At 47.1% G+C, this 72,089-nt stretch overlaps 2 long non-coding RNA genes and 1 pseudogene across 2 annotated transcripts; 2 read left to right on the top strand and 1 right to left on the bottom strand.

Annotated features, from left to right (window-relative positions):
- Positions 1-10,418: 10,418 nt before the first annotated feature.
- Positions 10,419-13,004, top strand: LOC140218431 (uncharacterized; annotated as a pseudogene).
- Positions 13,005-25,392: 12,388 nt separating this feature from the next.
- LOC140218430 (uncharacterized) lies at positions 25,393-42,099 on the top strand. The gene is made up of 2 exons (XR_011894684.1): positions 25,393-25,630; positions 41,754-42,099. It is a non-coding gene; the product is annotated as an uncharacterized lncRNA (long non-coding RNA).
- Positions 42,100-44,900: 2,801 nt separating this feature from the next.
- Positions 44,901-45,960, bottom strand: LOC129384849 (uncharacterized). Its single transcript, XR_008612472.2, has 2 exons — positions 45,750-45,960; positions 44,901-45,719 (listed from the first exon to the last, which is right to left on the bottom strand). It is a non-coding gene; the product is annotated as an uncharacterized lncRNA (long non-coding RNA).
- Positions 45,961-72,089: the final 26,129 nt, after the last annotated feature.

Genomic DNA, 72,089 nt, shown 5'->3' with positions numbered 1-72,089 from the left:
AGTAATGGGCGACTTCAATGCAAAAGTGGGGAAAAAGCAGGCGTGTGAACAGACGATTTGCAACTACGGCGTTGATTCTACAAACGCAAGAGGAGAGATGCTGGTGGAATTCGCAGAAAGGAATGAGCTTCGAATAATGAACACCTTGTTCAGGAAGCGTTGGAACAAAAAGTGGACCTGCAGAAGCCCTAATGGTGAAACAATAAATGAAATTGATTTCATACTTTCTGCCGATGCCAGCACACTGCAGGATGTGGAAGTGTTAGGTAAGGTAAAGTGCTGTGATCATACATTAGTGAGGTCTAGGATTCACCACAATTTGAAGAGAGATAGAGTAAAATTGGTCAGGAAGAAACAGGCCAACCTAGACGGAATAAGGATAAAAGCAGAGCAATTCAGGCTGGTACTTGCCAACAAATATGCAGCCTTAAAACACAGAGATGAAGATTAGAAAGAAGCAATGAATGAAACCGTAACTAGGCTGGCTTCATAAGCAGTAATTGAAGTAGGAGGTAAGGCATCAAGGTAACCAGTAGGTAAGCTCTCCCAAGTAACAAAGGACCAAATAAAGAAACGACAAAGAATGAAAGTGTCCAACTCAAGAAATCAGATAGAATTCGCGGAACTGTCAAAGCCGATCAACAAACAGAATGTAAGGGATATTCGAAATTATAACGGGAGAAAGACTGAGGAAGCAGTAAAAATAGATGCAGCATGAAATCAGGGAGAAGGAAACTTGGCATAGGACAAACCAAGATGTGTGCACTGAAGGATAAACAGGGTAATATCATCAGCAATCTCAAAGATATAGTAAACGCAGCGGAAGTATTCTCTACTGACCTGTACAGTACCCACAGCAGCCACGATACCTCCATTCGAAGTAGTAATGAACAGGTTACAGAGGCTCCTCCTATCACTAGTGATGAAGTTAGAAGGACCTTGCTAGACATGAAACGGAGAAAAGTGGCAGGAGAAAATGAAACAACAGTGGATTTAATCAAAGATGGAGGAGAAGTCATGCTTGAAAAACTGGCGGCCCTTTATACGAACTGTCTATCGACTTCAAGGGTCCCAGGGAACTGGAAGAATGCGAACATTATACTAATAAACAAAAAGGGAGACGTTGAAGAATTGAAAGATTATAGGCCCATTAGCTTACTTCCAGTATTATATAAAATATTCACGAAGATAATGTCCAATAGAATAAGGACAACAATGGGTTTCAGTCAGCCAAGGGAACAGGCTAGCTTCAGGAAAGGATACTTTACAATGATTCAGGTCCATGTAATCAATCCGCAGAGCAGAATCAGCATCTCTATATGGTTTTCATAGATTACGAAAATGCATTTCATTCAGTAGAGATACCAGCAGTCATAGAGGCATTACGTAATCAAGGACTATCTTGGAACTATCTTGGAAAATATCTACAGAGATTCCACAGCTACCTTAATTCTCCATAAGAAGATACGAAGATACCTATAAAGAAAGGGGCTGACAAGGATGCACAATCTCTCCCATGTTATTTATTGAGAGCTTGGAAGAAGTATTCAAGCAATTAAACTGGGAAGACTTAGGAGTGACGATCAACGGCTAATCTCTCAGCAACCTTCGATTTGCAGATGACATTGTCCTGTTCAGCACCACTGGGGACGAGTTACAGCAAATGACTGAGGACGTTAACAGAGAGAGTATAAGTAGTGGGGTTGAAGATTAATATGCAGAAGACAGAGATAATAGTCTATAGCCGGGCAAGGGAAGAAGAGTTCAGTCCAGTCAGCCTCTAGAGTCAGCAAAGGAGTACGCGTTTACCAAGGTCAATTACTCACAGGGGACCCTCATCATGAGAAGGAAATTTACAGAAGAATAAAAATGGATTGGACTGCATACGGCAGACATTGTCAGATTCTGACTGAAAGCTTACCATTATCATTAAAAATAAAGGTGTAGAATCAGTGCATTCTACCAGTGCTAAAATATGGGGATGAAACTTCGAGACTGACAAAGAAGCTCAAAAACAAGTTAAGGAACGTGCAATGAGCGACGGAACGAAGAATGTTAGGCGTAACGTTAAGGGACAGGAATAGAGCGGTTTGGATGAGAGAGCAAATGGGTATAGAAGATATTCTAATTGACAACAGAAAAAAAATATGGAGCTGGACAAGCCAGTAATGCGCAGGTTAAATAATCGTTGGACTATTAGGGTTACAGAATGGGTACCAAAAGAAGGGACACGCACCCGAGGACGGTGGGAACAGTAGGTGGGGCGACGACATTAGGAAATTAGCGGGCGCTAGTTGGAATCGGTTGGCACAGGGCAGGGATAATTGGAAAGCGCAGGGAGAGGCTCTCGTTCTGCTGTGGACATAGAATAGGCTGATGACGATTATTATTATTATTATTATTATTATTATTATTATTATTATTATTATTATTATTATTATTATTATTATTATTATTATTATTATTAACCTATCTCTGTTTTGCCTATGATCTCTCAAATAGTGGAAAAGTTTCTGTTTGATTGTATGACTTCCTTCTTAATTAAAGAAATTTTCAATCCTAACACCAAGACAGTTTTGATTTGTTGCTGAGCGAGGTACTATTACACTGTTAGAAGAGTTCACCGATGAATTATATTCTGCTCTAGATAAGAACCTGTATAGTTGTGCTTTGTTCTTGCATTTAGCAAAAGCGTTCGAAACTGTAAATCACGATATATTATTGGAAAAGTTGTTTCGTTTGGGTTTCAGGGGACCCTTTTTTGATTTTATTTGCAATTATTTACATGATAGATCACAAGTGGTCATGGGCAGTAAAGAAATTGTTAGCGCTAGAAAATATATTACAGCTGGGGTTCCACAGGGATCCGTGTTGTCCCCTCTCTTATTCAATTTATTTATGAACGACTTTCCCACGATAATTACAAAAGCCACTGTCTATCAATATGCAGATGATACAGTTCTACTCACTCGTCATATGCATTATGAAGAAGCTATTGGCGCCCTACAAAATGCAGTTCATAAGGCTATGCAATGGTTTGAAGAAAACTGTGTATATATCAATGCTAAGAAAAGCAAAATCATGTGATTTCGTAGTCCATTAAAAACTCAAAAAATAAACTTGCCAATACTTCTACATAATGAACATTGTATTTCATGCAAATGTACTGCTATAGAATATGTGGAGACATTCAAATACCTGGGTATAACGTTCAACAGCGGCATGTCATGGCAATATCATATGGCGTTTTTGTGTGGCAAACTACGTAGTGTTGCATATTTACTTTTCAACATAAAGGGTTTAGTACCTCTACCAGTCAAGAAAATGATAGTGCATGCACTAGCGTACAGTGTGCTGAGGTATGGTATAACCATAGAATAAAGAACAACTTTAGAGAAGGGAAACTGTACCTTCCGCAGTGGTTCGAAAATAAGCAGCGGCAGCGCATGGAACTTACCTAGGTGGACGCCAGATGACGTTGCTAAAACAGGAAGCGGAAATGCGCATTTTTTTTAGAGCATTATTCAATATGGCCGCTTGTATCCGCTCGTGTACGCTTGTATCCGCTCGTACGCGCCGTACTCGCCTCGGCTGCCGCGTAGCCGGTGCGTTCTAATTGCCAGGAGACCAAAGAGCCTCTACTGACGCCCATACAAACAAGCCACAAGTGAGTGAACAGAACGTGCGACTTTATTGGCAGAAGACAAGCAGTGTATGTACATTCTCGTGCAATAGCAGAAATAAAATTTGTATGTCGAGATACACTGGAATCTTCGACGCGAGCTCGTAAACGGCTCACCGTCGTCGTCACACATGGCGGTCTAGTAACGAGCGACAACCAGCGGCTTATGCAGATTGGTCAGTGTCCCGCCTGTTTGCAGCGGCAGTCGCCGTTAAAGATGAGCAACTTGCACTGCGAAACAATCGGGTGAACCAGGCATCTGCTGCCGCAGCCAACACAGCGACATGGACTACTCGGCATTTTAGCCTTAACTCCTTTCCAACCTGCACGTTACTTTTCTTTCGGAGGCCGCTAATGTGTGGCTCGCACTTGGTGTCCCACATTGTCTCAATATGGACAAGTCGCTTTCGTGGGCATCACCTTCATCAGCCACTTTTGCGGGCCTTTGCACCCAACTTCACACACGTCGGACCATGCAAGCACGTATGCCGGTCTCCGTTCGTGCTTAATCGCGGCCGAGAAAGGCAACAGGCACAATTTGCCCATGGCTGCAGCAGGAAAGGCTGAACGTGAACGGGGAGCACATATCGCGGTGTGTAAATTGGGAGTCTATGTCGCTGTGCAGATTGCAGGAGCAAATGCTTACTTCGAGAAACTGCTTTTCAGTGCAACTGACCAGGCCGCCACATCCGATAAACATAACACGGCGACCGTAACCAAGTGAGATAACAGCAAAAATAAACGGCAATCATTCACCACATAGTGTTCAGAGAATACGTTATACATTGGCTACAAACCATATGGCAACAGTGAGCATTCACATACACGGGTCTCTTAGGATACATTCAGCCGCCTACTTACAGGCATAATGCTTGCCTTCGTTGCATGTGGTGGTCTGGTAACGAGCGACAAACAGCAGTACAAACAGATTGGACAGAGCGTCGCACCTGTTTGAACCGACAGTTGCCGTTGAAGATGAGCAACTTCCATTGCGAAGAAATCAGGTGATGCAGGCATCTGCTGCCACAACCAACACAGCGAAATGGACTATCCGGCATTTTAGCGTTAACTCCTTTCCAACCTGCATGTTTCTTTTCTGTCGAGGGCCACTAATGTGTGGCTCACATTTGGCGTCCCACTTTGTCTCCATATGGACAAGTCGCTTTCGTGGGCATCACCTTCGGCAGCCATTTATGCGGGCCTTTCCACCCATGTGGCTATGAACTTCAAACACGTTGGACCATGTAAGCACGTATGCTTGTCTCCGTTTGTGCTTAATTGCGACTGAGAAAGGCCGCAGGCACAATTTGCACATGGCTGCAGCAGGAAAGGCTGAACGGGGAGCACTAATCATGGTGTGTAAATTGGGAGTCTATGCCGCTGTGCGGACTGCAGGAGCAAATGCTTACCTCGAGAGACTGTTTTCCAATGCAACTGACCAGGCCCCCACATCCGATAAGCATAATACGGCGACCGTAACCAAGTGAGAACAGCAAAAATAAACGGCAATCATTCACAACATAGTGTTCAGAGAATACATTATACATTGGCTACAAACCATATGGCAACAGTGAGCATTCACATACACGGGTCTCTTAGGATACATTCAGCCGCCTACTTACAGGCATAATGCTTTCCTTCGTCACATGTGGTGGTCTGGTAACGAGTGACAAACAGCAGTACAAACAGATTGGACAGAGCGTCGCACCTGTTTGAAACGACAGTAGCCGTTGAAGATGAGCAACTTCCATTGCGAAGCAATCGGGTGACGCAGGCATCTGCTGTCGCAACCAACACAGCGAAATGGACTATCCGACATTTTAGCATTAACTCCTTTCCAACCTGCATGTTTCTTTTCTGTCGAGGGCCACTAATGTGTGGCTCACATTTGGTGTCCCACTTTGTCTCAATATGGACAAGTCGCTTTCGTGGGCATCACCTTTGGCAGCCATTTTTGCAGGCATTTCCCCCCGTACGGCTATCAACTTCATACACTTCGAACCATGTAAGCACATATGCTGGTCTCAGTTTTGAGCAAATCATGGCCGAGGTAGGCCACAAGCACAATTTGCCCATGGCTGCAGCAGGAAAAAATGAACGGGGAGCACCAGTTATGGTGTGTGTACACTGGGAGTCTATGTCGCTGTGCGGACTGCAGGAGCAAATGCTTACCTCGAGAGACTGCTTACCAATGTAACTGAGCAGGCCCCCACATCCGAGAAATGTAACACGGTGACCACAACCAAGTGGGGCAGCAAAACAAGATTCTGCAATCTATCATTCAGTGTAGCTTGCGCAAAGACCCAGGCTATCGAGGAAGAAGAGCAACCATCAACGAGACTAGGAATATGGAAAATGAGAAAGCTTGCATTCAAGAGAGAAGCCACCCTGCTCTGCAAACATTGAAGGCCAAAAACATCAAGAAAAGTAAAATGGTGCATTGCAAACAGTGCGTAGGTTAATGCAAGAAACATGTCGATGTTGCATCAGCTATTTCAGGAGAGGAATCGTGCATGACAACATGCACTAAAAGGTACTGCTACAGATATGTTATGCTACTAGACAGTGACTGGTATTAAGTATCAGCGAAGAATCGGTTGACCTTTATGTCTGGATGAGGATGAATGAAGTTTAAGGAAGGAAGTTTAAGATAGGTAGCGAGGCACTGGAAGTGGTAAGGGAATACATCTACTTAGGACAGGTAGTGACTGCTGATCCGGATCATGAGAGTGAAATAATCAGAAGAATAAGAATGGGCTGGGGTGCGTTTGGCAGGCATTCAGAGATCATGAACAGCAGGTTGCCATTATCCCTCAAGAGAAAAGTTTATAACAGCCGTGTCTTACCAGTACTCACGTACGAGGCAGAAACCTGGAGGCTTACGAAAAGGGTTCTACTTAAATTGAGGACGACGCAACGAGCTATGGAAAGAAGAATGATAGGTGTAACATTAAGGGATAAGAAAAGAGCAGATTGGGTGAGGGAACAAACGCGCGTTAATGACATCTTAGTTGAAATCAAGAAAAAGAAATGGGCATGGGCAGGACATGTAATGAGGAGGGAAGATAACCGATGGTCATTAAGGGTTACGGACTGGATTCCGAGGGAAGGGAAGCGTAGCAGGGGGCGACAGAAAGTTAGGTGGGCAGATGAGATTAGGAAGTTTGGAGGGTCAACATGGCCACAATTAGTACATGACCGGGGCAGTTGGAGAAGTATGGGAGAGGCCTTTGCCCTGCAGTGGGCGTAACCAGGCTGATGATGATGATGAGGATGAATGATCTCTAACGAGAATGGAGAATGAAAAAGCTTGCATTTATAGAAGAAAAATTACACTTGGCACAAATGGAATTGACATGGCCAGGAAGCTGATTAAGGGCAAACTGATGGAACTCTTTTGGCCAGCGTCGTCCGTGCTTGATCAGAAGTTGCAGGCGCATCTGGAGACGAAGAATTTCCATAAAGTCCTTTTTGAATTACCTGGATGACTCAGCCAATTTGTCCGCGCTGGTGGAATGGTGGCTGAAGCTCTTTTCAGTCTTGACACAGTGCTCTGCAGACTTGATATCTCATGTAAATTCTTCTGCATGCGCTTCTTTGTTCGTGGTGTAAAAGCCTTGCAAATTCAGCTCCAGCCCCTTTCTGTTGGTGTGGATAGGAGCTCCTGTGATGACCAAGGTATGCTTGGCATGGACTCTGTTGGGGCAGAACGGTGACACATGAGATACAGCACAGATTAGCCAAACTCATGTGTGTTTTCTTTTATGTTCGAACCAATTATACTGAACCATAAACATGAGCAAACATTCATTTCTGCTGCAAACAAATGACATGTATCTCAAGACTAGCAAGACAATACAGCATATATCAGGCATACTTATTTCTGAACCACATGTTGTTTACCTTGTAGTAGCAGCCAATGTCCACACAATGGCCTTGTTGTAGCAGGCAGCAGCTTCTGTTTAGTGTGTGGAGTATGTTGCTTTATACTGGTGCCATCCTCATTACTGCATGTCTGGAACAGAAATTTTGACTGAATCAGAAATTGAAAAAAGCACAATTTTGCAATATGAAATGCAAAAAGGTGTGACATATATATTGTAATGGTTTGCGACTACAGAACACATGCAAATATACCCTGTCCGTTCTAGGGCACTTAAGCAGCACGTTAAATATTGCTATTGTCCATAAATTTATGCCTGCCTAACTATACAATGCATGTAAACAGTTTAAGTATTATTAAGATCACAAATGAGAACATTTGTGCGTTCATTTATACACTGGAAGAGATCACACTGCTGGTTCCACAAGCAAATACATGAAAGTCATGAAGCTATTAGAACTGATGCATTATTTTTCTGCACGAACGTGATGCACTGCTGCACTACTGCAAAAATAAATGCCCTACGGTAAACCAAACTGAACAGCAAGAACATTTGGAACCAACAAGTACGAAATATGAGTGAATTATCACGCTTGCAACTGTTTAATACATTAAATTCTGTACTTTCACATCATTTTACCAAAGGATTATTCGATTTTGTAGACGAAAAAGGTTGCCGGCGGACTCGAAAATAAGTTTTATATGTAGATTGTTAAGGCTACCCAGTCACCTATGGCCACGGCTACAATAAGATGAAAAATGAGGCGCGCGTTCCGATATCGCTCTTTCTTTCCCGATTTGTGTGTGTATAACGACAGCCTCGCAAGTAACGGTTTATTTAGGAAACAGCAACGGAGGAACCCGACTGCCATATGCTGTGCAGGATCTAGTTCGTTAACTTGTCTCCGCCTGTAAGTTAATGAGGCGAATATTATATAGCGATTGAAGCAGCGGTGTTAAACGACTCACCGTTATTGCCGTTTTCAGCCGCACCAGAATCCAGCTCCCGTTTCGATGCAGACGTGTTCCGAATGGCTCACGACCGATACCCAACTTTCGGGCTTACATGTCCACTTGCAAACACGTCACTTCACCCCAGGTTAAATAACGCGTGACATCGAAGCGCAATAAACTAGTTTTAGCGAAAAAGAAGCAACCAGTCTGAGCGCACGAACGAATGAATCCGTGCCGCCATGCACTCGAAAATACCGGTAAAAATTTTAAATCGAGGCCAGAGGTCACGTGAAAGATCGATGATGCTGAACGCTATTTGCGTTTATAGTGACAAAGAAACAATAAACTTACTTACAAAGAATACAATATCAAATTAGCAATTATAATTTTGCTCTCTTTTTCATGTAATAAACGTGCTTCGGTAATTGTAGGAGAAAGTTTGCAAAAAAATATTGCGCTTACTACGGCGCCTCTAGCGGAAAATGTTCAAACTAACGTAAGCATCCCGAAGTGATATTACTATGCTGGTTTTGTTAGCAGCAGCGCGCGGTCGATTTTTTCGCCCTCTGTGGCCATTTGTTGAACTTGAGAGTGTGCGGGGCCTGGTATAACGATCTTCGCCTTTTGTACAAAGCACTGGAAAAATCGGATTGATAAACTACTAAAAAAAATATATTAAAAAATTTTGCTTATGGTACTACACTTAACGACAATAATATATTTCAGGAATTAGGATTTTGCACATTCGAGGATTTATTTACCAGAACTGTTATGCGGCATAATTGGAGCGATGAATTCAAAGAGGCATACGATGCACCTCGATTGTTGAGAAATAAAAAACGTTTTAAGGTACCCTATTCCACTACTAAGTATGGTGAAGCGAGAAGAAGTGTATACATCCCAAAAATATTTAGCGATTTGGCCGATGAATTCTTTTTGGCAACTTCGAAAAAACAGTTGAAGAAATTATTGATGAAATGTTGAAATTTAGTCCTGATTTTTACTTCAGTTGTTTATGTGTTTCTCTTTATTTACTATGTCATTGTCTGTTAACGGGTAATACTACCAAACATTCTTCTCAAAGTTGAAAAAAAAGACGTGTTATGTAAATGTCTACCTTTTCACTTTTTATGTAAATATGTAACCACATCGCTGTACCGACTCTGCCGGGCCTAGTCGCACAAGTACTCGTGGACTTAGACAGGCCCGTTTCTTTGTTTTGCTTTTGGATGTGTGTCAATAATTATTATTGTTATTATTATTATTATTATTATTATTATTATTATTATTATTGTTGTTGTTGTTGTTGTTGTTGTTGTTGTTGTTGTTGTTGTTGTTATGCTCGAGCTGTACTTGCTTGTTCCTGATTTGTTCCCTATTGCTTGTACGTATTCTGTTGCCCCTCTGCTACGACCAAAGGGTCTGCAGTATATTCTAAATAAAAAAAAAAGACAGATGGCACCATAGACTTCAATCTGGGAAGTGGACTTTCCGGCGGACCTAGTGCGCACGCCGAGCTGCGGTGTCGCGTGGCGCCGGATGCGTCTGATACGCTGCTTTGCCTTCATGGAAGAAGGCAATGGTCAGGAGAGAGCATTACGTCAAGCAGCCAGCCTTGGCAAGCGAACGCTCCGTGAAGCCAGCCCTAATTGTTCAGTGGGGTCCCAACAGGTGACCTCTTGTGTCGAGATCACGGAGCAAGGATCGGGATTTGCCAAGACGTTTGGTCGCGTCTCCTTTAGGCGTTTTTCTTCTTCTAGCTGGGCAGCGTCCCTATGGACTGTAGAGGTCGCCACCGTTCAGCCCCATTTGTTAGGCTGCCACCAGAGTGTGGCGCCCCCTGTGTGTGTGTGTGTCTCTATATATGTTCGGGCCCAATAAAGGGGGGAGCATTCCCTTGGCGTCCAAGCAAGCGGCTGTACGTTTCGGTCCGTCCCTGCGTGCTCGTGCCCCGCGCGGCACCAACCAGGCGACATGGTGTCAGAAGTGGCCGGATAACGCACCAAAATGTCACTCGAGACCGGCGAGCCGCCGAAACTGTACGGCGTCAACTTCCAGCCGCCGGCACCGTGCGACTTCGCGAACCCGCCAACGTGGGCGACATGGCTCAGCCGCTACGAAGACTACGCAGCGGTTTCAGGACTGACGCACGCGTCGCAAGACATGCAGGTACGCTCGCTACTGTACTGCATGGGCCCGGAGGCCCGCCCGCTTCTCGAGACTTTCTCGCTCGACGCCCAGTCGCTCGCTTCATACCAAGTCGTTGCCACCCGCTTCACTGAGCACTTCGTGCACCCGGCAAACGAGCTTTACGAATCGTCACGGTTCCACAGACGCGTTCAGCTGCCCGACCAAAGGGTCGACACGTACTACGCAGAACTGCGCAGGATGGTTAAGCGCTGTAACTATCCGTCTGCTGCTGTCGAGGAAAGGCTCGTACGCGACCGGTTCGTCGTCGGCCTCCGCGACTCCCGTCTCTCGGACCAGCTGTGCCGGAACGCGAAGTTGACGCTACAGGACGCCTGGACGCAAGCCCATCAATCCGAAGACGCCGACAGGGAACGCCGACACGGGACGCCGACAGACGCCGACAGGGGACAGGCGACGCCGCAAACGCTAACGCAAACGCTCGACGCCGCAAACGCTAACGAGTTCCCCTCTCGTCGTCGCTCCGGCGCTAAGCCTCGTTCGCCGCAGCCGCAAGCAGAACGCTCATGCGAGCCGTCCAGATGTGAATTCTGCGGCCGCGCGCCTCATCGACGTTCAGACTGCCCGGCCCGTCGCTCCACCTGCAACTTCTGCAAAAAGAAAGGCCACTTCGCCGAAGTATGCCGCTCGCGGAAGTTCAAGCAGTACAAGCTAAGCTCCGTTCACCTGAACGCCGTTGCGACGCCCGCCTCGGCAAAGTTCGTCGACGTCACCGTTGACGACTACACAGCGCAGTTCAAAGTCGACTCCGGAGCTGAAGTATCTGCTGTTCCCAGTGACTTTCCTACCTTGCCTGCCAAACTCGACCAAGTCGACACTCTGCTCACTGGCCCGGGAGGACAGCCACTGCGCGTGCTGGGCTCGTATGTGGCACGACTTCAGTGGCAAGGGAAAGCAAGCGGTCAGCGTCTCTACGTGATCCAGTCTCTCACTATGCCTCTTCTGGGACTGCCAGCGCTCCAAGCCCTCCAAGTAGTTCGGTTTCTTGATCAACTCAAGACTTCAAAAGCGACGCTGCACGTCGAGCTCTTTAATGGATTGGGCACTCTCAAGGACGAGTACAACATCCGGTTGAAGCCCGGTATCTCGACAGACATCGCCTCTCTCGTTGCCAACTGTGAACAGTGCGCTTCCACCCGCGCGAACTTTGCCGAGCCCCTGCTCTCCACGGCCCTACCTGGACATCCCTGGGAGTTCCTTGGAATGGACTTGTTCCACCTCAACGGCCAGACGTTCATCCTGGTGGTGGAATATTACTCAAGGTTCCCTGAGGTAGTGACCCTGAGGAGCACGACAGCTCGGGCAGTCATTGACGCTCTCAAATCCATCTTTGCCCGCCATGGAATACCGCAAGAAGTCAGGTCAGACAACGGCCCACCGCTCTCGTCGCAAGAGTTCGCGGCATTCGCAGCGTCATACGGCTTTAACCACAGGACCAGCAGTCCACACTACGCTCAGTCGAACGGAGAGGCGGAGAGGATGGTGCGTACTATCAAGGACCTGTTTCGAAAGTCAAAGGATCCTTATCTGGCTCTGCTCAGCTATAGGGACACTCCAGGAGTCAACGGCTTTAGTCCAGCCCAGCTGTTGATGGGACGTCAACTCAGAACCAGAGTCCCAAAGCAAGGCTCCCAGCTATGTCCCAACTGGCCCCCAACGAAAGAAGTCGTCGCCAAGGAAGCGACTTACAAGCAAAAGCAGGCCGACAACTACAACAGGCATCATGGAGCTCGAAACTTACCGCCACTCCAAACAGGTCAGCGTGTCTGATCAAGTGCAGGCTACAGTCCTCAGTCCGGGGCAAAGACCTAGAAGCTACATGGTCGAAACGGAGCGAGGTGGCACCCTACAGCGCAACCGGCGTCACCTGGTGCCTTTTGGGCCTACTGCCTCCGGAGAGGAACCACCACCACTACAGCAAGTTCCCTGTCAGGAACCTCGGCCTGCCAACATCGTGGAATCGACGGTCCCCCTCGGAAAGTCTGTGCAACAGTCCCCTGCAGCCAGGGACCGCAGTGACGGTGTGACACGAACACGTTACGGCCGGCCTATTGTTCCGCCGCGTCGTTTGAACTTGTGAAACTTTTGATGTGTTTGGCTCCCTGAATCTCTCCTGTCTAACCTCCAATGCTTCAAGGGGGAAGATGTAGAGGTCGCCACCGTTCAGCCCCATTTTTTAGGCTGCCAGCAGAGTGTGGCGCCCCTTGTGTGTGTGTCTCTATATATGTTCGGGCCCAATAAAGGGGGGAGCATTCCCTTGGCGTCCAAGCAAGCGGCTGTACGTTTCGGTCCGTCCCTGCGTGCTCGTGCCCCGCGCGGCACCAACCACGTGACATGGACCAGTGCACAGTATGGCGTGGTGCGGTGTGGTGCGGTGCAGTGTGCCGTTGCGAAATGCTTTTCATGCTTACATCTACTCTTGATTAAGGGAGAGTCAGCAATTTCTTTAACGTTCCGTTGCACGCCGCCGCGATTTTCGCCCAGCCGCCGCAAGATAAGGAAGAGGAAGCGGACCAACCGCAGACGCCGGCAACACCCTCCTCATCCGGTTATCTACATTCCCTGTGCTGGCTCGGCCTCGTCGATACTCTCTCCACTTGAGCATGTTCCTCGCCTCTTCTCATCCACTTGGATAAGAAGAAAATCGGCGGATCCCACGCACTGTGGAAATCGATGTAAGGGATGGATGGATGGAAACAACTTTATGTTGAATCCGGCAAATTTCACGACACTCCCACAACATGTGTGACAGCGTCGCTCTAGTTTCCTGACATAATTTGCAAAGAGTAGTCGGGTATTGCGCGGGGAAAATGTGCTGCAATCGCACCGGACTGGGGAAGGTTTGTGTTTGCAATTGTCGCCAGACGACTGCCTGGCGACCTTTCAGCACGGGGTGAGGTGGGGGCAGCAACCGCCTGCCTAGCTGGTAGTGCTTGGTGATGTCATTGTACCTGACCAAGCGTTCTCGCGGGGTTTTGAACCAGGAGTTCCGAACTCGAAGAGGTGGTCTCCTATTCTGCGCGGCGGGTCAGTTCTCGCGCAGAGCGGTGTGCTACCTCGTTCAAGTTAGGGGGGCCCTCATCGGTGGGGGTGGCGACGTGCGCTGGAAACCACATGATCACGGTGCTATCAAAGTGCTGTCGACTAGCTTTCCTTAGAATCTGGAGAGCTTCGGAGGAAATGCGCCCTCGCGCGTAGTTGCGAATTGCGGATTGTGAGTCGCTAAAAACTACCTCGCAGAGGGGGTCGGTAAGCGCAAGTGCAATCGCTACCTCTTCGGCTGTTTCGGGGTATTCCGTTGCGACACTACACGCGTGCGTAAGCCGGGAGCTAACGTCTATGACTACCGCCGTGAATCGGTGTTCTTGTGTGTATTCTGCGGCGTCTACAAAGCGCGTAGTCCTCTTTCCATCCAAGGACCGCAGCAGTGCCTTGGCACGGGCCTGGCGTCGGACTCGATTCAATTCGGGGTGCATGTTTTGAGAAATAGGGGAGACAATCAGCGTGTCGCTGAGGTAGGGTGGAATGACCTGTTTCTGACCGTGTTGGACGTGGTAGTTGAAGCCGAGTTTCTGCAGGATGTACCGGCCCGTGGCTGTCAGACATGCGTTCGAGTTGAGAGACTCTTTGCGCATCCACGATTTCCTCAAGTGTGTTGTATACCCCAAGCTGTAGCAGACGAGCAGTGCTTGTGGACTCCGGTAGGCCAAGGGCGATCTTGTAAGTCTTGCGTATAAGGGTGTTGATTTTCTCCCTTTCGGTGACATTTCAGTTGTGAAAGGCAGCCACATAAGTGGTGTGACTGATTGCGAAAGAGCGTATGAGGCGCATGACACTGTCCTCCTTCATGCCCGTGTGCTTATTTGTAATGCGTTTGATCAGGCGGGTAGCCGCTGTAACCTTGCCTTCGATTTTGCGAATAGCTTCTATGTTTGACCCGTTGGCTGTTATATGCATGCCTAGGATGCGTATCTTCGGGACTCGGTGAATCCAGGAGCCGTCTTGCGTATAGAGGATTATGTCGTCACATTGGCGCGATTCGGCTGTAGGCTTGGGCCGGCGGCGCGGGCGGTAGACGAGCAGCTCCAATTCGAGTGGAGATAGTCGGAGACCTGTGTCTTGGAGGTAGGTTTCGACTTCAGAGAGCGCTGCTTGTAAGGTGCATTCTATTTGACCGTCACTGCCCTTGTTGACCCGCAGGGTGTTGTCATCTGCATATAAGGCGTGATGGAGGCCATCGATCTCGTCGAGGTAGGCCGGGAGACCCAGCATCACGAGGTTGAAAAGGAGCGGGGATATGACCGACCCTTGAGGAGTGCCGGTGCTTCCTAGTGCGTGTTCGTCGGATGTCATGCTGCTCACCGCGAGGGTGACTGTGCGGCGTGACAGGAAGTCTCTGACGTAGTTGTAGCTTCGCTCACCCAAGTTGAGCTTGTTTATGCGGCTCAGGATTGCGGCATGTGTTACATTGTCAAATGCCTTTTCCAGATCTAGGCCGAGGATGGCTCGGTTGCCACTAGTTGGGTCATTGATAATCTGGTGGTAGAGCTGGAGCATGACGTCTTGAGTGGAGAGGTGTGACCAGAGGCCCACCATAGTGGGTGGGTAGGCTCCAGTGTCCTCGAGGTGGTGGTTAATGCGGGAGAGGAACGCGTGCTCCATCATCTTGCCAACGCAGGATGTGAGGGAAATGGGCCGCAACTGATCGAGGCTGGACGGCTTGCCTGGCTTCGGTATCAGGACTGCCTTAGAGCGTTTCCACGCCTCTGGGATGCCACCTGCTCGCCAGCGTTTGTTGATGTATGCCGTAAGAGCGGTTATCGAGGCATCATCGAGGCTTCGTACAGTCTTGTTCGTAACCTTGTCGGGGCCAGGTGCTGATTTTCCACTAAGGTCGTGGACAGCTGCGCGGATCTCTGATTCGTGAAATTCTTCATTGAGTGTCACATTTGTCTCTCCAGTGTAATCTCCGTGTTGAACATCGGGCCGTTGAGGGAAGTACTTGGCTAGCAGGCGTGTCACGAGCTGGTGATCACTCGTGGTAGCCTGTTCCTTGTGTCAAAGGCGTTGCAGGTTTGCTCGCTGAGCAGACTTGCTCTGCGTTTCCCCCAAGAGATGACGAAGGAGACGCCACGTGCTGCCATTGTGGAGCTGCCCATCGACTGCGTTGCGGATGTCATACCACTGTTGGCGGCTTAAGGTCCGGCAGTGTTCTTCCAGCTGGCGATTGATATGTGCGATCCTCTTACGAAACTTTCGGTTGTGCCTTTGCTTCTTCCATCTTGCGTGCAGTGACTTCTTGGCTTCCCAGAGGTGGGCTAGTCGGCTGTCGATCTTGTCAACCTGGACTTCGGGTGCGAGCGTCTGCGTCGCCTTGTTCATGTCGTCGTTGAGCATCTCCATCCATGCCTCGATGTCATCAATGTTCTCCTCACCTCTCTGTTCTACTCGCTGCCTTCGGAATTTGTCCCAGTCCGTCCATTTGAATAGCTTAGGAAACGGGGGTGTACCCGCCTGAGAAAGTCGTGCTTCTATGATCATGTGGTCACTACCGAGATCTTCAAAGGTATTGCACCACGTTGCTTGAGGGACGTTACGGACCGCCGTCAGGTCTGGTGTCGTGTCCCGTGCCGTAGATGTGCCCGTGCGTGTCGGCGCCGTGGGATCGGTAATAAGAGTTAATTCGGCATCATTCAGGTCCTGCCACAGGCGTAGACCTTTGGCGGTAGTGTAGCCATAGCCCCAGGCCTCGTTTGGGGCGTTAAAGTCTCCCCCCACCAGAAATGGGCTTGCGCCCGCCAAGGCAAGCGCCCCTCGCAAAAGAGAGAGGAAACGAGCCCGTGAGTGAGCCGGATTACTATATACGTTGAGGAGAAATACACTGTGGTTGCGTGTTCTATTGGGAAGGAGCTCTACAAGCAAGTTTTCCGCATGTGTGCCGCTTACGCTGTGTTCTTGCACTACTATCCCTTTCCGAATTAAAATTGCAAGTCCGCGATCAACGGGAATTGGCGAGGCATGCGCAGTGTGACCTGGAAGCTTTGGTACGGTACCTACTGTTTCTTGTATCATTATGACGTCGGGTTTGGGTTGCGCGTGTCGGACGTATTGTTGCAGCAGAGGTTGCTTCTTAGTGAAGTCCCGACAGTTCCACTGCCACACCACGAGTTCCTTAGTGGGGCTGGCCATCGTGGTGCTGTACTTGTGCGGTACCTGAGATAGGGCCAGGGTTAATGACTGTAGGGCCCATGGTGGGCATCATTTCCATGCCAGGGCGAAGGCCTATGTGAGTCTCGATTTTGTCTATGTGGGTTTCAACCCTGTCTGTTCGAGCAGTGAGGTTATTGACCGCAACACCGATGTTGCGTATCGCGGTTTGAATTTCAGAAAGCAGTTTCCTCACTTCTTCTTGTTCATGCTTTGCGCCAATCACTTACTGCTGATTCGAGGTTCTAGAGCTGTTGAGATTCGGAACTTGCCGCCGCGCGTTTCATTGTGGGCGGCGCCGCACTGTCGTTACCGTTCGTGAAGGGAGTCGGGACTAAAGCAGGTTGAGGTATATATGTCTGCGCCATCGACTGTTTAATCTCTCGAATTTGTTGGGTTAATTATAGCACGACCGTGCGTAACTGTGCGTTTTCGCACTGCACTGCTTCTAATGCCACATCCCAAGGGTCCCTCTTATTACTGGGTTCTGAGGCAGTAGCTCCCTCCCCCCGCGCGACGCTTCTGTCGGGCCTGGATGTCCTCGACACTGAGAGCACGCTTTGGAGCCATTTTTCTGCCACGTGTTTACGTGCGCCTTCTGTATACGTGGCCAACACGCTGTAGAGACGCCAGTTCCAAGCGCTCTCTTCAGGCTATGGACAACTGAAATGTTTACACTATCACAGCCCAGCATGCGACCTCCACCTGGATTTTGGTCGCATAGCAAGGCAAGCAAAGCACGTGTACGTAATACGCACCAAGTACGCAACCCGTCCCGCGGCGGCGCTGGCCAGTATGGATGGATGGATGGACGGATGTTATGAGCGTCCCCTTTGGAACGGGGCGGTGGGTTGCGCCACCAAGCTCTTGCTATTATACTGCCTAATGTCCTACCTAGGTTAAACCACAAAAACGGAAAAAAGAACACTATGAACTACCACACCCAAATTTTCTGATCCCCTATTGCGAACTGTGCTTTTGTACGTCTCGGTTCTTTCTTTTTTTTGAAATAAATATTAGGAGAGGTTGGCGCCTTTATGGTGGCACCGGCTACTCCTTGTCACTGGGCAAAGAACCAAATTTGCGTAAAAAGGGAGAATAGCGACATGAAATATGGCACTAAGTAGAACACTGGGTGAATAAAAAATAGACAGTCCAACAGTACATGAGTCGCAAAGTTCTGTGCATTAGTTCAGTCAACATACGCTTACATAAAGTCAGATGTTTTGAACAGCCAAAACACACAACACATGTAATGCACTGCAAGTAAAGAACAGAATTATACATATTGGGTAAAAGTTGCGATGACTCCGTTTTCGGTCGTTTCCCTACTCTTCTTCCACCAATCCTCCAATCGCCTCTTACTGATGCCTATTGCGGAGATTTTTATTTTTCCACTGCTCCCCCTGAACCCAAGGGCTTCAAGGAGGCCAGTGGTGCCTAAATCGACCGCTGGGTAGACGTCTTCACATTCTAATAAAACATGCTCCATAGTTTCCCTAGCTTTACCGCAGCAAGCACATGCTTCTTCTTCCTTCTTATATCTCGCTTTATAGGTGCGGGTTCTAAGGCATCCCGATCTCGCTTCGAAAAGTAAAGAGCTTCCCTCTGAGTTATCATAAATGGTTTCTTTCCTGATTTCGTTTTTTCCTCTTAAGTAGTTACTCATGGCATGTTTCTTTTCCATTGCCGCCATCCATGAGATTATTTCAGCCTCTCTGAGTTTCCGCTTGACCTTCTTTGTTGCTTTGTTGTCCGCCCTACAGGCCGCATACTTGCTGGTAAGCTTCCCAGTTCTTTTCCTCCACTGTGAATCAATGTTGTTCCTGTACAGATATCTGAACACTCTCCCAGCCCATTTACTTTCTTCCATAGTCCTCTGTCGTTCTTCGTAATCAATTTTACTGTGAGCTTCCCTCACTTCAAAACTTGTCCATCCTATATCAGCCTGCACGGTTTCATTTGTAGTCTTCCCGTGAGTGCCCAATGCGAGGCGTCCCACTGACCTTTGGCTGCCATCGAGTTCTGATTGTACCCCTGATTTAAAGCAAACAATCGCATTTCCAAAAGTAAGTCCTGGAACTATTACACGTTTCCACATACCTCGGAGGAGCTCGTACCTATTGTATCCCCATAGCGCTCTGTGCTTCATTATGGCTGAATTTCTCTTCCCCTTCACTGATATTGTTTTTTCCTGTGTTTCCATATATCTATTGCCTTCGTTTATCCATATACCAAGGTATTTATATTCTGTTACCCGCGGTATTTCCTGGCCCTGTATCTGCACTGTCTGTTCACTCTCTTCATTGAATACCGGGATGCGCGGAGGCGAGCGCCATTTATTTATTTATTGATACTGCAATCCCACTTTGGGGAATTTGGCAGGAGGGTACAAATGTTGAAAAGATCACAAAAAAGGCAACCAACAAATACATAGATACATAAGAGTAAATAAGCTAATATAAACTAAAATGGAAGGCATACGGTAAGTACTAAGTTAGACACGATGTATACAAGGTAAGTGAAGGCTGTTGAACTTGGGTGTTAGTAAGCTGGTTCCATTCAGTTATTGTCCGCGGAAAGAAAGAATATTTAAAGGAGTTGTTACGTGTGCGAAACGGAGCAATTGTTAATTGGTGTCTGTGTCTAGTGACATACCCGGATGAAAAGGTTATTACGTCTGAAGTGTCTAATTTCTAGTGCCCCTTTACAATTTGATACATAACTTTTAGCCTAGATGACCAGTTTCTTTGGATTATTTGTGGCAAGTAGGTTCTGGTTAAAAGGGCATAAACAGAAGAACGTCCAAAGCTGTTATATATGAATCGCACTCCCTTTTTCTGTACGCTTTCAATCTTGTTAATATTGGTCCGAGTGAAGGGGTCCCAGATTATGGCTGCATAATCTAATGATGGGAGAAAAAGCGCTTTATACGCGGTCATGCGGACATCAGGAGTAGTAAATTTTTTTTGGTGGTGTTGCAAGAAAGCCAGCAGCTCGCGCTATGATGACGATGATGTTGATACTGTGGTTAATCCGTCGTATTGGGCGGACGTGGCAACCACGCCGAAGCCAGGATGACGTTCTGTTGCCTACCTATTAGAGCAAAGCAAGCAGAGGTAGAAAAAAAGAGCAGAACACCAAAAGCAAGGAAAATGGAAAAAGGGGCGAGCACGCTACACTGATGGCCCGTCGTTAGTGCCTATCCGCGAGTGCCGCTCGCCGGTATTCGAGGCACCTCTCAGTCTCCGCTCAGTCTAAGCCGCAAGCACCGTCTTCCCCACTAGCCTGTTTGAAACCAAGAGCAGCCTGCAGGGATGCACCCTGCAGGGAGCCCACTGCACCCTAGCACCCCATGTTCAATGGTGTCGTCCTCCGCACGCCCGACACCGCACATCGTTGCTTACGCTTTGAAGGCGCACAAGTGTACGGAGCGCGCCAGCTCTTGCTTCAAAGAGCAACCTACTCCCAAGGAAATCATCGTGTAGGTGCACCATGCCAATAGCGTTCATATCTGTTTATCAATACTGCGTTCTTGAACACAAGACCATTGCAGGTAAGTATACATATTTGTGCAGTAAAATATTGACACAGAAATGAAATACATTCAGGCAAGGGGCTTCGACAACACATATACATAGAAGAAACTTGTTCGCCGATGTCATCACGCGCAAGACCTTAACAGAATATTCATTTCACTACACTGTTTACAAGCACCGAATATGGCTCAACAAGCACAAACAAAATAAAGTAACTAATTATTGAATATGCGCCTCAAACAATAACAATGGCTTCTGTGTTACTACACTATCAGCAAGGTTGTTCCAGTCGCTTATGGCTCTAGGAAAATAGGAATATTTGTAACAGTCAATTCTTGCTAATAACGGTTTTCCTGACAGAGAATGTCGCATGCGTGTAGCGCAACCATTGGAATAACTAATTATTTGCTAAGTTTTAATATTGTAGTGCCCATTCACCAACAGGAAAAATAATTTCAAGTGGCAAATATGATTCCCTACGAGTAACTGATGGTAAAACGCTTCTTCTTAGAAGGTACGTGATGGATGTACGTGCATAGGAATGATAGATAAATCTCACTTATTCTTAGCCTTTTCCAATTTGTAAATGCTTGTTTTAGTAGAGGGGTCCCGAATATTACAGCATATTCTAAGACTGGTCGTACAATAGCTTTATAAGGAAATAGGCGGGTTTCAGGGGCAGCATACCGTAATGCCCGCCTTAAAAAGAACAGTTTAAGAAGAGCATTAGTGGAGACGGTATCAATATGTTTACTCCAAGAAAGGTTATTAGAAATCCTGAGGCCCAGATACTTGCAGCATGTGACTTCGTAAAGTGCGTGATCAGTAATACCATACTGGTAACAGAGAGGGTGTTATTCTCATGTGTACTGTTTTATCATGATTTATTACCATTTGCCATATGTCACACCTACTTTTAACTTTTGAAGGTTGTTATTTAGCCTAATTCGATCCTCAATTGAATTTTTTTTTTCGTAAAGGACACAATCATCAGCGTATAACTTAACACGGACAGAAAGGTCACGGACAGTACCATTTATAAAAATAATAAACAAAAGCGGTCCAAGAACACGTCCCTCGGGGACTCCGGACTCGACCGAGACGTTGTGGGAGCGGGCATTATTAAAAGAAACCAATTGACGCCGGTTTGACAAGTATGCCTCGATCCAGGCTATTAGGTTGTCATTTGTTATCATGAAACCTAATTTATGAATAAGCTTTCTGTGCGAAACCATGTCGAAAGCCTTGCGAAAGTCTAAAAACATTGCATCAGTTTGTTTGCCTTTGTTAATTGCTTCTGAAGAATCATGAATAGTCTCTATAAGCTGTGCACAAGTCGAGTATTCTTTTCTGAAGCCATGTTGAACTTTAGATTTTGCGTTATGTTCTTGTAGGAAGTCAATTAACTGTTTATCAATAATATGCTCAACTAGATTGCATGCAATAGAAGTAAGTGAGATTGGCCGATAATTTTGTATTCATTTCTTTCACCACTTTTATATAGAGGTTTAATTCTTGCGACTCTCCAGTCATCTGGTAAAGTACCTTCCTGAAGCGACCTTCTGAATATCACGCATAAATATTTGGAGCACCATTCAGCATACTGCTTTAGAAAGGCATTTGGTATGTCATCTGGACGGGGTGATTTCTCCACATCAAGTCGTAACAATAGATTAAACACTCCATTTTCCCATATGGAGTGTTTATGCCATCCGTACACTTGCAACGTCGATGTCACGCATCCAGCGTGTTTCCTCTTGCTCCCGCACTCGTTCCTCGCGCCTGTTTTAATTGCCCAAACCGTCGGTGAGTCTGCGCTGGTACGGGGAGCGAAACAGGCCGCATTCACTCTCCATCCGGTAGCGCCTCACCCACGGTGTGCGAATGCATGTCGCTCACAAGTCTACACGCCGCGACCACCGCTCTCGAGGCACGTAGAGCAGGCGGCCGCTGCATGCGATTTTGCTGACCGCCTCCCGAGCCTCAAAGCTCGACCAGCCCAGGCCGCCCTGTGTAGCCTCGTTGGCCACCGCACCATGGCAGCCCGAGAGCTATCCGATCAACTTCTCGCTGGCGCAGCTCCAGCCACTCCCGCGCGGCTGCCGAGGGGCAGAGCACAGCATCTGCAAACCTCGGCGAGCATGACGCCTGCATGCGCGGCCCGCTTCAGAGCCTACATACGAGTTCCTTATGCACGCTCTCTAAGCACGACTAAGCACGACCGGAGGCGCACCATCTGGTGGGGTTGCAGGAAACCCAGCGGCAGGCGCGGCGAATCCATAAAAGCAGAAGCGACTCCAGAAAGTCTGGAGAAGTGGCAAAGAAATCGTCGCCATAACGCTGCTCAGTGTAGGCAATGCTATTCGCTTCGAAAGCAAAAGAAAGTGACATCGTACGAACGAGAAGCGCGTTTGACTGGCCTTTTCAAACAACGCTGCGGGTTATCGCCCGGTACTTCCGTCCGTGGTGACATAAACGTGACGTCACTACTAAAAAACAGATTGCTATAGTTGTGCGTTATAGGGCCCCTGCACGCAATAACACATCTAAAGCGGAAAAAAAATGACGTACTATACACCGCTATGAAACGTGCCACTAAACTGTCAGTAAGACTTTTGCAAAACTCTCGTAAAGCCTTGTGAATTTATATACCAAATTTGCTTTAGAGCATTCTGGCGGATGCCTCCCACAGAAGTGCGACATCCGTTTTTGGTGCAGAAGCATGGATTTGTAAACTTCGTGCCTCAATTTTTTTAAACTTGCCGATTATCGGAAATTCGGTTTTAAGAATTCCTAACTCATCAATAAAAATTGTGTTTCATATATTCGCCAGGATTGAGCTTTCCCTCTCCAATGCATTTCATTAAATTCGTATCAAGCCGGTTCCTTCATAAAAGCTTTTCTACGTTTCGCATCCGATTGAATAGGCGGAATCGGGGAGTTGCACCCGAGATAAACCTTGCTCTTCAAAGGAGGAGTTCAGCCATATAGCCCCGCAGCAGCAGCATGTCCTTCGCCGAGGCCCGGTTCCGCTCGGACTCGTGGCTTCTCCGCCTGTCCGGCTGCCTGCCGCCCCTGCACCGCGAGAACCGACTGGCGGAAGTGCGCTCCCGTTTGTGGTACACCACGCTTACGGCAATGTTGGTGGTTGCCGCGTCGCTGCTCGAGCTGACTTCCCTGCTGGACCGCTCCCTCCTTGGGACCCGACACCTGAGCATGTTCAACGGAGGTCTGTTCTTCACCATCAGGCTCCTTCTATTGGCCAAGGTGTCGTCGCAGCTTGCCACCTCGCTCGCCAAGTCTCGGGACACGTGGGCACTCGTGGCCCGAGCAGCAGACTACGAGCGCAAATGCCGCCAGCCAGCACAGCACGGATCTGTGCGCTGCAAGACTGCCTACAGGCAAGAGACGCTGAGCAACTCTCTCTGAATGCGGAAACGAAACATTTAGTGGTGATTTAGCGGTAGATGCGAAAGAAACATTCGTTAGCATTACGCCGCATCTCTTTGAGGACCCAGGACCCATGATTTAAAACGAGTTCCCCGCATTGCAAAGTGCTGTTTAGGAGCTCATTGGACACACATCCTGCCTCTTCGAGGAGGAGGTAAATGCAACTAACGGTGGTCCATAGCAGACCACCGTCACTTACAATATATACGTTGTCACGTGTCTTGAAAGGGAACTGGCGACGTTTATTGAGGGCAGCTGGCTCCCGAAAAACACGGTGGTACACTCTTAGCACGGTAACGTTTATTAAAGGGGTATATTCTCACAGATTTGTGCACCTTTAATCTATAAGTTAAACATCAACCTTTACAATTTTAACTTCTATTAAAGGTAAGTAGGCGTGTATCTAAACTAGAGGTTACAACACTTTAACCTCTAGTATAGGCATACAGTATTGAGCGCCTTTGCCTAAATATAGAGGTTACTTGCTACAGTATACCAGTTGAACCATTAAAATTTTTACACAAAGCGGCTTGCTGGAGGTCCCAGATGGACACCGGGGCTGCGCACTTACATTCGCTCGCCTGTGCAGCCGGTCGACTGCAGCGCCGCCCCCGCGGCACCAACGGGAACTATATATCTAGGTACCTTTTCGCCCTAGGGGAGCATAGGTCCCCAGTTGTCGTGTAAAAAACGCGCCTAGCTCCTGAAACGCCCTAGCCCCTATGCGCGAGCGCGTGGGGCCCATAGAAATATACCATAGCGCGGGGTTTAACCCGCTGGAGCAACAGGGTGGGCGGTTCATTGCGCTTGCACGCAAGCAACACGACCACGAACGAAGCGATACAAGGTGGAACAGCGCGTTTTACGGCAATCGAAGTTGTGTGTGTGTGACGCGCTTGGTGTGCAAAGAGCAGTTTAGTTGCGTGTGTGACGAAGGTGTATGCGCAAAATAGCACGACCACGAACGAAGGTGGAACATCGCATTTTGGCGTTTGGTGTGTGCAGAGCAATCGAGTGACGAAATTGTGACGAAATGTTGGCATGTGCGTAGTGGCGCAGTTTAAAATGTGTCCGAGAGTAAATCCGAAAAGAACCGAAGCGTACCATGTGTAAAAATTATGTGTGAAAACTACAGCTGCAAGCTTATGTTATGCAGCATTGTCCAATGTCGAGATATTGTTCTTATGAATGTAGCACCCATCGCCCTTGTACACATATGTTCTGGCTTCGTTGCACTATCATCGAGGCATTGATCGAGGTTAATAAAACTGTACCCACAACGAGGGCGTCGCCCTAGTTTCGGTTTCGGTTTTCGCTGCCATTCGTGATAATAAACCGTTTGTAAATCGTACTTTTTGTTGGCAATTCTTTGGACAGGGAACGAAAACTGGTAGTTAAAATAAGCAATACGTAAAATGTTTTAAACGAAAAACTGTTTCAACATTTTTTAACGTAACTCTAACATTCTAGGGCTCTAAGCGCCATCTGTTTCCGGTAGTCAAAATGTGTCATGGCGGCTTCCTGTCAATTGGATGTGAGCGTGGACGTGAGCGTAACATGGGAGCTTCGATGGTACATCTAAGCTTTCTTGGTTATCCCAAGCTGTTCCTTATCCTTCCGCGTAATAACTCTTTCTTGTACCCAATAGAATACCGAATAGAGATCGTATAGAAGCTCAGAGGCTGCACCTGTCATTCACATAGACAGGTAAGGTAGCTGTTTGCGACCACTTTCAACTCATCTGGGGCGCACATAATTTTTTTTTGTGTTATTTATGCATGAATAGGCATCATTTTTCACGCCGCCTGAAGTCCTCGCTAAAAGTACGCTTTAAATGCTCTGCACGCCTTAAATTGACACCCATCTGTAACGTGTTTGAGCCGTTATTTATAGCCCATATCTTGCGGACTACGATTTTAACCTTATGCGCACTACCGCCCCTTTGTTCTGTTGCGCGCGCGATATCAGTGTTTTTAGATCCAGAAGGCTGCTTCCGCATGCAAAAAGAGACTCGCCGTGTTAGATTGTACACATGGAGAGCGAACGCTGTGACACGCTCTTTAAATTGGCCGACTGTTGCAAGCGCTGGCATCATTGCCGTCGCCGAAGTATATATACAGGCACACTATAATAGAGACATACGTATTTACAGTGCCAAATGAACAATTTTCGTCCCTTGGCGCTCTTCTGCTTGGCCTGACAGGCAGAGGTCACGCAGTGCGTTGCAGTGAAAGCGCATGAGCATATAGCGAAATCTACGCGAACGATTTTATAGACAAATGCTCGAAGATTTCTATCACCAGCTGCCACTTGAAAGTGCGTTTAGCTAGCAAGCCAGCACTAGTGTCTGCGCTTTCAAGCATACACTTGATAATACGAAGATAATGCGACAAAGTGTACACATATGAATGACAGATTCAATATTTCTTGACACTCGTAAATCCTCAAACCTGCCAGTTCTTGGTTAGTGCGTGAAAAAGTGGAATTTTGTGTTGTTTGAAAGCAGACATTGGTTCATCCAAACGTGGCTTTGCGTAGGCCGTCGCATTGTATTAATGAATTATCAAATACTTGGGCATTGGAGCAATGAGGCGATGTACCTCCAAAAATGCACCTTTGTTCTCTTTTCACTTTGCCTCATGCTATTCTGTCTCAAGTTTAGCCAATGTCAAAGCAGCAATTTCGACTGGCACAGCAACGCTCATTTGAATGGCATCTGTCAATGTCGTAAGTTGTCATTGCTCCTTTCAGCACATATGTTACATGGCCTTTGACATCTTCATCATCATCATCAGCCTGGTTACGCCCACTGCAGGACAAAGGCCTCTCCCATACTTCTCCAACAACCCCGGTCATGTACCAATTGTGGCCATGCCGTCCCTGCAAACGTCTTAATCTCATCCGCCCACCTAACTTTCTGCCGCCCCCTGCTACGCTTCCCTTCCCTTGGAATCCAGTCCGTAACCCTTTATGACCATTGGTTATCTTCCCTTTTCATTACATGTCCTGCCCATGCCCATTTCTTTTTCTTGATTTCAACTAAGATGTCATTAACTCGCATTTGTTCCCTCACCCAATCTGCTCATTTCTTATCCCTTAACATTATACCCATCATTCTTCTTTCCATAGCTCGTTGCGTCGTCCTCAATTCAAGTAGAACCCTTTTCGTAAACCTCCAGGTTTCTGCCCCCTACGTCAGTACTGGTAAGACACAGCTGTTATACACTTTTCTCTTGAGGGATAATGGCAAACTGCTGTTCATGATCTGAGAATGTCTGCCAAACGCACCCCAGCCCATTCTTATTCTTCTGATTATTTCAGTCTCATGATCCGGATCCGCGATCACTACCTGCCCTAAGTAGATGTATTTCCTTACCACTTCCAGTACCTCGCAACCTATCGTAAACTGCTGTTCTCTACCGAGACTGTTAAACAGTTTTCTGCAGATTAATTTTTAGACCCACCCTTCTGCTTTGCCTCTCCAGATCAGTGAGCATGCATTGCAATTGGTCCCCTGAGCTACTAAGCAAGGCAATATCATCAGCGAATCGCAATTTACTAAAGTATTCTCCATTAACTCTTATCCCCGATTCTTCCCAATCCAGCAGGTCTTTGTATACCTCCTGTAAGCACGCTGTGAATAGCATTGCAGCGATCATATCTCCCTGCCTGAATCCTTTCTTTACTGGGATTTTGTTGCTTTCTTTATGGAGGACCATGGTTGATGTGAAGCATTATATCTTTCAGTATTTTTACATACGGCTCGTGTACACCCTGATTCCGTAATGCCTCCATGACTGCTGAGGTTTCGATTGAATCAAACGCTTTCTCGTAATCAGTGAAAGCTATATATAATGGTTGGTTATATTCTGCACATTTCTCTATCACCTGATTGATAGTGTGAATGTGGTCTATTGTTGAGTAGCCTTTACGGAATCCTGCCTGGTCCTTTGGTTGACAGAAGTCTAAGGTGTTCCAGATTCTATTTGCGATTACCTTAGTAAATACTTTGTAGGCAATGGACAGTAAGCTTATCGGTCTAGAATTTTTAAAGTCTTTGGCGTCCCATTGCTTATGGGTTAGGATTATGTTAGCGTTCTTCCAAGATTCCGGTACGCTCGAGGTCATGAGGCGTTGCGTATACAGGGTGGCCAGTTTTTCTAGAACAATCTGCCCACCATCCTTCAACAAATCTGCTGTTACGTAATCCACCCCAGCTGCCTTCCCCCTTTGCATAGCTCCCAAGGCTTTCTTTACTTCTTGCGGCGTTACCTTTGGGATTTGGAATTCCACTAGGCGATTCTCTCTTCCATTATCGTCGTGGGTGTCACTGGTGCTGTATAAATCTCTATAGAACTCCTCAGCCACTTGAACTATTTCATCCATATTGGTAATGATATTGCCGGCTTTATCTCTTAACGCATAGATCTGATTCTTGCCAATTCCTAGTTTCTTCTTCACTGCTTTTGGGCTTCCTCCGTTCCTGAGAGCATGTTCAATTCTATCCATATCATACTTATGTCAGCTGTCTTACGCTTGTTGATTAACTTCGAAAGTTCTGCCAGTTCTATTCTAGCTGTAGGGTTAGAGGCTTTCATACATTGACGTGTCTTGATCAGATCTTTCATCTCCTGCGATAGCTTACTGGTATCCTGTCTAACGGAGTTACCACCGACTTCTATTGCGCACTTTTTAATGATGCCCACAAGATTGTCGTACATTGCTTCAACACTAAGGTCCTCTTCCTGAGTCAAAGCCGAATGCCTGTTCTGTAGCTTGATCCGGAATTCCTCGATTTTCCCTCTTATCGCTAACTCATTGATCGGCTTCTTATGTACCAGCTTCTATTTTCTCCTCAAGTCTAGGCTAATTCGAGTTCTTACCATCCTATGGTCACTGCAGCGCACCTTGCCGAGCACGTCCACATCTTGTATGATGCCAGGGTTTGCGCTGAGTATAAAGTCTATTTCATTTCTAGTCTCATCATTCTGGCTTCTTCACGTGCACTTTCGGCTGTCCCGCTTGCAGAAGAAGGTATTAATTATCCGCATATTATTCTGTTCTGCAAAGTCTACTAGTAACTCTCCCCTGCTATTTTTAGTGTCTATGCCACATTCCCCCACTGACTTGTCTCCAGCCTGCTTCTTGCCTACCTTGGCATTGAAGTCGCCCATCAGTATAGTGTATTTTGTTTTGACTTTACCCATCGCCGATTCCATGTCTTCATAGAAGCTTTCGACTTCCTGGTCATCATGACTGGATGTAGGGGCGTAGACCTGTACGACCTTCAATTTGTACCTCTTATTAAGTGTCGCAACGAGACCTGCCACCCTCTCGCTAATGCTATAGAAGTCCTCTACGTTACCAGCTGTATTCTTATTAATCAGGAATCCGAAAACATCTTCAGTACGACCTAAATGTGTTTCACAGCTGTGATTGCCTCAGTGCGTATAGAAGCAACGAAGTGATGCCAAATACTTTTGCAGAATAACTGAAATGTGGGCAAGTTCATTCGGATTCATGATTATGGCCGATTTGAACCCAACACTGTGTAACACTACTACACAGACTGGCGTTTCGGGTAGTCGAGACAAGATTCTTATTAAAACCTCTTTGAGATTTGGCAAACTGTTAGCTAGGTGGGATAAAGTAATTGTGATTCAGAATAGTAGCCTCAACATTGAGCACAAGGCAAGAGGTGAGTTTTTTATTGTGATCATTTTCTACAAGCATGCACATTAGCCTTACAGTAGTACGAGCATCTTTGTAGCACATCTTTCCCTGTATAAAAAGGGTCATGTTGCTTACTGCTTAGTTGGTGTTATGCATTGTCCACTTCTATGGTGTTGATGCCCAGGATCTCTACAAAACGGAACCTCTTTGGTACAGTCTTGTGGCTGCTTGTGTTCTCCCTTAGCCAGAGACGTGAAAGGGGGTTCATGGTCACTGACCAAGTCTGATGTATAACCCGACGTTTTGGAACTGCATACGGGCTCCTTGTTCACTGAGTTGGACAGGAAATCGTGGTCACTTATGTAGCCAGCACGTGACGTAACAAACATGCGTAAATGGCAGGCATAGTCCCTGGTGTCTGGTTCATCGTAGCTGGCGTTGATTGAATGATTAGCGATTCTAGCAGCCGCCGGGATGACATGTTCTTTGCTTTGGCAACAACAGTGGCATTGTCCCAGTCAATCTTGTGACTATGTTCCTGCGCATGTTTGGCAAATAATAGTCGTGTGACTATTATTTCTTAGATCACATTTTCTTTTTTTTCCCCGTTTCCATGCCTGATCAGACGAACTTTCGTCGAACCCTTGATTATGTAGCCAGAGGCAGTGGCACTGGTTGTGTCCTGTTTGAGATGAATGGTCCTTTTGTCCGTCTCTATCCACTATGACCTGGGCTTATCTCCTGGCTGCTGAAGTGTGCCTGCATTTTCCAGGTCAACTACTCGGACATTAATGTCTGGATACAAATTGGGTAGATCTTGCATGCCATGCCCAACATCAGATTAAGTTTTCTGTTTCTGCCAGCACTTTTGCTCATGCACTTTCATTTTCCTCCGGTCCGGGAGTTGTGGAAAGAAGCTGTCTGCAGTAGCTAGAAGTGTAGTCCTAAGCCTTCGGCTCGTAAGCATTTGCACTAACGAGGAGCTATATTTCAGAAGGCTCAGTCTATAATCGTGTCTTGTAGGCATCACCTGACGTCTCAAGGGAGTTCTTGGATAAGTTTACAGTGGCTTCTGTGAGATCACTGCGGTGTCGGTAGTGTGGACTGCATGCCATTTGTTGGAATTCTTATGAATTCTGCGAACAGCGAGCTGTGCCCTTTTCCAAGCTACAGTTTGTTGTGGTTCACGGCCACTACACTATTGCACGCCTTGTGAAAACAATGAGGCATTGAGTCACAACCACAGGTCCTGTCAAACTAGCCAGTACTAGCTCAGGATACCCTTACTAGTATTTTGTTATGATGAGCCACCACACCCCTCCAATAGAAAATATGTCCATGGTGAACTTCTGTAACAGCTTTTCTCAGAATCCCAGTTGCAGGAGTGTCACCCTTCTCTTAGCCCTGTGGTGCTAGCATGCATGACATGACTTGAAGACATTTGCTGTTTGTATGTATTTATGATGCAGTACTTTGTCGTCTTGCTAGGCATTTATTGATTCCAAAGTGGCCTTCAAGTGAGAAGTGCTGGGTGGGTAAGCTCCTGTAGCTTCTTGGGCGCGATGGTTTTATTGCCACAATATCAACATGTCTTGGACTACATCGTCCTTGTGAAGCCAGAATTCTTTCAGACTTTGCAACACCTTGGCCAGCTCTTTCAAGTGAAGATGCGAAGTTGGCAGCAGCATTAATCTAGTACTTGTTCTTTCTTCAGTTCTTGTAAAGAAGGTGGGGAGAGGCAGCATGCATAGCCTTCAATCTTGGTAGGCCCTTCTGGTGCCTGTTATTCTCCTTCACATGAGAACTTGACAGTGTATCAGCTGCGGGAAAGTCTTTGCCTAACATGTACATTATGCCTCATAATGTATCAATCATGTGTGCATTTTATGATTTGGGAAACAGATTGTTGCCCCATTTATAGAATTTATCTCAAGCTTGCAAGAAAGAAAGCACTTCTTTCTATACTGTATCTAGGCATAGCCAGGCATTCTGTCTCTGCAAAATATCTTGAGGCATATCTAGTAACATGTTGCCCATCGTCTTGCTTTTGGCTGAGCACTGCAACTAGACCACAGCACAAAGCATCAGCTGTGATTAGCAGCTGGTTTCTCATTTTGAGGAGCGCCAGCCAAGCACTGGATCTGAAGAAAGTATTTCTTTCCATTTTGAGAATTCTTGAACCTGTGTGGGTTCCAGATAAACCATGCTTTGAAAACAGCATGCTGGGCAATGGGTGTAGTGTTTGTCATGTTAGGAGCGAATAAACCTAGATAGGTGGTCATGCCCATTAGCAGCTGTAGTTCTGGAGGATGGTCTTGGCATGTCTGTGACAGCTTTGAGCTTGTTTTCGTTCATGATATGCCCCAAGTAGGATATTATTGTGATGCCAAACTTACATTTCTCTTTGTTGATGGCAGCTCTTGCACAGTGGGTGCCCTCAAATGTACTGCAGAGTTTGTTGTGTTGCTGTTTAGTTGAGCATCAACTGATAACCTCGACCATATGACAAGCAACACATGTGAGTTCTGGATGAATATCATTCATATACCATTGTATTTGATCTGGGGCACGCCAGATACCAAATCGCATGAGCAGTTAAAGTGAAACCAATGAAATGGTGCTGTAAAGGTGGTCAAGAACTTTCCGTCATTTCTCAGGGATTTGCCAAAACCCTGAATTTGGGCATCAATTTTTCATACGCCAAGCTGTGACTCGTAGTATCTGAAGGGTATGCGCTACTGCAGGAATTGGATATGATGCTCATAGAACTTGCTTGTTCAGTTTTTGTATAATCCATAAAAGTGTAGAGTGCTCCTGATGGCTTCGTCACCACTACCATAAGCGTGCACCAAGGAGTTGGCTCTGTCATAGCTGTCGTAAAACCAATCTTAAACCTGGAGAAGTTTGGCTTTTGTCCTCTATAAAAGTAGCCATACAAAACAGTGAAATATTAGTCCAAAGGACGCAGGCTTGAGTTTCAACATTGTCATGCAAGCTGCGCAAAGTATTTGAGGATGCGGCTTTGAATCTCCTTAACCATTAACATTCTCAATCTGTAAGCGCTCGACTTCACCTTCACAATCACCTCTGTGACCTATTTAGCAAATTTATTTGGAAATAGCAGCATTCTGCCTGATGCACGAGATGGAACTTGATGTTGTGCTAGTCGCCTTACACAGTGACCACAGTAACTTGGAGATCACCACCTTCTTGAAATGTCACGAACCACATTGTTTTCAGGTTGATACAAGAAATCGTGTCTAATAATCATCTCTGACAAAAAGAAATAACTGATGCCCGTGGCAAGGTGCCACTCAAGTGGTTCAGTTCCTCCGGGAGATAGGGGGTGATACGAGTGAGAACCCTCAAAAGCCGATTATGGCCTTAGCCAAGCAGCCGTAGGTGACATAGTAAAGCTTTTTGGGCACGATGTCATTAGGCACCACCCTATGTAATTTATTTGCTTCCACAACCCCTGCATGGCTCACGAGTGTCTGGTGGTAAATTTCTGAAGCCACATCAACCTCAATGTAGCATTCCTAGTTCCGAACACTTCAATCTGCATGCCACTATGTATGGCAGGTGTTACTGGGAAGGAGACTGACGAACAGCTACACATAGATAAAAACTCTCTAAAGGCTGTTATTGTGAAAACACTGCCCAACATCAACACACGCTATATGATACAAGAATGTTGCTACTATGAAAGATTAATTCAGTCAGTAATTGAAGATGAAGATGGTTTTACTCAATAGCCTTATAAAAAATGGTAAAAGAAAGCTAATAAATTTGGAACTTATGTTTCAAATCTTGTCTGGAAAAAAAATCATTATGTCTTCAAATATCTCACGCAGCCGCTAATCCTGTTCTACTTCATCACCTTCAGGTATGCTAGAGAAGTCTTTCTCGTCATTGGGCTCCAAAATGTAGTTGAGCAAAAGGAGTAGACCTAGGTGGCTGACAGGATGGCTCTTCTTTAAGTGTGGTGCATAGAAGAAAAAAGCATGCAAACATCTTTAACACTGTAATGAGCATTAACTGTTAGGGATGAAACATGAAAAACCCCAGGGAAAACATTTAGGTTTGGTGGAAATGTAGAAAATACACAGAGACTAAAGACAGTGAAGGAAAATGAAAAATGTTTGTGTAAGCTTCTTCAGCAGTGCGTTTGTTGCCTGTAGACAACACCAGGTAGAACTTGGAATACGACCTTCACCCTGAGTTGACGTCAATTCAGCGTGCAATTGGTGCATATTGACACAAAGATGTGGGGCTCCCGCACCGCAGAACGGCGCGCGCAAAGGTCGGCGCTATGAAACACGAAGTGCGTAAGCTGCACGCTCTTGTTCTGGCCCCCTATTAAAGAGAAGCGTATATTTTGCAAGACTCCGTCTCCAATCTGCGTTACATTTTTCTGGTGGAGGTGCGGGGTACGTGCTACCACTCCCAGATCGAACACCGTCTACAAACCCAGTACGAAGTCCGGTCAAGCTGACTACTGTGCAAGTACGGACAAGCTGCCGACTTCAAGGACTGCCGTCTGAGCATGAGCCTCTACGCAGTCAAGTAAGAAGGACGAATACATCGGTTCCATCTTCCTCGACCGCGCCGACCGAGGTCGTCCTCAACCAGCCACAAATCCCCACGTCCTTCCATGGGGACACCTTTGAGGATGTAGAGGACTGGCTCGATCACTTTGAGCGTGTTGCAGAATTCAACGGCTGGACTCCAGAGCGCAAGCTACGGAACGGCTACTTTGCCCTCAAGGACTATGTGTGGACATGGTTTGAGAATCGTGAGGCGGACCCTATCGACATGGGACGAATTCTGACAACAGCTAATCGGTACATACGACAGCTTCGATCACAAGGAGCGAGCTGAATCTGCAATTCAGGCGAGAGTACAGAGGCCGAATGAAAGCGTCGCAATGTTTCTCGAAGATATATGCCGACTTTTCCGACGCGCGGATCTATCCATGCCGGAAGAAAAGAAGCTCAGGAACTTGATGCGCAGTGTCAAGCAAGAGTTATTCGGTGCCCTAATATGCAACCCACCAAAGACTGTTGCAGAGTTTCTCGCGGAAGCCGTATCAATGGAAAAGGCACTGCAGCAGCGAAGGCAGAACCGCGACATGTCGACCCTATCGCGTGACTCTCTCGCTATACCCCTGGACAATACCGACGCCTTGCGGAAGCTCATTAGGTTTATCGTTCGAGAGTAGCTTCAAAATCTTCAGGTGGCTCCAGCATCGGTACAGCGGCTCGATCTGGCTGAGGTCGTCCGGGAGGAAATCAGGCAGTCAGTCGAAGTCCCAGAGTGAAGCGAGACACCACAGCACGAGGTATGGCAGCCACAACCTTGCATGTCGTATGCGGAAGCAACGTGGAGTTCGTATTTTTCGCGATGTGAGCGACGTCCCGGACTTTCATGGTGTGCACGCCGTTGAACAAGCAACTGGCGACTTCAGGCCTCGCCGCACGCCATTCATGGCTGAAACACGACCACCCCGCAAGAGCGACGTATGGCGCACCGCAGACCGGAGGCCCTTGTGTTTTTATTGCGATGAAGCTGATCACCTCTACATTGCGTGTCCTTACCGTCGAGCTGGGCTCCTTGGATTTTCACTGAATGCACCGTGCCCGTGCAATGGTGAACGCCCCCTGGAGTTTGAAGCATACCTCGCAGAGGCCAGGACCTTGTTTGCTCCACGATTCCTTAAACCCCGGTCACCGTCACCTGCCCGAAACCGGTCTTCCAGCCCCCTCTTCACATCGAGAGCAACGAGGCGTCGCTCACCCAGCCCTGCCTCCCAGGAAAACTGAGTCCAGCGACCTGCGCAGGTGAGGTTGCTGACGTTGCGAACGCTGAAGATCCTCCACTACGACGACCGCGATATGACGTAATTGAGATGCAGAGAAAGCAGTGTAGTTCCGTGTCAGTATCCTGCGACGTACGAGTTACCATAGATGACCACGAAGTCACGGCGTTAATCGACATGGGTGCAGACACGTCTGTCATGAGCCAGAATCTCGCGTGTATGCTGAACAAAGTTTCGACGCAATGGACCGGAACTCGGATTCGTACTGCAGGAGGGCATCTCATAACTCCAATGGGTCGGTGCACGGCACGAGTCAACATGCAGGGCTTCACGTACATCGGCGACTTCGTCATTCTTCGTGAATGTTCAAAGGACCTTATACTCGGCATGAATTTCCTTGAGGCGAACAGGGCCTTCATCGACCTGCAAGAGTCTAGAGTCAGCTTCACGACTACGCAAGCCATGGCGAACACTAATGACAACGACCGTGACATCGCACTTTGCGTAACTGACGATCACATCACGTTGCCACCCAAGAGTAGCGTGCTTACCCTTGTCCGATGCGACATGGAGGACGCCGCCGAAGGAATTGCTGAGGCAAACATGCCCCTGCTTCTTGAGCGCCACATTTGTATAGCCAGAGGGCTTCTTCGGGTGCAAAACAAATGTTCAGTCATTTTGCTAACAAACTTTAGCAACAAGTATCGGCATGTACCGCGACGAACGAAATGGCTGAACTGAGCTCATTTCCTCGCGAAATCACTAACGTTACTGACATTGCCACATTGGAAACCGCATCGTCTCAGCAATCTGGGTTACCCAGCCTAAAAGAACAGATTCACTTTAACGCCGCTCTGCCAGACCATCAGAAAGACCGTCTACTGAGTCTTGTGAATGAATTTGTGGACTGTTTTTCAACGTCATCCAAAGTGCGGCGCACGTCCATCACAAAGCACCACATTATTACGGACGAGTCTGCACGTCCTGTCTGTCAGCATCCTTACAGAGGGTCTCCAGTGGAAAGGGAAGCGATCAAGCATCAGGTGAAAGAGATGCTCCAAGACGACGTGATCCAGCCATCCACCAGCCCGAGGGCCTCCCCTGCAGTGTTCGTCAGAAAGAAAGACAACACACTACGCTTCTGTGTAGATTACAGAAAGTTGAACCGTGTCACCAAGCGTGATGTTTATTCATTGCCACACATCGACGACGCAATGGATCGTCTACAACATGCCAAGTTTTTTTCTTTGTTGGATCTTAAATCAGGATATTGGCAAATCGAAGTTGATGAACAGGATCGTGAAAAAACAGCATTTGTGACACCTGATGGGCTTTATGAGTTCAGAGTTCTCCCCTTCGGTCTCTGTTCCTCACCTGCCACCTTTAATACCACCAGCATACCGTGCTTGCTCAACTCAAATGGCAAACCTGCCTCGTATACTTGGACGATGTCGTCGTGTTCTCGAGCACGTTTGACGAACATCTCACATGACTCGAGAGTGTCCTCACTGCGATCCATACTGCCGGCCTCACCATCAAGCCTGAGAAATGGTACTTCAGGTTCCAAGAGCTCAAATTTTTTAGCCATGTCGTTGGTCCTCAAGGCGTCCGACCAGACCCCGACAAGTTAGCTGCCGTCGCTGAGTTTTCACCACCCACAGACAAGAAGGCTGTCCAACGCTTCCTTAGTTTGTGCGCATATTATGGGCGCTTCGTCAAGGGCTTCTCGAGAATTGCTGAGCCTCTGACAGGGCTTACATACGATGATGCGCCTTTCATTTGGGCGGATGAGCAGCAGCAGTCTTTCAATGAATTGCGCGTTTGCAAGAGGCCCCGATACTTGCTCATTTCGACGAAGACGCTGACACTGAAATCCATACTGACTCCAGCAATGCGAGTCTCGGCACTTGTGCAGTGGCAAGCTGGTGCGGAACGCACCGTTGCTTATGCAAGCCGCAGTCTCACCAAGGCTGAGAAAAACTACTCAACTACTGAAAAGGAATGCTTAGCGGTTGTGTGGGCAATTGGCAAATTCTGACCCTACTTGTACGGTAAACCCTTTAACGCTGTCAGCGATCAACCACGCCCTGTGCTGGCTTGCCAACCTCAATAGATCCTTCAGGCAGACTAGCCCATTGGAGCCTGCGCTTACAAGAGTATGATATTACAGTTGTCTACTGATCTGGCAGGAAGCACAGTGACGCTGACTGGTTGTCACGTGCACCACTCTCTACGACCTCATCGGACCCTGACCATGACTTGCCATTTGTCGGCGTTATCGACGCCATAAAGATGGCTGAGCACCAGCGCGCTGACGCTGAGCTGCTGCCGCGGATCAAACACCTCCAAGGAGTTGAAGGTGTTTTACCCCGCTCGCTCGTGCGCGGCTTATCATCATACTACTTGTACAACAACATCTTTTACAGGAAAAACTGCGGAAGCGGCCCAAATACGTACCTCCTTGTCGTGCCATCGGCACTACGCCACGACATTTTGCGAGCCTGCCATGATGAGCCATGTGCGGGACACCTGGGATTCGCCAAGACTTTAGGCAAGGATACGACAGAAGTATTACTGGCTCCGGCTTTATTCCTCTGTGCAACTGTACATGAAGACCTGCCGCGACTGTCAGCGCCGCAAGAAAGCACCAGTTAAACCGACTGGCTTTCTCCATCCTGTGGACCTTCCTCAAGCACCGTTCCAACAAATAGAATGGATCTACTTGGACCGTTCCCAGTGACCTCTTCGCGCAACAGATGGATAGTCGTCGCTACCGACTACTTAACCCGGTACGCCGAAACTGAAGCTATTCCGCAAGCAAATTCATATGAAGTGGCCAAGTTCTTTGTACGCCACATCGTCCTACGACATGGTGCACCGTCTGTTCTCATCACTGACCGCGGTACAGCATTTACAGTGGAACTTATGCAGGATGTTCTCCAGCTGACGCATAGCTCTCACCACAAGAGCACTGCATATCACCCTCAAACCAATGGATTAACGGAACGTCTGAACAGAACGCTGGCTGATTTGTTCTCCGTGTATGTCGACGTAGAGCACAAGACGTGGGACGCGATCTTACCCTATGTGACTTTCGTGTATAACACTGCTGTACAGGAGACTACACAGTTTACGCCGTTCAAACTTGTATACGGGCGCCACGTCAGGTCAACACTTGACGCCATTCTACCACTGGCTGATAATAGCCCTGACACCCTTCGATACAACTAGGGTCGACGCGACATCCATTACAATACCGGCGGCTGCGTGTGGGTCTGAATGCCTGTCCGCCGCCGTGGACTCTCAAAAAAGTTGATTCGCCGGTATTTTCGTCCTTACAAGGTTACACGCCGCCTCTGTGACATGACCTACGAAGTGGTCCCCTACAGTTCTGACCCCAGTTCACTCTGTCGTCGTCCTCCCGCTGAAGTTGTTCACGTAGTGCGCATGAAACCATACTATGCGCATACGTGAATGCCGAGATGCACCTGAGGAGCTCCATTTCTTATGTCACTGAAATAACTTTTTGACGCGACCGAGACGGTCGCTTTTCTCATGGGAGGCAATTGACACAAAGATGTGGGGCTCCTGCACCGCAGGACGGCGCGCGCAAAGGTCGGTGCCACTAAAGACGATGAAGTGCGTAAGCTGCACGCTCTTGTTCTGGCCCGCCATTAAAGAGAAGCGTATATTCTGCAAGACTCCGTCTCCAATCTACGTTACCATATAGTCCTTGTCGGGTGTACAATTGAACTTTATATTGCATGTTTTACATATTACTCATCTGATGTCTTAGCAGCATAGGTTTTTCCTCTGCCTTTCTTGCAAAAAAATGTTTGGGAAGTGCGCAAGTGCATCTACTTTGATTTTTTTTGTGCATGGCACATGCGCTGTTGGCCTGGAACTGATTCACAATATTAACAGCCGTAGTGCTCAGGGCCCCATGTCGCTGAAAATCCAGCAGTGGTGTTGGCCACCTTTTTCATGAGAAAATTAATCCCAAACCATGCATCCCGATTCATGCAGGCCCTCCACGTGGCATATAGGCGTTACTGAACGAATTAAAATTCTCAAAGTAGAATGTGTGAAAAATTCATAAAGTATGACTTGCACACAACCTCGAGACATGATGGCGTTGGATTGTAATTTGAATATGCGAGAAAACATAATTCTGTTGTGCAGAAACTCAAACACAAACCCTTTTTCCAGCTGCCATTTCAGGTCTGTCTTAGGAGTGGCACACCCCAGAAAGCTCGCCTTCGTGCATAGCGTTTGCCACCAGCATTTCCAGGAAAACATTACAGAAGCATAAGCTGCAGCTGCCCGGAAGCGTGAGAAGCAGCCAGGGATCTTTTAATGCTATCGTGTTCCACTCTTAAAGGCGCAGCTTAAGTGTCCTCCAACCTTTTTTTTTTTTTTGCTGTTTGGGGACTGCCTTCTTGAAGGTGTTGCTTCGTTTCCTTTCTGCTGTAGGGCGAATGTAATATCTGCTTTGAGCAACAGCAAAGCCACATTTTGATTGCACTTGATGCTGGCTGCACTAGTGCGGCATCTCTCCTGAACACTATCCAACAGTTCACTATGATGTTATCACTGAAATAGAATACACAAGACACCTACGTGTACCACTTCATCTACCTCGAAGTAATATGCCATAGCTCTATGATCATATCCTTAACATCCACTACTTTCTTGGATTCATTTCAGATAGCTGGAATGTACAGACTAAAAAAGCTCCGAAGCGCTTGCGCTCTTTGGAGAATTTTGTATGAGCATCTTCAGGCTGTTCTGGTGACACTAAAAAATACTGGCTCTCCTGTAATCGAGAGTGGATGTAAGCACGAAATGGCTGCCAACAAAGCAGATTGATTGTAGATGATACTAGCCACAATCTTAAAATGGGTGTAGCGTACCTTCCCAACGGCACACCCCACCCCACCACGCAACTGTACACTGGTCCATATGGAAGCAAGTTTCCTGTCAAAGACAGAACCCCATTGCAAGTCTCGTCTCGGTCCACCAGATGCGCCGTGGACCTCGCGGACTGCTGGCATTGAAAAGAGCACAAGCAACTGTGTCTCAGTGCCAAAAAATGACAATCAAGTGTACAGTGCCTTGTATCTGCCTCTGAACGTCGCTATTAGAAGTGACCAATAAAACTTCAGCGTACTAGAAGTTACAGCTTGAGTGATATTGTGAGCAAATATTTAGAACTCAGAAGCAATATTTTTTGTAACATGTTTGGGAAGTAACTAGCATATGTATTGCAGTCTTGACTGTTTGCCCGGATGAGCTGGTTTGAGTGACAGGATAATGACTCTGGCTTTTGGTTCATTGAAGATGGCTGACAACAGGAGCTAAAAGCATTTCATGCTTAAAATGTCTGCAGCAGCGGCACTGTTCGGTTAGTCAAGGACCTCATTTCATGGCCCTCATTCTGACACCTTCGAACACTGTTTCTGCCTTTTAACGCTTCCTAGAATTTATCCTTCAAATTCTTATGTGAAAGAACCATGCATCAATTTTGGCGTATTTCTCAAACTGTACGAGCAGAATTGCTGCTGATTTCATAAATACAACCTATAAATCAATACAGCAGAATTGTTAGTTGAAATATGTAATCCAAATCAAGGAGCCATTCTCAAGACGATGTTCCCGCTGGCACTGATGCGTGGCATTCCTGGCGTTGGTGAAACCTTTATTCTACATGATAAAGCATGAAACATTCACACGTGCTCTTCTTTCCTTCTTTTTTGAGCTTTGCTGTTTCAAGGAGCTTTGCCCTTTGAGTGGCAGCAGCCTGATTGACATAGCTTCTGACTCACATATTTAACATTTTTGCACAGATTGGTCAAGGAGTAGCCAGATTTTGAGAAGCACATCTTTAGCAGAGTCTATAGGTGCTGGCTTTTTGTGTGGAGAGACAAGCAGCTTCATAGCTTCCCTCCTGTCTCTTGTCATTGTGTCAGCAAACTGAAATGAAAACTCTCGAAACAGTATATTTGCTAATGAGGAATCTTTGCAAGGCACATTGTGAAGCGCATGCCGATGAATTGCTTCAACCTTTTACATTAAACAAATTATGCCATGTGCTGTCGAGAGGCAAATAAAGCTGTTCGCTTTAAAAATTAACAATAATATCCGCAGTTTGTGAAGTGATTGAGATATTGTTACCCAGTACCTTCAACAAAGATGTTATGGGAAACAGTGCAAGGAACTAGCATACTTACACTAATTGCAGGTATTTGGCGGAGTTGTATGGGAGACAAGATAGCCAACCAATTTTCCTCTAATGCATGTGAGCTTTGTCATCCTCATGGTGTAATGTAATCGTTTCAGGTAGCGGATAAAGAATGTGTGGCAACATGAAATGGCCTTTGACGACACAGGCGAGTAGTGGATGCCACACTTCAGTTCTAATTAAAGAGACATCAGCACAGAGCATGTATGCTACGACCAAGTTGGGTCCATACTTTGGATTACTGTGTACAGTGTCACTCTCTTCTGCATTGCAGAAGATGGAAGCCAGTGTTTCTTTGCTGTTGCCATTTCAATTTAGTATATTTTTATGTTTTCATGCTCTGCAAAATACAGCCAGAGGTTGCACGGTCTTGAAATGAAGACTACTTTTTGTGTTTTCAAGATAAAGTTTTAGCTATAATAAACGGAATTTCCAAAAAACAAATTTATGTTTGGCCTGCCTACTTTTGGGTGATTAGACATGGGAGCCATTGAGGCATCATGGCTCATAAGTGCTCCATTTATGCTTGAGAGGTGTGTGCACAATGCTCCTTGCATGTTGAAAAAAAAAATGGAGACCACCCATAATTGGTGTTGGTTTGCTTTCTTAGCCACAAGTGTTATCTGAAAATATAGCTGGTTTTTGTTACTCTTTCTGGCGGTGCGTTTTAGATGCATAAAAATTATGATGGATATGCATGTTCAGTGTGATTGCAGGAACGAGAAGCTTTACTAGAAGATCCTTTGCAAGAGATGCAAGTGCTTGCCCATTTCATGAAAAAAAAGGCTTTGTTTTCATTGTATACAGTAAGCTAAGGGTCAGGCAGACTTGATCACAAAAGCAAAGAGAGAAATTGGTTGACAGAGAAATGCAAAGCCTGCTGACCACATCGTAACTGTCTAGCGCATAGACAACACCTGCACGTTGGCCAACAGCATGGGAAAGGAGAAGGGATGGAAAGATGAAAGAGATTGCCATGAAGCACATGTGGTGAAAAGGAGAATGAAGCAAGAATTGGTAGCATTCAGAAAAAGCTAGATATTCTTGAGAAAACTGAAACATTGGACAAATAATAGCAACCTTTATCAAGTCTTACCGCCGTATTCAGCAATACATCTTGAAGCTCATGCTTGACTTGATATAAATGACGTATGGTGTGAATGTGCCCAAGATGCTCATTGCATTGCTTATGGTGTGTTCACGACAGGCGTCATTTAAATCGAGTCAAGCATGGGTTTCAAGTTAAGATGCATTTCTGAATACGGGGGTTAGTGTTATGGCATGGTGAGGCTCTCTGGAATGAAGACTTTATGAACTAGAGAATAGATGTGCCCGTGAGAACCTACTTTTACGTATTATCGCAGACATCTGAATCACAGGAGCAGTCTGAACCATGTGGTAGGTTTGTGAAGAATTTCCGAGAGACCTGCATGGGTTTTCTCTGTAACAGTTTGCTACAATCGGGTGTATGACTCATTTTACATTTCCTGATCACCTTGCATATTTCCGCACAATGCTTTCGTCATTACTGTTCACATTCATTACTGTTCAGTGGTTCTTGTTTAACAAAATGGAGTCATGAGAAAAGAAGGAAAAAGGGAATTTTTAGGCACTGAAAAGGCAATACAGGCATGAATGTCAAAAGAGGCACATGTAGACAGGATAAATGCAAGATTACCTAGTTTACATGGCCATAGTTTGTGCTTACAAAGAAGGCAGAAGAAGGATGCGAGGAAGAAATAAGCATTTCGTCTGAGCTTCCTCTCATTATGAAGCTGTTTACAATGATGAGAGCTAAATACAAAAAGTGTGGTCCTAATGAACGGACACGTTCTCCCAGTTGCAATTCATAGTTTAAGTAAGATTTTGAGGGACTTCAATCGCACCCCAACAAGAAGTCCATGATCAATAAACAGTGCAGAAAGCCAGTATAACAGTTTTCATTGACAGTGAGTTGGCCCTACGATATGATCCAGTTTGCATCTTCAATAAAATGGCTATTGATTGGCTACTATTGATCTGTACAATAAGCGCAGCACGCATACAGAACAGCACACAGTCCCATTTATGCCTTGGGCCTCACTTATACCATGTTAAAATTGTGGAAATACAACAGATTCATAAAACCAGCTCTCTTTATCACCTTATCTTAGGGAGGGACTTGTCGATGTTACAGTGCAGAGCACGAACATTTCCTTAGGAGAAGGCTTCCAGTTATTTATGTATATGGCAGAGGTTCATTACCTCTTGAAAACTGTTCTGCATAACACTCGTGCTTCTTCACACATCTGTCACGATCCATCAAATACGGGATAAGTTGGGTGCTGCAGATAAATGGTTCCTGCAGAGCCTAAAGCTACAGCATCAATAGGCAGCTAAATTTTCATTCTTGATGTTTGGTCCAGTTCTCTGAAACATACACATAGAACTGAAACTGCTCAATCTGAACACCAATATTAAATGTGTTATTTTGGGGCTTCAATGATTTGCTGAAGTTGATGGAAAGTGAAGGACTGTATAGAAAAAATGGCTGCAAGGTCAACTATCATCTGCGCATAACCTTTCAGATACTGCACTAAATATAATCTAAAACACATGAAAAGTTTTTATAGAACAAAGTACAGCCACACTGGATCACGCTGGCATCATTATCATATGTCACTGGTGTGGCACTTCAACACAATGTGGGAACCACCATGGCTCGTACAATGCTCCGAAGGATACATTGCAATAGCGCAACTATGCTCAATGGCATTTGGATTGTTCCTTGCAATTTACAACTTCTAGCCATGCACTTATTCATTTATGACTTGGATGGTCGTGAAGCCTAAGTGCTTTTCTACCTAGCAATACTGCAAGCTTGTCTGCTGACACTAGCTGCACAAAAGAGCAACAGTAGCTTGTGCTCCAGCAGAACTTGAGGGCGGATTACAAGTTCTTGCCACACTATAGATGAGAAATATGAACATACTCCTAAGCTTCAATATCTTAGCTGGTGTAAAGCTGCAATACAGGTACTGCACTCCCTTAATTGCACTGCTTACAGCTGTCAAACTATACCTCTGGTGCTATGCACATTTTGGGGATGGCAAGAAGTTCCACTAGACAAGGTATCAACCACACAGGCATCTAAAACATTGAGTTAAGGGTGTTTAAGACTGACTAAACACAATTTGCCACTTGGCTTGGATCTCGATTCCTTTCCCCTCTAGTGTCATTGACTGAAGAACCACAACACTGAGGAGTAAAGTAGCAATGCTTTGTTGTTTTGCCAGTTTACTAATAGCAAGAAACTACGCTCTAGCACTGTAGCATAATGAAAGAACAAAAGGTCAAGTATATTGAGCAAGCTTGATCAACCAGCTCTCCAGTAGTCTGGGCCCCACGTCAGAGGGTATCGTCGTATGGTGTCATGACTACAAAAGTGCATGAAGCCTACTAGAGGCTGCAGTTTCAGTAGAAGGTAGGGGATAACCCCTAATTAAGGGTAAGCCTTTGCTTTTGACAATGATCGGCCAAATTTAATCACGATTTCCCACTTCTCCGCCGGTGCAGAAATGCCATCGTCCTTTTAAGATTGGCCACATTAAAAAACGTACGTACGTACGTACGTACAGTCCTATACACTGCGGCTGGTCGCGTCGCAATCCCGTGTTTCTCTAGTTTTAACGCCCGCGCAATACGTATGTAGTACTCAACAATCGGTTTGCTCTGGCGCAGTTAGAAGACGATCGTCGTCGTGCTCTTTGCGCATAACAAACGCGTCACACACGCACACACACAACTCGATTGTGCAACACGCGCTGTTCCACCTTGTATCGCTTCGTTCGTGGTCGTGCTGTTTGCGCGAACAAACGCGTCACACACGCAACTCGATTGCTCTGCGCACGCTAAACGCCAAAACGCGATGTTCCACCTTCGTTCGTGGTCGTGCTATTTTGCGCATACACCTTCGTCACACACACACAGCTTCGATTGCCGTAAAACGCGCTGTTCCACCTTGTATCGCTTCGTTCGTGGTCGTGCTGCTTGCGTGCACCCTGTCGCCATAGAATAAAGACTAACTTTATGCTGTCGCTCCGGCGAGTTGGCACAAACCCTGCGCTAGCGCATACTTCTATGGGCCTCGCACGCGCGCGCATGGGGACTAGGGCGTTTCAGGAGCTAGGCGCGTTTTTTGCACGACAACTAGGGACCTAGGCTCCCCTAGGGCGAAAAGTTACCTAGATACATAGTTCCCTTTGGTGCCGCGGGGGCGGCACTGCAGTCGACCGGCTGCACAGGCGAGCGAATGTAAATGCGCCACCGGGCTGCGCATACTCCGTATAGCCGGCGTCGCCTAGCAACGGGGATGCGGCTCTTCTTTCTTTCGGGCTTCTTTCTGCTTGCGCCTCCTCCTTCTTGCGCGCTTCTTTCTGTGGCCGTATTAGGCAGCCTACAACCATGCGCGGAGAAATGTGCGCTCTCGCGGAGGACGTCCCTCAGTCAGTCCATTTCGGAGGCTGCCTTTACACGCGTTTGAGCTTCGAAATAGTTCACGTGTCCAACTCGTGCGGTTTCCAGGGCAAAGTGTGTCCCTGTGTCCCTTTCAGCCCAAGAAAAAAAAAGCAACATTGCGTGTTGCAGGCAACTTAAGCCTTACGCGTACCGCAACATCTCCTGTTCGACCTCCAGGATATGAAGACAAAGTAATGCCACCTACTCCCAAAAAAGGCGCACCTAAGGTGAGCGCGGGAGCCACAGAAATTTCTTTACTTTCGAATAGTATATTGTAAGTGTAAGACTCATATTATTTTGGGTTACAATTGTGCAGCTGCTAACCAATAAATGAGGCAAATTTTCGCTATGCCAGCTTCAAGTGTTCCGACCGTTGGCTCGCTCTGTTGCTGTGTTTCTTCAACTGCTCATGCCTTAGGAGCAAGCTATCGAGTAAACACAAATGCATCATTTAGCATGCAAAAATGAAAAAAAAAAGGAATTTCAGCTGACTGATTTTTTCTAAAGTTTTGCATGCTGAATGATACCTTTAGAACAATCCACACAATAAACGTAAATGCATACGCAAGAGGAGAAAAACAGCAACAGCACGGGTCAAGGGTTTGAACGCTTGACGTTCTTCACGGGCAAAGCAAAAATTTCCTTTATTAAGGTTACAGCTACACAATTGTACCCAATAAGAGTATGCGTCTGTCACTTACTATGCCATTCGTGAGTAAAGATCTGTTCTTCCGCGCTCACCTATGTTGTGCTTTTTGAGGGGTAGAGAGCATTTTTTCACTACATATCCTTGCGGTCGAAGAGGAGATGCTACGGCTTATGTAAATTCTAAGTTGCCAGCAAAACGCAGTTTTTTTTTTTTGCTTAAGCTGAGAGACAGAGGGACACTCTTTGCAGTGGAAACCACACGAGGAGGACAGGTGAACTATTTCGAAGCACAAGCGCGTGAAGAGACAGTGTCCAAAAAGGAATGGCCGAGTGGCGTCCTCCACGAGGGCTCACATTTCTCCGCGCACAGTTGTAGTCTGCTTAATCCTGCCGCGGAAAGAAGCGCGCAAGAAAGAAGAGGCACAAGCAAAGAGAAGCGCGAAAGAAGGAAATGACGCACCTATGTTGTTTGGCGACAGCTGGCTGGGTGTACCATGCGCGGATTTGGCCTTTCTGGTACAAAACCCAAGAGGTGGCGCGTCCCCGTAGCTAAGCCGCACCCGGCTCGGCAGACCATATAAGGAGCGGGGCCCATATAAAATTCTCTGCAAAAAAACCGCTCAGCTGAATAGGGTAACAAAAGGTTACTTCAAATTAAATCACTTAAACCATTGTATATCAGCCAGCAAAGGGCTACTGCTAGTATCCTTTCGGATTTCTGACGAAATGAAACTCCCCGTGAGATAGTCTAGATAGTCTATTGCTCAACATTTGAGCAAATATGTAACGGTAATGTTCCCAACAATACTATTCAAAACACAATATGAAGGCCTTATGAGAAGGCCCAGCTAGCTTGTATGAATATTTCGAGTATAAACTGACAGTTCCACAACTATAGTATAGTGTTGTTTAGAATGCAATATTTTTATTTGAAAATACAACATAGGATACACCGCGAATAGAGCAGGCCTTGCTGGCACGTGACTATAGGACCGGGCTATCGAACGGGCTGTACACAGCACGCGCACTACTTTCTTCGTCTCCTCGTCTGGCTCTTCTCTTGTAGTGTGATCACTACTGCGAGGCGCACTTCCCCTTTTTTTTGGAAAGAGCATCGGTTCGATGCTCAAGAAGTGGAGTAAGAAAAGAAAAGCAATACAGGTTCAAGGCAGATGCTCGGGCACAGAACATAGTAAGAGCCACATAGATTACAGCAGGGCAGTGGTGAAGCGTGACGAGCACTGTCTGAAGAAACAGAGAGGTAACCGCATTAACTGCAAATAGGAGCGTCCCCCCAATATAAGAAAATAAAAAAATAAAAAAATCACAAACGCGCAACATATGGTTTTATGTGTATGACGTGAATTATGTAAGGTCTAGGTTGTTGTCTACGCCGTGTTTGTGCCGCACTGACCGGGACGGCTTCGTGGTTCACGCCACTAATGAGGCGCAGCACTTTGTATGGACCTAAATAACAGCAACTTTCCACAAAGGACGCGACGGTGAACAAGGGTCCACACGCACACTTGATCTCCGGGATTGCAGCCCACTCATAGGCGGAAAGCTATAATTTTTCCGGGGGAGGCCTTCGCGCCCGACCACCTTTCTGGACGCTCCTCACTCCCCCCCCCCCCCCTCATATTTATTGTTACGGGGAGAAAAAAATGCGTGACAATATAATTAAAAGATGTATACAACGGGCAGGAGACAGGCAAACAAGATGGAGCCCGTGCACACGACTACAGGCGATCGTCGTCTTCGTCAGATCTCTCATTGTTCGCTCCTGCAACGCCTCGTAGCAATATATATATATATATATATATATATATATATATATATGTATATATATGTGTGTGTGTGTGTGTGTGTGTGTGTGTGTGTGTGTGTGTGTGTGTGTGCGTGCGTGCGTGCGTGCGTGCGTGCGTGTGTGTGTGTGTGTGTGTGTGTGTGCGCGCGTGTGCGCGTCCGTGCACGTCTGTGCGCGTCAGTGCGCGTCAGTGCACGTCTGTGCGCGTCTGTGCGCGTCTGTGCGCGCATGTATGTGCGCGTGCGCGTGTGCGTGTGTGTGCGTGTGCGCGCGCGAAGAATTGTTCACGGAAGTGACGGCCTTATATACGTATTTACGAGACCTGATAGTAGGAGACAGTTCAATTTACAGCCTGAGTCCCCTCCCACCACCAAGAGACTCGGGTGAGCAATGCGACAAGCGGATTCAGATAACCACGTTACGGAAATATATGTTTTGTGCGTATTCAGTCGCCCTGCCGTATAGCTGCGAATGACCGTGCGCGGCTGACGCTTACGCGGCCGGCGTACCGTGTCTCAATGTTGGTAATCATTGGTGGGTGCAAGGATAAAGGTCGAGCAGGGATGGTGCTACTAACTTCATGCACACTGTGTTCGTTCCCGAGCTGTCGTTCCGCGCCCCTAATATTGCAGATCGCGTAGTCTAAGTCAACAGACAGGAGTAACTGGAGATCGCTGTCAGAGGCCGTCCTGTAGTGGACATAAAAATTGGCAGACGGTGGTGACGAATCTTATTTTCGGCGTCGCGGTAAATAGCGCGGTTGTACGAACCGTTCACCCCCCGCGGCCGGCATTCTTCATAATGCCAGCGTTTTGACAGCGAGCGCTCGTTTCCATCCAATGGGATACTTGCAGGTTTACATGGTCCGTGCATTAGGCAATGCTTATTATTTGAACTAGTAAGTGAATGATGACTATAATTTACATGGCCGGTATAACTAACGTATGGATTCTTGTTTGTCGCACCTTCTTGTCGCGATTTTGACGAGTCTTAGATGGGACCTGGTCATTTTACCGAATATTGCCAACTACGCGCATGAAATCCACCGTAAACTTCCGAGATCGCCTCCTCTGGCCATTTCGTAGCGACGCGCGAAAGTACGCTGCGCGCGGAAATTCGTTGTTGAGGGCGATATTTGGACTACTTCTCAGTCGGATTTTTTTAAATGGCTCTCAAGTTGGGGGGGGGGGGGGGGGGGGCGCCCTTGCACGCGTGCATCCCTTACACGGATTTATGCGGTAGGAATCTTCCTTCGTGTAATTGTCATAAGCTTCGCTATCAGTAATTCTGCTTCCCCTTTCCGGCGAAATTGCAGTGTTATCTTTTTTTCTGTGAGTCCGGGTATAAGCACTGCTGCGCATGACTGCTATTGATTTTGATTTCGAGTAAATACTATACTTGCCCTCACTTCGGTTACTCAGCGAATCATTTACATTTATGACCTCTGCATGTAAGTGGAGTTGCTTAATTCAATCCCTAATATATGTAACTTATTAGAAGAACTTATTTTTCATGAGCTCTTAGCGTTACCTAGTGTAAAGAGAAGCAATACTGACTTGACTCATCAGTCATGTGCATTTCCCATGCCGTTGATAAAAGACTTTGCCGATTGGGTCACTGAAGTCTGTAGGTTTTCTTCTTTTTTTCGAAGTCAAAAAAAGCACGCAAAGCAATTTGAAGCGAGATGAACATACAACAACTTATTCATTCTCTAGACATAATCTATCCAAGCCATTAGAAATAATTGTTAGTTGGCTACAGCTTCCTCTTTAAAAAATTTAATAAACTTTGAACTCTGTATATATCTAAATATATGGTCTGTGCATGTTGTTCGCAGTGGAAATTTTAAATAAATATGTTCAAGTGAAAAACTACGGGTGACGTAGCCGCCACTGGTGCTTCTAATGCGCTTGTCCTCCCGTTGCCAGGATTCGCAGAAATAAATCGGAAGTACAAATTAAAAGCCGTGCACGTCGGCGCCAACAATGATGCAGTAAGCGTTCAGCCACAATGAAATCTCAAGTGAGAAGGTAGAGGCAACTGAAAAGAAAGTTCAAATGATGTAGGTAGAGAGAGAAGGAGATTCTTGATGATGGGAAGGAAAGGTTGGGGCAAAGTGCAGCGCAGTAACTGTCTCTCAGCAGAGGAAATGATGTAGGTAACAAAACTCTGGTAATGACACTTTGGGAGAGGGGGAAGGGGGAGAGGCATCGCCAGGGCGGGGGGCCCGCAAAACTTCGGACTGGGCTCAAGCACCGGAGCCCCACCGTAGTCGGCGCCTATGACGTCCACTTGTCTGTGGCTGGTGTTGTAACGCCGTGCGTCTCCTGACCACTGTACAGCCGCGCGAGCTGACGAGCTTCCTCAGCGCGTTCCGCAATTTCTTCGACGTCAGTGTAGTGAGACGCTCGTCGTCTTCACACAAAATCACAGCGTCCAGCATGGTCTGAAATTCGCGACCGTAAAGGAGGCAAAATGGGCTAAAGCGCGTTGCTTCTTGTACGGTGGTATTATACCCGGAGGTTACGCAAGAAAGATATGATCCCATGCTTTGTGCTCGACGTCGATGTACACAGAGATCATGTCTGTGACGGTCCTGCTTAATCGCCCGATGAAATGCCTTGGCGCTCCAGTTACTTTTTTTTAAGCAAACCATGTCTTATGAATTGAAGCACAAAATTAACTGGAACAACAATGCATTTCGTCGGAATTGAAAATTAGTATCTCGAAACAGGTGCTGTCCAGGGAACTCGTTCCAAGTGGACATACGCCTTGCGAACTCACTCGCTTTAATTCGTACATTAATGTGTCCCGTAAAATGACTAATGAAATGTTAATTAGGGTAATTATGTTAATTATCTAATTAACCGTTCTGATTTCTCGTAGAAGTAGTGTCCGCCTCATCGAGTAATTTACATCAAGAGTTAGAACTGTGCTATACTTGCCAGAGGTAATTTTAGAAAATTTGAGTGCAGCTAAAAATAGGCACCCTGTATGCTGTGCTGGTAACGACAGTAGGGAAGTCTTGCGGCTTCGCTAGTGGCGCCCCTATAGTCTCTTGACACTTTCTTCTGCGACTTTCTTGTCGTTCTTAAAGCGGGCTGCGCGATGGCGAACATTGGCGCCTACGTAGCCACGCTGAATGTCTGAAAAGTGCAAATTGTACATCTCTCAGTTCTGGCTGCGAAACTGCAAAGAAGGCACGCAGGTTCTCATGTCGAGAACCGTAAGGCACTGATGTTTAAGACGTCGTTGTTCCCCGTTCGGGTTCCAGGGCGCTTCACCTTCTGGTGGTGACGGCCTTCTTCACGACACGTTGGTACGTGTTCCTCAGGTGGATGCACGCGAGCGTACCGGCGTTCGTGTCGGCGGCGCTGTCCATCGTTGCCGCGCTAGCAGCCGCCGCTGTCACCGTCTGGGACAGCGCGCCGGGCATCCTGGCCATATGCTTCGCCGAGCTGTTCGTTCAGTACCTGAGAGCCGAGAACCGGACCCTGCAGGCCGCCGCCCACGGCCAGGTGTTGGTCGTCGGTGCAGGAGGAAGGTGCGCTGCTGGCGGCTAAATGGCTCTCGCCCGGTTTTGTTGGTAATTTTAAGGGCTACTTAACGCCACAATTTTCACAAATACATAACGACTACGAAGTCTTGTCTTTAAAGTGTGGTAACTATGCACTCTTCGTCTTGTATCGTTCTCCAAGCGGTGGACGATACAACCTACAACAACTTACAACCTACAGACATGATAGCATCGGATTGTAGTTCGAATATACGAGAAAATATACGTTACGTGGATACTCAAACATAAACCCCTTTTCCAGCTGCCGTGGCGGTAATCTTTTTGGACAGTGTTTGCCATAATGTCGATTAAGTCGCAGCACACGCTGTGTGACAGATGCAACGGGCTGAGCGCTTACGCATCAAGGACAAATACCTTTGTTCGTCACGCGCGCACGCACATCTGCTGAAGTACAGCATACATCCTCATTGCTTTAGGCCCTCCGCCGAGCCAAAGTGGTTTACTGAACTAATTGAACTTCTGAAAGTAAACTGTCACAAAATTCGTAAAGCACGACTCACGTACAACCTATATGTGAGAGCATGTTACGCGGCAACTCGAGCAGGAACCCCCCTTGCCCCTCTGCCGTTTTTAGGCGCACTGGCCAACTCGCGAAATCGGTGGTGTTTGTCTGCAGCCGCGAAGCAAGCGAACGAAGAAGGCGCCCGGGCCTCCGTGCTGGCTCTGCCTTGTCTGCAAATTTCGTCTGGACATTTCATTAGCACTGTGGGCAACTACAACGCAAGAATTTTATTATAAAATCGTTAAGCGTCCTTCATACTCTTTAGACTAACACTTTGAACAGTGTCTGACACGCATATGCCTGAAATTGAGCTGCTGAAATGTCTGTCTGAAGAACCAACCCCGCTTACTATTCAAGAATACATTGGGCATCCATTGAGAGGTGGTTATTTGCGGCACGAAATTGCACTCTGTTACGGGAGTTCTCCCCCCTTACCACCGTACGTTACCCGTACGCGGAACCCAATCGGTACTTCGATCGCCCCGCGTCCTCAAGCAACGCGTTCGCAACCCCGTGCAGCGCCTGCCACCGGCTCTGGTCGCAGACGCTGCGACCAGAGGCGTAGCGTATGAACGACAGCGGTACAAAGCGCTAGCTGTCACGAGGGAAACATTCCAGAACGATCCCCTAACCACCATGCCGCCATGCGACACTGGACGTTATACTACCCTGCCAGCGCTACCACCCCACTGTCCCTCGGCGCGGTCATGGTGGGCTTTATCATGAAAGCGACCTGCTTCGGGGTGGGTACAGTCTGTGTGGGCCGACGGCTCGTAGCTTTGCGTGCACTGTGTTCTCACCGCTCAGTTTGCGTTGAAACGATAGACAGCACAAAAGTCACTTCACTCGCTCGCTCGCTGCTGCTGCCGCCGTTTTGACAGCTCGTGCCTACCGTCATCGAGTGGGAAGTGTTCTTGTTTGCCTGTGTACGCTGACACCATGCTAAGTAATTTAGATAGTAGGCAAATGTTTACAACGGGCCCTTCTACTCCGGCGCTGCTGCGTTTGGCGCGGCCGCACGAGCCATTTCTTGAATACGATCTGCGTTGCGGACAGCGTAGGCGTCTAGGCGCACCTATAGGGCCGATATCGTTTGTGCGTTACAGCACCCACAAGCTTGCGCATCACCCGCCTTCACGAAATGAAACGTGGCTTTTTTTTGTGTGTGAGCACGCCGCAAAAATCCTGACCAACTAGAGGCTAAGAGCTTCTCTGTAAAAGCGTGGCGTGAAAACATGACCGCCAAGCGCCCACATTGACTGCACGGAAAACAAAGTCGCTGTGGGCTGATATTTGTGGCAGATGTGGCGAACGCTACATTTGATGTGCGCGGGAACTTGTGGGCTTATTGTTTGAGCTATGGATTAAAGTTTCGTGAATTGCCTGATGCCGTTAATTGCCGCAGACAAGTGCCTGCATGTTTATCGAAGGAGTGCTGCAACAGAGCTGCTGGCCGGATCAGGTTCAAACACTGCAGGAGTGCAGAAAGTATACTTTAAATGACTCGCTGGTGAAGTTCCAGAATTGGTTGGAGGAGTCACAACAAATCATCAAAGACTGCTTATTGAAGCGCGCAGAGGAGGTTTCGGAGGATACTAGACCCCTTGACTTGAAAGGACTATAGACTCATAAATAGGTTTGTTAATAGAGCGTCTATCTTGAAAGACATGCTGGTGTACATTCAAAGTGGTGGCCGAAGTAGGTGAGCAACAAGAAATTAACGAATCGCCACAGGAGCCGTGAAAACGCCTTTTCGGGTATGGAAATAAATTTTCGATCTCCGTTTAGTCATACACGCGTTAAAAATGTTTTCGCCGGTTTATAACCAACAATTTGAACTTTTTGATTATGAGACGGCGTCTTCTTCAGTGCCGCCGTCGTTGCAGAAACACCTGGCAGTGGTAGTGGAATTGTCATGTGATCCGGCGGCATTAGGCGATAGCAAGGGAGGAAGATAGAGTCACGTGAGTTATCGGAGGCAGCGTACAGTCAGATTTTAATGCAAAAGTTATTAGATGGAACTGTGGCGCTAGTGTCTATGCCAGCTAAAGGTATGGTGGTTCAGTCAGCATGGAAATAATGTTTAGCGTATGGATTTGCATAAACTTCCTTCTTGGGGCTTTAAACGGCCGGCTCTCATCATTTGCCAGTCAAAAACTTTCAACAGAATATGACATTAAAAATGCGAGAATTGGCATTCATTATGCAAGTGGGCAAAGTCTTATTGCCTTCTACGTTTGGAGAAATATATAGATTGCTTCAAGCTTACGCCGACAAAATCAGATAAAGCGTAGTAAATAAAGCCACAGGAACGTCTGAAGCCACAAGCACGAAGATCAGAAGCATCCATGTACAAACCGTCATTCCCATATTAGCGCCAGTTCCATCTAATTTTAGCAGAAATCTCTATGGGCGTATAGCAACAGCAGCGGACGGGTGGCTTCAGTGGACGAGGAGCTTGACTGCTGTGGGAGATAGCAGTAGAAACAGCTTCTCACATATTTTTTTTCCTAATTTGGTCGGCGATTATGCGAGGTCGCACGACTGTGGTTTCCTCCTCCTTGACACCCCCCTTCTTCTTGTGTCCACCCCCAACCTCAGTGCGAACGATACCACCATGTGCAGAAAAGACAACTCCAGCGTTCATGTTGGCTTTCCCTGTCCCGTGATTTTATTTGATTTGTAGAAGTTGTTTCAAGTGGCTTGCGTGAAGCCCCTTACGAGAGTCTCCGGTGCTCGCTTCTTCGTGGACCCTTTGATGCGACGTCCCCGTCCATCTCTGTCGTACTAGACACTAAGAAGAATACAGCGAACTGGCAGCGCAAGCGGGAATGTCTTGCGTTGTCGTGGATGTATCAGTTTTCCTCGTATAGCTCGGAGAGGCGCTTGCGAGTGTACAGGAGTCACGTGCGGTGCAAAAATCAGGTTGGATAATTGCTCTCACTGTCGACAGGCATAAAAGCAAGAAATAAGCGAGCACGATGCAAAGACGAGGACAAGACAAATATTACGTCAAAACAAACGCCTGCCTTGTCACCTTCTTGGCCTCGTCCTTCTCTCTTTTATGCCGTGCAACTCCCTAAGGAAGCTCTCACTCCCCTCCTTGTATCTTGCAGTCTGCACAACAAAGGATACTCATCCAAATGTGCGAACGTTATTTTATTCACGCAAGTAACAAAAAATTGTCCAAAGCACATGTTGAAATCTAGGCGAAGTCGAGCTTTCGTGAAACGGTTAATTAAATGCCGCCAAGTGGCAATTAAATTATGCAACGTAGGGTTTTGCAGCGCAACGATTGCGTTACGCTGCGGCGAGACGGCAATGCCCGAAGACCTCCGACACACTCAGACTCTTGCAAACGAACTCCTACCGAAATCCGGCGTCCCTTAACAGCATATATCCCGAGATTTATTCGAATTGTTCTTGCGTGGCCTGTGATGAGGCTGCCACTTTGCCTCATACGCTCTGGGAGTGCGGGTCGCTGGGCCCGAAGTTCACCATGGAAAAGTGGGACGCACTCCTGCGAAGTCCCGTCTTTGAGGACCAGATCCTGGCCGTCCAGCGCGCCCGCGATCGGGCCGACAAGCTAGATCTGTCTGTCCCGTCATGGGACTTGCCGGGTGCGCATTTTGTCGCGTTTTGCTAGACCCAATAAAAGTTTATTTTCTCACTCACTCACTCACTCACTCACTCACTCACTCACTCACTCACTCACCCCGACACGTGACGCACGCGACCGCGGATTGCCTGCACTTCTTCCGGGACGGGCCCACGTTACTCAGCGAGGAGCCTACTGAGCAGACGCTCCAAACCCTGGGAAATAAAACGTATAAAGTAGCGCTTTAACAATGGGATTACGTGCTTAATGGCTTACATTTGTCGCCGTGAGAATATTTAGGTTGTGCTAGTTGTTGATTCGTGGCAAAACGGGCACAGAGCGCAAGAGCGTGACGCAGAGAGGCACACACACACGGCGCCATGTGTGCCTTTCTGCATCCCAGTCTACCGCTATATAGAAAGAAAGGCCCAGCTACTGACAATTTAACCAGTGTTCGTGTCGCCCTTTCAGAGGCCATTGCAGAAGCAAATATTTTTTATTTCAGTAGCCCTTTACCAAATTTTATTAAAGACGATCCCCAGAAGTTCCGGAACTTTATTAAGGAACGGAATAAATCCATAACGAACATTATCCACGATAGCATTCCAATAACTGATCCCATAGCTGTTGCTAACCTCTTAAATGACCACTTCCACAGTGTCTTTTCCCCACCAACTGAACCCTCTTTCCAAACTTCACCGCGTCCTGCTCTTCTGACGTTAACATTTCTCACGAAGCTGTACTTAACATGCTCCTCCGGTTACAAGTAATATCATCTGTTGGTCCAGACGGCATTCCCAACACCTTCCTTCGGCGTTATGTGGAACATTTAAGTAAATTCCTAGTAGCAATCTTTCAGGCCTCTCTACATTCCGCGGTACTTCCGCTCGATTGGAAAGTAGCACGTGTTGTCCCTATATTAAAAAAGGTGACCCAAGCTCAGTCTTGAATTACCGACCGATTTCCATATTATCCTCTTCATGTAAATTAATTGAACACATTGTTGCTGACTACATTAATGATTTCTTAAACGAGCGTAACATTTTATCTCCTTTCCAACATGGCTTCAGGAAGGGGCTCTCGACAGTCACCCAATTAAGCACAGTCATTCACTCATTTGCTTCTGTCCTTGACAAGGCTGGCCAAGTAGATGTGATATTTTTGGATTTTCAAAAAGCATTTGATGTAGTTCCTCATGACAAATTAATTTGTAAATTAGAATTCCTTGCTCTTCCGGCCTTTATCCTGTCCTGGGTTTCTGCTTACTTGACGCGTCGAAAACAGTACGTAGTGATTGATGGGCAGCAGTCCGATTCTCTTTCAGTAACCTCTGGCGTGCCTCAAGGCAGCGTGCTTGGCCCATTACTATTTCTTATTTATTGTAACGACATAGTTGATGTAATAGAGGCCCCTGTCAATATTCGTCTGTTCGCAGACGACTGTATGATTTTTAACGATATTAATACAGTTCATGATCAACTATCTTTTCATTTAACCTTAAACAACATTCTTGAGTGGAACAAGTGGGGGATGAAACTTAACTCAGATAAATCTGTGCTTCTACGTATAACAAACAAAAAACTACCCCTGAAATTTTTTTATTCTATTGGCCAAGATCCCTTGGCCGAAGTGAGCGAGTACAAGTATCTTGGAATTACAATTACTAACAACCTAAATTGGAATAGCCACATTGCTGCTACTGCCTCTGCTGCTTTCAGAAAGCTATGTCTACTTCGCCATAAGCTTAAACATGCATCCCATGAAGTAAAATCATTACCTATACCACATTTATTCGACCCAAATTGGAATACTCGTGCGTTATTTGGGACCCGTTTACCAAATCAACATTAACGCCCTTGAAAGGATACAGAGAAGAGCCATGCGTTTTATTTTTTCCAAATACGGCCGAGAAGAGTCTATAACTGAAGTACTGCGGACAAATGGTTTTCACACCCTTCTAACGAGGTGAAAAATAATACACCTAAAGTTCCTTTACTCCCTGATAAACCGTAAATTTTCTTTAGATCCTAGTCTATACATAACTATTTCTGCATCCAGGAAAACCCGTCATTCACACCCCCTCGCTCTCTCCCCTTACGTTGCCAGGACAAACCTCTTTAAATTTTCCTTCTTTCCTCGAACTATAGAAGAATGGAACCTCATCCCTTTCGATCATCTGAACTCCCCTGAATCAATTCAAACTCATATTATTAGTATTTCCTAACATCGCTGTTTCGTGCTATATTGTTTCATTTCTTGAATTTCATATTTTTGCAATTCTGCCTTTTGTACGCGTATTTTTTATTTGTTACCCTGCCCGAAGTGATTCTTTGATAGAACGCTTGTGCTTTTGTCTCCGCTTTTTCGCTTTGTTTCCCTGCATTTCTGGGAGCTGCCGCTCCCTCCTTGCGGCAATGGATGAAGAAATCTCTGAGGACTTTCCTGATGTGCAGCCGTCAGGTCGGCTAGCGTCCAGGAAACGTGGAAGTGCGTCAAGCGATACAGACAGCGAGGCCACTGAGATATGTTCGGACAGCTACGACTCGTCGGACGATGACTTCCAGGTCGTGATGAGTAGATCAGCGAAAAGAAGACTACTGCAGGCATCTTCGTCGCCAAGTGCTTCTACCGTGAAGAGTGCACCGCTGCGCTGGCCGCACACTGTGCTCTTTATGCCCGTGGACCCGGCGACCAATTTGCGGCTCCTCAACAGGCAGGTCCTCTCTTCCTTACTCGAGAGAATCGCACCAAATGAGATTAAAGACGTGCGAATAAACTCGCGGAAAAATGTCCTGGCAATTGATGTGTTACATCGCAGCGCCCTACAACACCTACGTAATATAACTGATGTCGACAAGATACAGGTGCGATCAATGATCCCTACAGGCGGCGATGGTACTGCGGGCGTCATTTATGACGTCGACGTTGCCATTCCTAATGACGACTTGCCAACGCTGATAAAGCCAACGACAGAAGGCAATTTCATTACAAGGATTTCCAGATTGGGAAACACACGCTGTGTGAAGATTTTGTTTGAAGGAGACAGCCTTCCTTCCCACGTCAAAGTAGGACATGTCCGCCATCCAGTACGACCATTCGTACCGAAGCCACTCCAGTGTTTCAAGTGTTGCAAGATTTGCCACGTGAAGGGTGTCTGCATGAACAACGTAGTGTGCCCGCGGTGCTCTGTGTCCCATTCAGAAGACGCCTGCAGCGCACATGTTGTAAAGTGCCCTAACTGCAGTGGTCCTCACAAGGCCTCATCAAAGGATTGCCCGCGGATGCGGAAGGAATTCACGATTCTAAAACGAATGGTGCGGGACAATTCAACGCATCGAGAGGCTGCTACCGCTGTTCGGCGAGGTCGGCATCGACACCGAAAGCTTTCGCGAAATTCCGCAACTGCAGATAGGTACACGCCAGCTACAGTCAGAAGGGCTGCCGCATCACCACGCTGCGCCACCAAGACAGATACAAGGAAAGCAAACAAAGCGGAGAGGCTCGCCCGTCCTGAAGAATGGCCTGAGCTACCGAGGGCACAATTCCCTGCTAAGTTACCTCAAAACGCACCGACTTCGACGGCTCCTGCAACTGTTGAAGCGACGCTGGCTGATGATCTCCAGGTCATCAACATTCTGCGGTCGCTAATGAGTGCCATTCGCGTTATACTTATCAACATGAAGTCTTCGTCTGCGCAAAGCGCACTACAGGTGCTGGACACTTTGAGTCCAGTACTTGCAGCTCTTGGTTAAAATCATGGCTCTCCAGAAGCCGTGTTTCGTGACGAAGTCCGAAACGCGTCGATATTTCAGTGGAACGCCAGAGGACTGAAGTCACACATGTCGGACTTTCGACAGTTTGTGTTCACGAATAAGTTCCCGGTCATCGTCATCTGCGAGCCCCTATCAGATAACATCAGACTGTCCGGGTATGAGTGTTTCATGTCCGCCACCCACGGAGAATGCAGCAAGATCATCGCATTCATGCGACGTGATCTTACGTATGTCCATGACCCAGTGTCGCCTGACCAAGCAAACCGATACGTCTGTCTGACAGTGAAGAAAGGCAAGCTCACTTTCACATTAATTGGAGCCTCCATATAACCCTCAAGTCGTTTGGACTGCGAGAGATTACGGCGAATCACGACAGCGACTCCGCAGCCTTTGGTGATTACTGGAGATTTTAATGCCCACCACCATCTCTGGGGAAGTTCTAAGATAAACTCGAGAGGCAGAAGATTAGTGTCATTTGCCTCCGTACAAGAACTGTGCTTGTTAAATGATGGAAGCCCCACCTTTCTACGTGGAACTGCCTACTGTAGCTGCCTGGACCTGACCTTTGTTTCACGCTCCTTCACTAGAAAGGTCAGGTGGTTTCGGGATATTGAAACGCAGGGAAGTGACCACCTACCCACTTACCTTAGGGTTGAAGGGTTGACGGACTCCAGGTTAGCCGCCGTCACACAATGTATCGACTGGCCAATGTTCAAGTCGATTGTCGAAGATGGCTGTCGTGATGACTTGTCCTCTAGCCTAGAGGACATCATAAAAGGTGCCCTAGAGGCTGCGAAACATTCGCTTCTGAGAACGTCTACGCGCACCGAATACGACATTGAGCTATAGAAGCTTCGTGCAATTCATCGTCTTGCAGAGCGAAGATACAGGCGCACGAAGTCTGTACATGACCTGAGGTTGGCCAGAAGAACTCAAAAGAAAATTCAGCGTCGCATTGATAATCGACCCTTAGGTCAAACGTCCGTCGTGACCCATCGCATAAACACTGGCGATGCGAACCCTATTCACCGAGGTCCATATCGTGTTTCTGCGTCAGAACGAGCTGTTATCCAACAGGAAGTCAAAAAGATGCTTGCAAAGGACATTATCGAGCCTTCCTGTAGTCCCTGGGCTTCTCCCGTCGTACTTGTCAAAAAGAAGGATTGAACGTGGCGTTTTTGTGTAGATTATCGCCACCTGAACAAAATCACAAAAAAGGACGTGTGCCCTTTGCCATGTATTGATGACGCTCTAGACTGCCTGTACGGTGCCACTTATTTTTCTTCTATCGACTCACGGTCCGGATACTGGCAGATATCCGTCGACGACATGGACAGAGAGAAGACTGCATTTGTTACCCCTGACGGCCTTTATCAGTTCAAGGTGATGCCTTTCGGTCTCTGTAACGCGCCCGCCACCTTCGAACGAATGATGGACTCTTTGCTTCAGGGGTTCAAGTGGTCCACCTGTTTGTGCTATCTGGACGACGTCATTGTTTATTCACCCACATTTGACACGCATCTAGACCACCTTTCAGCGATTCTTGACGTGTTCCGCCGCGCCGGTCTCCAGTTGAACTCGTCAAAATGTCACTTCGCTCGCCGACAAATCACCGTCCTTGGACACCTCGTGGACGCCAGAGGCGTGCGACCTGACCCGGACAAAATTCGCGCCGTTACGAACTTTCCTGTTCCGAAGTCTACCAAGGACGTTCGTAGTTTCGTAGGGCTGTGCTCATATTTCCGACGCTTTGTGAAGGATTTTGCGACCATCGCCCGTCCCCTTACTGACCTCTTGAAGAAAGACGCCCTATTTTCTTGGGGACCTGACCATGCCGCATCTTTTTCGCAGCTCACTACTCTCCTTACCATGCCTCCAATTCTGGCCCATTTTGACCCGTCTGCTTCAACGAAAGTTCGAACTGATGCCAGTGGTCATGGCATAGGAGCAGTATTAGCACAACACCAGCGTGGAAATGATCGCGTCCTATGCCTATGCATAGAAGCCTATGCCAGCCGACTTCTATCACCCGCCGAGCGCAATTATTCAATCACAGAGCGCGAGTGCCTCGCTCTTGTGTGGGCTGTTGCCAAGTTTCGTCCATACTTGTACGGACGCCCATTCTGTGTCATCACTGATCACCACGCGCTCTGCTGGCTATCCTCGCTCAAGGACCCCACGGGACGACTCGCTCGCTGGGCGTTACGCCTGCAAGAATATACCTTCTCCGTGGTATACAAGACGGGACGCTTGCACCAGGATGCCGATTGTTTGTCCCGCTACCCCGTCGACGACCCGGCTGATGCGGACACCATCACTTGCGTTTTCTCTGTGTCCCAGTTGCTCGAAATCGGCAATGAGCAACGCCGCGATCCTTCATTACGAGCCCTCATCGACCATCTGGAGTCAACGCCTGGCGACGCCTCTCTCCGGATGTTTCTCCTTAAGGAAGGGACACTATACCGCCGCAATCTCGATCCACACGGCCATGACCTCCTGCTCGTAATTCCATCACACCTGCGTTCGACTGTCCTCCAACAACTTCACGACGCTCCCGTGGCTGGACACTTGGGCGTCTTGCGCACATACGACCGTGTACGCCGTCGATTCTTTTGGCCGGGTCTCGCCCGCTCCGTGCGGCGCTACGTTGCCGCTTGTGAGCCCTGTCAGCGCCGGAAGAAGCCCTCCAAACCTCCAGCTGGGTGTCTTCAGCCAATCGACATCCCACCGGAACCCTTTTTCCGTGTTGGTCTAGACCTTCTTGGATCGTTTCCTCTCTCGGGCTCCGGAAATAAATGGATCGCCGTCCCTACTGATTATGCTACGCGGTACGCAATCACCAGAGCCCTCCCGACAAGTTGTGCTACTGACGTTGCTGACTTTCTGCTCTATGACATCATTTTAGTGCACGGTGCCCCGCGCCAATTACTCACTGACCGTGGCCGCAGCTTTCTGTCGGCAGTCGTCGAGGACATCCTCCGCTCCTGCTCGACTAAGCACAAGTTCAGCACGTCCTACCACCCACAGACCAACGGCCTCACGGAGCGCCTCAACCGGACCATCACCGACATGCTATCCAAGTACGTCGCGACCGACCACCACGACTGGGATCTTCACTTATCATATGTGACGTTCGCGTATAATTCATCGCATCACAACACCGCCGGCTATTCACCATTCTATCTCCTATATGGCCGAGAACCCGCGTTGCCCTTGGACACTTTGTTGCCCTCGGCCACACGTTCAACCACTGAATACGCCCGCGACGCGATCGCACACGCCGACCACGCGCGCCAGCTCGCCCGCACCCGTCTCGAGGCCTCGCAGGAGCATCAGAGACGCCTCTATGATTGCCACCATCGCGACGTAGAATTTACTCCGGGTTCTCTGGTGCTTCTCTGGTTCCCCATTCGACGTGTGGGCCTTTCCGAAAAGCTGCTGTCGCGCTACACTGGCCCATACCGTGTGGTGCGACAAGTGACCGATGTCACGTACGAAGTCATCCCCGCCAGCCTCTCAGCGTCATCGTCGGCTGCAAGTGACATCGTTCACGTGGCGAGACTAAAGCCATATCACACACCTTTCGCCGCGGATGTGTAGATTAAGCACCGGGACGGCGCTTCTACTGCCGGGGGTGATGCTACGGAACAGCCGCCACAGTGTGGCTCCACTGAGGAGAAGGAAGACGACGTGGCCACCGCTTGATATAGCGTCGCCATCATTGCCACCGTTTGTCTATTTGTCTACGTGTAAATATATTGTAAATAGACTCGTACGTCAGCTACACGTAACAATATAATTCCCAGGTATTTTGCTTCCTCAGTTATTGCTATTTGTTGTTCATTTAAATAGCAGTAATTTCCTGTGGCTTCACGCTTTCTACAAAACCGCACATGACATCACTTGGAAATATTCAACGTCATATGCTATTTGGTCTAGATCTGTCTGTAAGGTAGTGGTGTCTATCTTATTGTTAATGCCTCTAATGTCCCTATAAATCGCACAGTCATCGGCATATAATCTAATGTTGGATGTAATGTGTAAGCCTACCTCATTATCATAGACCAAAAATAAAAGTGGTCCCAGCACGGACCTTTGTGGGACGTCTGATGATATTACATTTGAAGCTGAACCATACATCTGAAGCAAACCGATACCAAAAAGTAGAGAACTTTTTGGTATCGGTTTGTCAAATAATCTTCTAGCCATTTATGAATGTATTGTGGTAGGCCAAGCTAGGATAGTTCTAAATGGAGTAAAATATCGTGGAAGTGCACCAAATACCTTTCGAAAATCCAACGTGATGCAGCGTATATGTGTGTCGGAGTTAAATGAAAAGAAGGGATCGTGGGAAAATTCAATCAATTGAGTCACGCAGGACTGGCCGGCCTTGAGCTCATGCTGATTATAAGTGAGGAAATTGCTTTCCGCTCAGTGATGATAAACCCTGATATCTATTATGTGTTCTAACGTCTTGCAGCATACACTAGCTAATGAAATCGGACTATAATTGGAAACCAAGCTCCAAAGGCCGTATTTATGAACTGAGACTACATTAGCCGTTTTCCAGTTTGATGGTAGCTCTTTCGATCAAAGTGACAGTTGAAGTATGATAAGGAATTTTGAGACAATAGGTGCGCAAGCTTTCAACACAACGCTTAAAATACCATCTGGGCCAGTAGCAGAATCTGACTTTAATTCAGACAGTAGGTTCACAACTCCGTCGTAAGATACAGATATATCTGGTACATTGGGCAAACTATAGCTAACTATCTCTAAAACAGGATTATAGGCGGATGTACAGAAAATGGACCGGAAGTAATTGTTGAAGCATCGGGCTTTTTTCACTTCGTTAGTTACGTAATCATTTCCAACAGTTAAGGATGGAATGGCAGATTCATCTTTTTGATTTCGTTTAACGAACTTCCACAGCTCCTTTTGGTTGCGCTAAAGCTTATCGTTCAGGGTAGAGTAAAATGTATCTTTGGCTTTCTTTCTTTCTAAATTTACTTCTGTCCATAGCTGCTCTGCTTTATTAAGTAATTCGGCGTTCTTACTTCTATGATACCTGATAATTAGCAGGTATCTGCGCTTTAGTAGACCTTTAATGTGTTTGGTTAACCACGACTTGTTTCGCCTCTGCATGCCAGTGAAGATTTTAGATGGAACATGATTCTCTATGAGCGCCTGTGGCGCGTTTTTAAAGAGCTGCCATAAGGCACCCACATTTGTAAATGTGCTAGCGGTCAGAAATTCTTCAGTACTCGTGGACTTTCTCTGTATTCGCAAATAACGTGGCAGCTGCTAGACGTGTATATACTGTAGTACACCGTTCAACTGCCACACAACAAACACTAGATAGAGCACACAGAGCATAGTACCGCTGGTGACGCCAGCAACGCGGATCGGTCTTTCGTTCATTGTGTTCCACGCATTCTTCCCCGACTTGCAGGAGTGATGACTTTCGCACTGTGCTGAGCGATTGCCGGGCTAACGTGGAGGCTGTGCTACGTATGGTTGGAGCTGCTCAAGGACTCTTGGGAACTCTGCTGCTGTTGTCCTTCGGCGCCAACATGGGTGTCGTGTGTGCCGTGCTCTACTCTCTGACTGATTCCTCGACGCCGACCGGCCTCATCATGTCCGGCATCCTGTACTCCAGCCTGAACTTCGCTGACGCCTTGGGCGTTGCCTTTGCCTCAGAGTCGCTCGCAAACGAGGTGAGTTACCGTTGAACCTAACCCAAATGAAGTTAAAGCTTCCCTTTGAACAAACTCTCGACAGCGCGATCATTACATAACTTGCAGCTATTTAGTAGAAGGAGAAATCTGTAATGATAATCAATGAAAACTGCGCTTTGTCCTGCTAGTAAATACGACTGGCGTACTTTCACACATGCTTATCTGAAGTCCGAGGATTAAGAAGTTTCAAAAGCGTTGAACGAGGCTAAAGAGCTGCAGGAGTCAGCGCCAGTCATCTTAGGAAATTATCGTTGAAGCTTTCGTCGACTTCTATATCTTGTTCCACAAGACATGAATAATGGAATCAAATGTCAGTGAGGCGTCAACAAAAGAGCGCAATCAAATTCATTTCTCTGAACTGTATCATTTAGATAGCCTGAGGCATCCTCCAAAGGTAGCTGGGTGCCACGACAGCTATAAACTGCGCTGATTCCTGAATAAAGCTAGGACTTCCCAGGAATGCGAGCATAACCACGTAAACATGTTTTCTCTAGCATTAGAGCAATACATGAGAGTATGGAAATCCTGCAATTATTATCGGCTTTCTGGCTTCTTTGTATAACGGTAATTTTAGGCTGTACGGAATGACTTGTGTGGTAAGGATATAGTCAATGATATTGCTAGGGCCAGTAGTACGGCGCTTGGATTCTCAGTCTTGCTTTGAAGCACATCAATTGAAATTTAACTTAACAAAATTACTCACAAGCTGTAAATCTGAGTAATATGCAACAAAGATCATACTCAGTATGTTCTGGCAAAAGGCAGATCCAAAGACGGATTGCCCTGACCTGTAAGCTGAATGATGTGCCAGATTACAATACGGAACACGTACACCACAGGCGTTCAATTTATCGGCTAACGTAAGAGATACTGAGTCAAAAACTTTATTTGGCGCCGACTGTCATGCTTGTGGCTTCTGAAGTCATTAACCAAACTTTTGAAACCCGCCGCGGTTGCTCAGTGGCTATGGTGTTCGGCTGCTGAGCACAAGGTTGCGGGATCGAATCCCGGCCACGGCGACCGCATTTCGATGGGGGCGAAATGCGAAAACACCCGTGTACTTAGATTTAGGTGCACTTTAAAGAACCCCACGTGGTCGAAATTTCCGGAGTCCTCCACTACGGCGTGCCTCATAATCAGAAAGTGGTTTTGGCACGTAAAACCCCATAAAAAATCTTTTAAAGGATTCGAGAGCTCCTCTCCGGTACGGAGCAGAGAGAGAGCTCTGTAGCGCGTGCTATTTAAAGCGCTACGCGGGTTATCGTTCTTGGGGGAACCCTGGAAACTAGTCTACGCGCTCTGCCTCTAAGTGATTTCAAACAGAACGCCACTGCTTATCCATGGGCATCTTTGTTTTACTACCACTATTATTTTGTAAGATGTGCGCATGCGTTCATGAAAAATTCATGAAACATTGACACACTTGAGTATTATGCAATTCTTGATAAAAATTAGTCTATACTCGCGGACAACTTTCTGTGGCAATGAAGGGAAAGCCACGGGCGCCTGGCTGCTGCACATGGGTTACGGTGCCAAGTAGTCCGCCAGCGTTTGACAGTGCTTTTGGTTGCTCGGAACAGACGCCGAATCGAGGCAGCTCCACGTGGGACGGTTTCGCGTTTGCCCAGACGCGGAAAGGAAAAGCCACAAAATAAGTAAACTTTTACATTGATGGTATCTTTTATCTTAATTAACTGTTGCTAAAAAGGTCTTTACGTGTTCTCCTCCCCAGCTTAAGCTAACGTGGATGAAAACACGGAATTCTTTTCAGAAGCGCTCTCACTTGTGCGCGCTTTGCCTCCGTAGCTTTCCCTTCATTGGCACAGAAAGTTGCCCGGGTGTATAGTCATAGATTCTTAGTAACGTGTCAAATTGGGGCATGTCAGTGATTTCTCTCCATCTATGCTAACGACATTTGCATTTGAACGTCAGCTGTGACGCGACTGCAGCTTCGCGCGCGGCTTCAGAAGTCAGCCACTTTAACATAATCTTACCTTCGAGAACAAGGACTTCATATATCATACGAAAAGTGCGCAGTGTTGGCATTTACCAGGAAATCAATGTCTCCATACGCGATATCCGTCGACAGACGTCTGATCTCGTACAGTACGAGTCAGATTTTTGGGGGTCGTCATTGACAAAAATATCTCCTGGACCCCTCATGTGAATTATGTGAAAGAACGCTTGACACGAATTGCCATATGTTTAAGTTCCTTGCAGGAAAGACCTGGGGAGTGCCAATACACTCTATGCTGCAACTGTACAAGGCCCTCTTTATTGGATTCCTGGGGTACAGTCTACCGGTCATGTCCAACACCTGCAGAACTAACCTGAATATAATCCAAAGCATCCAAGCCCAAGCCCTCAAGATATGTCTTGGTCTACCGCGGAGTGCGTCAACGACTGAAGTTATTGGAGTCACTCAAGATTCCACTATTATAACGCACATTAGCATTGAAACAATGCGTATGCACATAAGACATTTTGCCCGGACCCCTACCCACCACCTAGCAAGTCTCCCAGTAGATAGGCCCCACGCGACATTCAGTGCGACTGTCTTCGCGCACTGTGCCTCTTTCAGGTCAGGTTACACACCTGCGGCAAGGCCTTCCATTCCTCCATGGTGTATACGCCGTACTCAAGTGAACCTTACGTTCCCAGGACTTCAGAAAAAGTCGGACTTGCCATCATCAGCGCTCAAGCAACTAACTTTACTTCTCTTGTACGCGAAATACAGCGACTGCACACACGTCTACACTGATAGATCAACTTCATCAACCAGTTCCGGCGGCGCTGTAGTTATACCAGCTATGAGAATAACCAAGCGGTTCAAGATTTCCCATGTCACTACGTCTACAGCTCCAGAGCTCGCGGCTCTTCGCGACGCGCTTCAAGTGATAAATGCCGAAAGTCCTAGAAAATAGGCAGTCTTCTGCGATTCAAGGCCGGCCTTGCAATGTATGCAGTCGTTTCTCCGACATGCAGCTCACGATCAGCTTACGTGCGAAATCGCGGAACTTGTCCATCACTTAAGAGAAAAAGGCCATGATATCTCTTTTCAGTGGATACCAGGTCATTGCGGTATCATTGGAAATGATGACGCCGATAAGGCAGCTCGGACATCAAACCAGGAAGACCGCTGCGTCCCCATTCCTCTCTCAAGGACCGACGCCGCGAGACAACTTGGCATTCTAGCACGCACGATCTCTTTAGCAGAGTGGAATACCGTACATACAAGGCGCACAAGACTGCACAGACTAAACCCGTCACTTCAACTCAGACCTCCAGCCGGTCTGCACCGACCTGAAGCGTCTCTTCTGTGTCGGTTATGGCTTGGAGTTGCCTTCATGGATGCCTACTCAGCACAAATTGGAATGGCTGAGAATCCTGCATGTGATGTCTGCGGATGCGAGGAGAAAATTGACCACTTATTGCGCCATTGTCCTCAATTTCAAGCACAAAGACAGCCTTTATCCAGCAGATTGAGCAAATTAGATGACCGTCCTATGAGTGAACAGACAATACTAGAGCACCGTCCCGACCGATCATCGGCTCAGAAGGCAGTGAAGGCACTTTTGTGTTTTCTCAGAACTTCTGGTTTGCACGGGCGGCTTTAACTCAAGTACTGTCCGTACACGTATCTACACTTTCTCTCTGCCTTCTCTCTCTTCCCCTCCCCCATCCCCCAGCGTAGGGTAGCCAACCAGAATATTGACTGGTTAACATCCCTGCCTTCCTGTATTCCTCTCTCTCGCTCTCAGTGCAGAAATGGGCACTTTTGCATGTAACGTCAGTAGGCCGAAGGAAACGACAATCGGTAAAAAATAGACACATCGTTGTTCCACAACAAGGTACGCTGTACCGCTTTCTTTAGAGGGCAAATTTACTCGTAGATTGCCTTAACATTCCATAACTGGGGCTAGTTGGCATGGCGTCGTTTGTTTACTGCGCTATAGTGTTATGCAAAAAACTAAAGAGAGGGAGAGAGACAGATTGACACACGTGTGCGCACAGGTGTGTCAGTCTCTCTCTCCGTTTTTGTCCTTTGTATAACAGTACAGAGCAGTAAACAGAACGATGCCTTAGCGTGATAAAACGACCGTATCACTTCAACATTCAACACGTGTTGGTGATTTATCAATCGTCCGGGTTCAATTTCGTTGTCGGCAATTGTGCTCAAATATTCAACAGTAACGTTCTGGTTGGTTTACACCAAATCAATATTATTATTACCAACTATGCACATGTACCCAAGTGAAAAGTCGCCAGTAGCAGTTTATCAGCAAAATTATTCATTTTGGACGGCCTATTGAGAGCAATCAAAGCAACAGCAAATGCGAAGTACAAGTGATTAAGCATGAGTGAAAGCGAAATCAAGAGGCGGCCACAACCAGTTATTATTAACGAACACGGCTACACCTGCGGCACGTTTATCATTTTTGTTACAAAAGTACGCGTGGTAACCATCAGAACAGTACAGTTGCGTTTCTTTGTGAATGACGTTAACCAACGCCAAAGCTAAGACGCCGCTTATGGTAGCAACGATAGATTAAAATCGATGCTCCCAGTGTTTGCACATATGACATGAAGAGCTACAAAGAAACTTATCTCCCAGCAAGGTGTCTGTCTGCTCATTTTTGTTTCGTCCCGTCTGGTAGAGCTGTATTTCTCTAATCTTATCTCCCATTATATGAAGACATTTTTCCACGCGACAAAGTCAGCTAAATGTAGCACTGCCGTGGCCCATTCCCATGAATAGCATTGTCGCCTTCTTCCTTGCGCAGGAAAATGTTCCCTCGCTTGACCCAGACAAACGTGTACTGTTGAGCCTCATCCGCAGACCTGCCAGTCCAAAACAATCTCGGTTACTTTTATTGAGCAACAAGACCTCACCCTTCTGAGAGAGACAGCGGAACTACCCGCACGTCGCAAGCCATGCGTGACGAACAACAAGATCAGTGAACCTAATCATGATAATTGCTGGTTTGTTCTTTCGCACACGCAATCAACCGATGACCTTTGAGGCTATATTAACCTTCTTTAAATATATAGTTTAGGATGTCAACAAGGTCTTCTTCATTGGTCGAGAGGCAAAGCACGTATTCAAGATTTGACGCCGGGCTATAAAGTTTGAACTCGTTCATTTCGTGTGCATGCTGTCGGATGATTCATTGTTGGTGTAAAATCTCATGCCACAATTGTGTCATTTCAGAAGGTCATATTTTTAAGGTCTGCTCTAACCCAGTCATATTTAGTGGAGAGGAACTAAAAAAGATTTTTAGATGTGTTCCACCTTCTTGCTGAACTTTTTTCATTTCGGGTTTCAAAGCAAGCAATAGATCCCACTTTGCTTGTACCATAGAAATAGGCTCGCCTTGCTTAGTGACCCAGTAAAGAAGAGCTAGCCGTTTGTTAATGGCTGTCATTAGCCGGGACGAATCTGTCGAACAGAAAAAATATGCTCTCCAAGCCTTACAGCTCCACTCGACCCGTTTCTTCGAGGTGATATAATTAAAGGTTGCCTCTCCTATGCCACATCACTCGTGTTATAAATGATAATGGCTAGCACAGAATGCACACTCAATGGACTTGCAATCCGGGGGCGGCAACAACGACAATGAGCGCACACAGTCCCAGCCATTATAGAAAATCACCACAGACATTACTTATCAGTAACGGTACGTAGCTGGTGGTACACTACTTCGACTGAGAAAATAGCTCACCTGAGTAAAACCCCAGCAAGACAATGTGACATCTGGAAGTTTTGCCATTTCAAATCGGGCAGGTATCCGAGGCACTACTTTGCACCACCGATAGTCAGGACACAGAGCACAGAGCTGTCGACTAGCAGCTTCACAAACACCTCCACCAGAGCACCTTGACACATGACGTTGTGGCCAGCCCAGCGCCAGCCAAACAACAGAAGATCCGCCCACAAGATGCGATTGATAGCGGATGTAGTCCTTTGAAAAGCTCGAACAGATTGCTACCGGTACGAATCGCTTGAAGAAGTTCCCTATCGGCCGCGCCACCAAGGGGTCCCACTTTGCTCTGCTCCTGAACTCGGGAACCGCGACACAGTCCATGCTTACTTGATCGTAAAGTTGTGGAACAACCTAACTGCTTGCTTGCTTGCTGTTTTGTTGTGCTACCGTAACTGCTTATGACCTAAATGTAATCGGTATGTTTGCTAGTTTGTAGTTAGTGGTACTAAATCAGTTAGTTTCACCCGAAGGGCGTAGCACTGACAGCGATAGCAAGGTTTAGCGTTGCGCTTGTGCCCTCGCACGGTGT

This window comes from Dermacentor andersoni, chromosome 5 (assembly GCF_023375885.2).
Source record: "Dermacentor andersoni chromosome 5, qqDerAnde1_hic_scaffold, whole genome shotgun sequence".
Taxonomy (NCBI): domain Eukaryota; kingdom Metazoa; phylum Arthropoda; class Arachnida; order Ixodida; family Ixodidae; genus Dermacentor; species Dermacentor andersoni.
Note: the sequence above shows the minus strand (reverse complement) of the source record. Positions and strands in the feature narration are given on the sequence as shown.